Source organism: Dromiciops gliroides, chromosome 3 (assembly GCF_019393635.1).
Source record: "Dromiciops gliroides isolate mDroGli1 chromosome 3, mDroGli1.pri, whole genome shotgun sequence".
NCBI lineage: Eukaryota > Metazoa > Chordata > Mammalia > Microbiotheria > Microbiotheriidae > Dromiciops > Dromiciops gliroides.
The window spans coordinates 440,207,424-440,279,512 of NC_057863.1; positions in this window are offsets into that span (position 1 = coordinate 440,207,424).

Here is a 72,089-nt window from a genome sequence, read left to right on the forward strand (position 1 = left end):
GGTCAAAAGGTATGCACAGTGGCATGACCTGTTCTTGATGTTGGAGCTTTATAATTGCATTTCCCTTTCAAATATTTGCAAATACAGGTTTACTAATTTGGTTGAGAATTTCCCCAGAAATCAAAGTCAAGATTACTGGTTTTTATTTTGCAGATTTTCCCCCTTTCCTTTTTTAAAAATTTGAACCATACTATTTCTTTTGTTTTTGGTGCTGTTGTTTTTCTTTTTTGAGGTTTTTCCTTTTTGCTCTGATTCTTCTCTTATAACATGACTAATGCAGAAATATGTTTAATGTTATTGTATATATATAACCTATATCAGATTACTTGCTGTCTTGGGGAGGGGGGGAAGGGAGGGGAGGGAAGGAAAAAATTTGAAACTAGAAATTTATAAAAACAAATGTTGAAAACTATCTCTACATGTAACTGGAAAATAATAAAATACTTTCATAATTTAAAAAAAAACCCTGTGATCTTCTTGACTGTCTTTAGTTTCCTTGTCAGCCTCTGCTCATTCTGAACTTTTGTATCCCTAAACTATTTTTATAAGGCTGTGCATTCATATTTCTTTTCTGTTACCTGACCTTGCTTCTATCTTCTGTACATTTCTTTTTAAAATATAAGTTGGTTATTGAGCTTACTATGCATCCACATTTGTCTCTTTATTTTTCTCATCACTGGATTTATTTCCTTTTGGGTTTTCAGAAGTTCATCTTGGGTATCTTCCATATCTCCTGGTTGACTTTCCTTGAATAATTTTATTCCATAGGATCCTACCTATCTTTCCTTTGAAATCTGTTTTCCTAAAATCTAGAATACATGTCCTATTATCCCTATATTTTTTCCTCCTGTATCACAAACCCTAGGATTGAGTAATTACTTCCTCCCAGAGTTCTCATAATTTTGATGACTGCAAATAGTTCCTCCCCATTATTGAGAATCAGATTCAGGATAGAATTTCCTCTTGTTGGTTCCTCCACTTTTTGAAAATAATGAAATTGTCACTATGGCAAGTTAAGAAGCTGCTAGCTGCTTTGCTTTTGGCAGAGAAACAGAAGCATACACATAAATGCTTACACATAGAGACAGAAAGAGAAAGAGAAACTGAGACCTAGAGATGGGTTGAGAGAGAGAGAGAGAGAGAGAGAGAGAGAGAGAGAGAGAGAGAGAGAGAGAGAGAGGAGAGAAGAGGGAACCCTTGGAAAACCGAAGGCCCCCATTACTACTGTACTATACTTTAGTGCCCAATATGTGATATTTTTCAAACTCCTTATCTATTTCCTTTTTCTGTGCACATGATATGTGGTATACTCCAATGAGGGGAAAATCATTTTTGTTTTTCTTGCTTTTGGCCTTCACACAAAAATTCTCTGTCATGCTTCCCTTTCCCTCAGCCCCCACTTCCTGGATTTCCTCATGTGTATACATTCTTAGTATACAATGCTATTCTACCCCCTGCTTTTACTCATCCTGTTCCTTTTGGATAAAATATTCCCTTAGAGGCAGCTAGCTGGTGGCGCTGGGTTTATAGTTAGGAAGACTTGAGTTCTGATCTATTCTCAGACACTTGGGCAAGTTACTTAACCTCTACCTCAGTTTCCTCAATTGTGAAATGGATATAATAAGAGCTCTTACCTCCCAGTGTAGTTGTAAGGATCAAATGGAGTATTTGTGAAGTGTTTAGTACCATACCTGGCACATAATAGGCTCTTTTTTGTTTGTTTGTTTTTGTGGGGCAATGAGGGTTAAGTGACTTGCCCAGGGTCACACAGCTAGTAAGTGTCAAGTGTCTGAGACCAGATTTGAACTCAGGTCCTCCTGACTCCAGGGCCAGTGCTTATCCACTGTGCCACCTAGCTGTCCCCCATAATAGGCTCTTAATAAATGCTTGTTCCTTTCCCCTTTCTTCCCTTTTCTCCCCCACCCCCACTTCCCCTTCCAGAGCCATGGTCCAGTCATGGGTTTCATCATCCTACCAAATCTCAGTGATACCTATGAGGTCAAGTTTGCCCCCTTGATTTAGAACTTTTGGCCCCTCTTGACACTGACTGCTTTCTTTGGATTTTTGTCTCCTGTGAGTTTGTAGGTATCCCAGCTGCTACTTTTCTGTTCTTTGTGACTATTTTCTATAGTATCTAACTATAGATATATGGATAGTCTTTTCCCTCCTTCATGCCTTTTTTTAAAGTTTGAAGCCCCTTTGATTAGTTTTGCAAAAACTTTCTCACCAGCTTTTGTTAGCTATATTCCAACTCTGGCCAGGAATTTGTAATCTGTCATCCAGAAATCCAAATCTCTTTCTCAGACAATAGCTTCTTTGACAGATGCTCACTTCTCAAATTAATTTTTCACTTTTGTATCCTTTGCTTATACTGGGCAAAAGTAAAGAAAATACAACCCACACCCTTATGGTCTTCAGTTTCTTGCTAGAGATTTCATAATTGTTGGCAATAATTTTTAGGTTCCTTCTAGAAGAGATAATTTTGTCCACGTGAATTACAGAAGTGGGTGGGGGTTATCCATTTGGATATATCTTGAGAGATTCTTTGTCATGTCTTGGATGTATGCCCCAGGCAGATGAAAGACCTTTCTGATGTGGTTGTTAGGTTGACAAATAAATGCCTCAGCAACTCCCCACCCCCACCAGCTACTGCTATTCTCTCTACCCTTGCCCCTAGTGGGACAATCTTTCCTCCGGTAGTTTCTATGGTTCTACTATATCATTCTTAGGAGGAAATGTAGCTTCTTTTTCCTCAGAGAATATAATCAATCAGGAACCATTTGTTAAGCTCCTACTATGGCCAGGCACTGTGCTATACCTTTGTTTCCAATATGTGATCTGATTTTCAAGCTCCTTATTATCTATTTCCTTTTTCTGTGCACACAATCTGTAGTGTTTACCATGATCTGTAGTGTAGTCCAATAGACAAAGAGACAGAAAAGGCAAAAGACAGTCCCTGACCTCAAGGAGCTTACAATCTAATGGGGGAGACAACATGTCAATATATACAAAGCAAACTATATGCAGGATAGATAAATTAACAGAGGAAAGGGCACCAGAATTGTTTAGGAAGAGCTTCATATCTCTTTTTAGGTACCAATTATACAGGTGCCTTTTTTTCTTCCCATTCTGCTTTGTGGAACAAACACTCTTTCATTCTCTTTTATTCTCTTTTTACTTCCTCTCCTCTACCTCAGGACCCATTTCCTTCCTCATCCCTTCCCATCTCTTCCCTACTGAATCCTTGCTTCTGCTTCCTTTATATCTAACAACCTCGAATGTGGAAAGGCATTTTTCTAGCCTTTTCACCTTCCTTTCCAGGGAACAGATTATCTTACCTTTGGAAAGCAGGTAACAGTCCTTTGTGCAAGAAATATAAACATTGTGCACTTCAATGCACATGATTGCACAATTTCACCTATTATCCGTATGGCTGAGATTTGCAGGTTTGTTTCTTGAAACTACTTGTTGGTATTTTTATGTCAACACTAAATACTTGGTTAAAAATTGCTATAGTATATTTTTTTGGCCAGGGCAATGAGGGTTAAGTGACTTTCCCAGGATCACACAGCTAGCAAGTGTCAGGTGTCTGAGGCTGGATCTGAACTCAGGTCCTCCTGAGTCCAGGGCCAGTGCTTCATCCACTAACTGTGCCACCTAGCTGCCCCTATAATAATTATTAATTTTTAAAAATAAAACCTTTTTACAATGAATTTTCCCTACTCAACAGTTGGTTTTTATCAATTTAATTAACCCATATTTTGTTCCGCTTACTTTTTCTTATTTACTTTGCCTTACCAAATGACATTGAATCTACTCCCTTCACATTCTACTCTCTAATCCTCAATCCTCTTGAATCCTTTTATGTCTTTTTTAACATGTCCTCGATCTTGTTTCTTAACATGTTGTCAGTATAATCTAGACTCATAGCTAGGCCTTGCATTGTTCTTTTCAAATTTGCTTCATTTTCTCCCAAATTTCGCTAAGTTTTTTTTTTTCCTCAAATGTAACTTTCACTAGTCAAATCCTCTTGAAGTTACCTACAGGATTCCCTGTACCTTTCCTAATTTGACTCATGACCTTCTCTCTTCTATCACTCCTTTCCCCACAACCTTTTGTTATGGAAGGAAGAAGTCGAAACAGTGGCGTTACTTTCCCATAGGGAGACACCCCTATTTAGCATTTCAAGAGTTCATCAGTTTGGAATAAGTCAAGTAGGAGCCAGTAGGGAGGAAGAACCTAGTCCCTGAAGGGGAATGATGCTTGGTGAAGAAGGAAGGTATTTCTTTTTCTCTCCCCTCCCCCAACCAGCCATGTTGCTTTGTAATGGATCTACTCAACCAGAAGGAGACTAGTGAGAGCTGGCTTCTTCTCTAATTACTGGATCCTGCCTTGACTGTCCCTTTACCTGTTAAAGTCCCTGTGTCTTTAAGGATCATTAGGGTCTAATTGCCAAATACAATGTATCTAATCATTATCCATTCTTCACTCAAAGAGAGGTGTTCATATTTTGCAAAGGAATCACCTGGTCTGGCTGCCTTATTTTATTTTATACTATACTTCCTTTTTATTATGAACTTAACAAACATCAACACAAATGAACAGTTGAAAATGCATAGAAAAAAAGGAGATCGTATATGAGGCTGAACTTCCATTGTATAAAATTTGTCTTTTTTTTGTTTTACTGTATGTAGCTTAATATATATGTAACTCAAACTGGATGTGTTAGTTGCAACACTGTTTTGCTAGACTATCTTCTCTTCTAAATTCCTGTCCTCTCATTCTTTTTTTTTTTTTTTTTTTTTTAGTGAGGCAATTGGGGTTAAGCGACTTGCCCAGGGTCACACAGCTAGTAAGTGTTAAGTGTCTGAGGCCGGATTTGAACTCAGGTCCTCCTGAATCCAGGGCCGGTGCTCTATCCACTGCGCCACTTAGCTGCCCCCTCTCATTCTTTTAAAAAATGTTCCTTTAAGTTTTTTCTTTCTTTTAAAAAGTATCACTATCATTACCACCACCAAGTACAAAATAAAGAAAAAAAAGTCCTATGTTTTGAGAAATATAGTCATAAAATGTAATCCTTACATCAGCTTTTTGAAAATGTATGCTTCATTCTGCATTTCTAGTCAATCCCCCCTCTGCCAGGAGTTGGGAAGCCTGACTCATTCTCAGTCTTCTGCAGGTGTTCTTGGTCATTTTGTTGATAATGGTTCTCAAATTGTTCAGGTTTTTTTCCAAACAAAAATTGTAGCAATTGTATAAAATGGTCTTCTGGTTGTACTCACTTCACCTCACATAAAGTTCATATAAGTTCTCCCAAGTTTCTCTGAAGCTGACCCTTTTTTATCTTTTCTTATGGTGCAATAATTCTGTGTTACATTTGTATACCATAATTTGTTCAAACATAGTAATGATGTTGCTTTGGTCCCAAAGATATGCAGTTTATGGACTTTTGGAGCCTAGTTCCAAATTGTTTTCTAGAATGATTGGACTAATGTATAGCTCCACTAAGTGCATTAGAGTATCTTTCTGCAGCTTTTCCAACAATTGCCATTTTCCTTTCTTTTTCGTTATTTTAGCCAACTTAAATAGTGTGAAGTATAACCTCAGAATTGTTTTAATTTATATTCCTTTTGTTATTAAAATTTTATGGTTGCTGCTACCTTGTCTTTTTTTTTTTTTTTTTTTTTTTTTTTGGTGAGGCAATTGGGGTTAAGTGCCTTGCCCAGGATCACACAGCTAGTAAGTGTCAAGTGTCTGAGGCCGGATTTGAACTCAGGTCCTCCTGAATCCAGGGCCAGTGCTCTATCCACTGCACCACCTAGCTGCCCCACCTTGTCTTCTTTTGAAAAGGGCCTGTTGATAGTCCTTTTATGATTTCTTGATTGGAAAATGGCTCCTTTTCTTACATATTTATATCAATTTCATATATATTTATGACACCAAACCTTTATCAGTGAAATTTGCTGCAAACATTTTCCCCCAGTTGACTGTATTCTTCCTAATTCTAATTGATTTGATTTTGTTTATATGAAAAATGTTCAATCTCATTAAATCAAAGTTATCTATTTTATCTCGTCATACCATCTAACCCTTGTTTGGTCAAAAACTCTATCCCTATCTATAAGAGTAAAAAGTTTCCCTGTTCTCTTCCCCCACCCCCTCACTCCTCTATGCTATGACCTTTTACTTGTAGGCCTTGTATCATTTTGGAGCTTATTTTGGTATGTGGTGGTAGATGTTGGTTTAAACTTAATTTCTTCTAGCCTGCTTTCTAGTTTACTCAGCAATTTTTGTTGAATATTAGAAAGTCCTCGTTCTACTAGTTGGCACTGTTAGGTTTATCAAATGCTGTGCTACTATCTTCATTGGCTTCTGGTTCATGTGAACCGAATTTTCTACACAGACCAGATTTTCTATTTCTTAAAAACTGTACCATAATATTTTGATGATTATTGCTTTGTAGTCAATGTCTAAATCTAATACTGGTAGGTATCCTTATTTCCTGTTTTTCTTCATTATTTCTCTTGAAATTCTTGATCTTTTATTACTTCATTTATTGTCATTTTTAAAGTGCTATACATAGTTGGGAACATTGCCTCAAATTTTATAGAAAAAAATGAGGCCATTTGCCATAAACTCCTTTACCATTCTTCCTCATTTAATATTACTCATATGCCTTTTGCCATTTCCTCCTTCACCCCTGTCATTCATCTCACCTTGTGTTTGTGTTGTGGTAACATTGTTTCAATTAGTTGGATACCTTTTTAACCTCTCCTTTTTTCTGTGATTTTCCCCACCCCCAGCCCAAATCTCTCAGATCGAATCCCTTAAATAGCACAGGAGAGATACCATAGTGCACAGGACAGTGGATTGAGTATTGGAGTCAAGAATACTTGGGATCCAATCCTGCCTCTGATGGATGTTGACTGTGATCATTGGCAAGTTCAGTAGAGGGTTCATTCCTGAGGGCAGGGGCTGCTTTATAGAGGCAGATAGTTGATACAGTGGGTAAGAGCACTGGACTTGGAGTCTAGAGGACCTAAAATCAAATCCAGTCTCAGGCATTTATGACCTATGTGATCCTGGGAAAGTCCCTTAACCTCTTTACGCCTCAATTTCCTTATCTCCAAAATGGAGACAATAATAGCACCCAACTCACATGGTTGTTGTGAGACTCAAATGAAATGCAATACCTAGAGTGTTTTGCAAATCTTAAAGCAGTAATATAAGTGCTAAATATTGTTCTTTTTCTTCTTTTGTTTCTGTATGCCCAGCACCTAACAATGCCTGGCATGGAGTGGGTCTCAATAAATACTTGTTATAGAGTTAGACTAAATTGAACTTAACCTTTCAGTGCTTCAGGCAATTATCTAATACTGTACTTTATAGGTGAATTCATTATCTGCTTTAGATCTGAGTCAGTGGCAGTTCTTCAGTGATCTTCTCTTTCGAAAAGTAACAGATCTGGACATACGTGAGGGTTATCTCTTGTTGATCTCTTTCTGTCAGTCTTTCACTGGCAGCCCACTCAACCTGTTCAGGGCCTTTCTATAGAGTGGGGTTCATAACATGGGGATCCATGGACCCCAAGTGGGTCTATGTATATATTTCGAGGAGTCTGTGAACTTGGGTAGGAAAAAAATTACTTCATCTTCACTATCCTCTAACTGAAATTTAGCCTTTCCTTCATAAATGGTTTTTTTGTTTGTTTGTTTGTTTTGTTTTTTGGTGAGGCAATTAGGGTTAAGTGACTTGCCCAGGGTCACAGAGCTAGTAAGTGTCAAGTGTCTGCGGCTGGATTTGAACTCAGGTCCTCCTGAATCCAGGGCCGTGCTCTATCCACTGCGCCACCTAGCTGCCCCTAATGTTTTTTTTCTTTCTTTCCTTCATTTATGAATGTAGGCAGCAAACTTTATTCAGGAGGGGATCTGTAGGCTTCACCAGACTGCCAAAGAGTCCATGATGCAAAAATGTTGGAGAAGTTCTGCTGTAGAAAAATTTCACTGATCTCATAATGTTATTTAAGACAGAATTCTGCCTTTATTCAGAATGTCAAGAAGGCTGGGTTTAAAAAAATACTGCATAATTTGGGGTAGTGGAAAAAGCTGTACTGAGATTCAGGAAACTTGGGCCTGATTTTCAGCTCTGTAATGAACATATCAATAGGATCCTAGACTTATTGATTGGGGCATTTATATGTTTTTTAACTTTATGTTATACATGATATTTATGTTATTGAGGCATATATATGTATATACAAAAAGATAGACAGACAGACAGACAGACAGATAGATACATAGGGTGGGTCAAAAGTCATGATGTTTTAATAACTTTTAGAAAATTATTTTTTATTTTGTTTTTTACCATTTATGAGTTTTGATTTTCTCACACATAAAGTAAATTCATTTTCTATATGTGCTGTATATGATCCTATGGTATTGTAAATTTAAAACAAAAAATAAAGGAGTTATTAAAATTGAAACTCCATGACTTTTGGCTCATCCTATATATGTATATGTCTATAGACAGACAGGCAGATAGACAGGTAGATAACACCTCTTGTGAACTGTTTAAACAATATAGGTTTGAAGTGAAAATGTAATATCTGTCCCCCACTGTTATAAAGAACCTTTACCTTTTGGAAAGCTTATAATAATGGAGATAGACTATTGGTTTATGTTTTAAATATTTGTTTATGCATACTTGTAAAGTGTTCAGTGTCAATCTTTTTCTTTCTTTCTTTTTTTTTTTTTTGGTAGAAAAGTTAAAAAACAGCCATCTTATACTTAATGCCTATTGTGTACATTGGATACCTTTTCTAGAGAAACCCTGTTAATCCTTTTTGGGGAGACTCTAGATATGAGCTATACATACGGTTTGCTAATGAGATTTTTCCTCTAATTTTTAATCTGGGATTGGGGCATAGGGATCCAGATCAGGAAAAAAGCCTGACTTCCTTCCTTGGGTCAGGCTACCCCTAATATGAATTCACCACTCCCAATGAGTTTGAGTCAAAAACCCTTTGGGAGAAGGGATAGCTTAGATTATGAAACATATTTCTCACATGTTTGATATGGAATACTTTTCACATATAATACATTATGGGAAAGAAGAGGACATCTCACCATTTTCAAAGCAGTCCTTGAAAGCAGTACAATACCTTTATTTGTTGTTTCTGTGGTTAATTGTGTTTGAATGCAGAACACAATGGGGAAAGGAAAGGAATAAGCATTTATATAGTGCCTATTACATGAAAGGCACTGTGCTAAGTGCTTCCCAAATATTACACTTTAAAAATCGATAGTTTAGGGGAGCTTTGTGGCTTTTGGTTTGGTAAGCTCTAAAGTATAAAGTGAATTTCCATGTAGCTATGAATAAATTGTGAAGTTGGTCAGTCTCCAATTTTTTTTTTTTTTTGCCTCTCTGAACACTGGAGTTCAAGGCTTTATTTTATTTATTATTTATTTACTTTTTGTCCCTTATGCTTGGAATTCTAGACCTACTCATTTCCATCTATTGCTCTCCCTGGCTTAAAGTTTCATCTTTTTCAAGGAGCCTTTCTCTATCCCTTTAATGCTACTTCCTTTGCTCTGTTGATTAACCTCATTTTATCCTGTTTGTATCTTATTTTGTACATAGCTGTTTTCCTGTTGTCTCCTATGTGAGAGCCTTGGGAGCAGGGACTACTCTTTCCCTTTCTTTGTGTCCCCAGCACTTAGCACAGTGCCCTGCACATAGTAGGTACTTAATAAATGCTTGTTGACTGACACCTGACCACTTGGTGCAGGCTGTCAAAAACTAATGACACCTGGTTGCCTTAACCCAGTTCAAATATTTCTCTTTTCAGTGGCAAAGTAATTGTACTTTGGAAGTACTATTGATGGACCTAGGTAGTAATCTTTATCAAACCATTTCCTTCTCTGATGTAGCTTAGGGACAGCCTTTTACTCTAAGCATGTTGCCAGCAATTGTAAGGAGTGATTCAGATGAAAATCTTTGAGAAGAAGCCAGAGCACTCAGGCATAAAGCAAGACAAAACAAACCACACAAATAAAACCTTATGCAGGTGCCTGCAAGAAACCTGGTACAATCAAGTGTGTTGAATTTTATGCAGAACTCTCATCCCATCCTACAGGCTCTTCTGCTATTAGTGCTGGAGTCATGAAGACCTGACAGTTTCAGGCACTTACAAGCTGTATGGTTCTGGCCAAGTCACTTGATCTCTGTCTGCCTCAGTTTCCTCAACTGTAAAATGAAGATAATAACACCCAGCTTTCATGATTTTTGTGATGGCAAAAAGAGGAATTTTGTAAAGCACTTAGCATAGTGCCTAGAACATAGTAGGGAATTAATAACTGTTTATTCCTTTCCCTCTTCCCCTCTGTCTTATTGCCCAGATCGCATAATGGCTCATTTATGGAGTTGGATTAGATGATCTTTGTGGTCCCTTCTCCCTCAAAATCTATGGTCCTATGAATTCCATCACCATTGATACCTATGGCCATTGATGTAAGGGCTGCAAGAGTTTGGGGAGTCTCCTTCTGTGGTCTTTTGCATAGACAGACTTTAGAGGACTGAATATGCTGGAGGTAGAACCATCAGAATTCCCAAATAATTGTGTGGAGCATCTTGAAAGATCCCATATGTCTTTCCATTAGACTTTCAATGTGCTATCACAGTATTTTGGGACCAAGAGTAGTGGTGCTTGGAGTAGAACATATATTTTACATTGAAGATAGAGGCATCTATCTGATGTTCTTTCCCGCTATCTTCACTGGGGTGATGGAGGAGGAAGTCTTTGTACTGACATGGCAGATCACTGGACCAAGGTGTAGTGATGTTACACTTATTGTTGTCACATAAGTGATGTTAATTTTAGCTGGGGTTTAATAGCTATCAAGTTCTCTGGTCCTTATATTGTCTATAGAGGCAGATGGAAGGTAGAACTTTAGTTTCTGGCTCAAAGTTCTGGCCCCCCGACTGCAGTGATTTGGGATGGATATGAAGTTGAACCAGGTCCAGTTGGGTTGGATGGTCTCACCAAGATGGCTTACATCCAATCCAATAAGCATTTATCAGTTGCCTACTATGTACCAGGCACTGTGCTAAGTATTGGGGATACAATTAATAAAAAGAAAGATGGTCCCTGGCTTGAGGAGCTTGCAATCTAACAGGGGCAGACAACATATAAAAGGAAGCAGGAAGGAGAGGTAGACCAGTGGGTATCTTATTTCTTGAAGTTGAAAACAGGCAGAGAAGCATATCCAGTGGACTGAGCCAAAAAGACAAGTTTCTGCCCTCTCTAAAGAAAGGCAATGGGAAGAAATTATAGGTTTAGAATCATCTGACATTAAAGGCCAGTGAATACAACCCCCTAATTTTACAGATAAGTAACAGAGTAGTTCAGTGACTTGCCTAGGATCACATGGCTTATAAGCATCTAAATTATTTCCCTTTTCTAGGACTCAATTTCTTATTCTGTAAACTGAAGATTATAATACTCTGCCGACCTACTAGGGTGGTTGTGAGTCTCAGATGAGATAATACACGTGTGAAAGTGCTTTGGAAGCCATAAAGTGTGCTATAGGACTTTATGATACTTGCTACTTTTACCCTAATCATTACATGTTGAACTGGGTGTGATAATGGTCCTGAAACCAAGGCCCATCTTTTTAATAACAATATTCTTCTGGGTTACTCTATAGTTGTAAGATATATCAAACAACAGTCTCTTAAGAATTAAAATTGATGTTCACCCAAATAGCAACAGAGAAACACAGTGAACATGTGTAGTTAGTAATCATAATATTAGTAACAATAAACATATAACTAACCAAGAACTATGCAAGAGAAAGTGAGCTGGTAACTTGTTGAAGGCAAAGGAAAATGGGTAGACAGCCCCTGAACTCCATGGTATCTATTCATAGTCAACAGAATTAGTACATATTGGGCGAGAAACTCTGTGGCAGATTTGTGGGAGGACGTGAACAAGAATCACGTGGGATGAGAGAGCCCAGATGGATTGAAATTTGCATCATTTGAAGGAGTATTCACATGGATGAGATTGATCAAAGTCATAATAACAGCCAATGATTTAATGCTTTAAGTGCTAAAGCACTTTGCCTATGTTATTTGATCCTCTCTTGAGAACCCTATAAAAGAAGGTGCTTCTATTAGTCCCTTTTTACAGATGAGGAAACCGAGACTGAGATTAAATGATTTACACAGAGTCTTGCAGCTAGTAAGTTATTGGATTTGGACAAATTTTTCTTGACCTTGAGTCCTGGGCTCTATCAAAAATGTCACCTAGCTGTGTAGTATGAAAGTAAGTGATACTGGAGTATGTTAAAATAGTTTCCTACTTGTAGTATTGTGTCATGAACTGTGTATACTTAGTAAATGTCATGGCCTGAAGTTGGGAGATGTAGTGGGAAGATTAGTGGACTTGGGATGAGAAGACTGGGGCTTGAGTCCTGGTTCTGTCACTTATTAGGTGCCTTCGGAAAGCCATTTTTCCTTTCTCAGTTTCTCCTTTTGTAAGTGGCAGAGAGAGATCCGTGGCTTGGATTAGATGACTTCTCAGAAGGAGCTAGCTTTGATTGGAGCTAGTTCTGGAACTAGCTCTGATTGGCTTGTTAAAATTTTAAGGTGAGCATTTACACCTCAGAAATTGGCAAGCCACAAATTGGGGCTTGATTTAGTTTTGTTGATTGTCTAGACTTAAGTAAGTGATGGGGAAAGTCTTAATAATGCAGATTAAATTTCAAAGTGTGTCCTGTTAAACATTTATTAGCATGCCCCACTCCCCTTCTAAGATTCCTTCTGTGTCTAGAATTCCATGATTCTATGACTCTGGTAATGACTCAGCATTAGCTCCTATTCTTAAAATAGTTGGGAAAATAAAAGAATGTAGACTATTATATAATCAGAAGATAGAATGTTCATGTTGTTGCTGTTGTCCAGCCCTTTTTCAGTTGTGTCTGAATTTCATGACTCCAATTGGGGATTTCTTGGCAAAGACACTGGAGTGGTTTGCTATTTCCTTCTCCAACTTATTTAACAGATGAGGAAAATGAGGCAAGTGATTAAGTGATTTTTCCAGGGTCACACAACTAATAAGTATTTGAACTCAAAAAGATGAATCTTCTTGACTCCAGGCTGGGTGCTCTATCCACTGTACCACCCAGTGTCCAGAATATTTATATAGCAACAATTAAGAAGGGTAGACATGCAATGCAATGAAATAATCAACAAGCATTTATTAAGTACCTATTATGCGTCAGGAACTGCATTAATTCCTGAGAGACAAGACTGAAACACTCTCTGCCCCCCCCCCCCATTAGAGGTCTTTAAGCAGACTTACTGAGCATATTAATAAGAATTTCTTTTGGCTATGATTTTGGGCAAATGTCCACTGAGGTCCTTTCCAATCCTAAAATTGAATGCTTCTATGACTTGTCAAATGTCAATCAATCAATGAAATAACTTTTATTAAGCATTTACTATGTGACATTTTTGCCTTTTACCTGTTGACTCACTTGTAAATTGGATTTAAGTGAGGCAGAGTCATCAGCCTCACTCTCTGTTCCGGAGTCATCAGAGGCCAGTGGCAGGACAAAAGTCAAGATGACTGGTGATAGCTCCAGATGGAGTGGATGACCTTGGCTACTTAGATGTCTAAGCTCTAAGTACTCCACTCACTGTGCCAGCTTCTGTTGACTTCATGGCTTGTTGGAACAAATTGTTGTCATCCATTCATTTTATGGAGGAAGTCTTCAAATGCCTGGCGTAGACACTCCTCTAATTCTGACAGGTTTGAGGCCCATCACTTACCTTCAACCTAGCTTAGTCCATCTGCTGAGACAGTTTTACTAGGATGTGGCTATTGCACATACTACAGCTTCTTGGAGCCACAGGTGGGAATTAGGTGAATAAGGTAGACAGCAAAGGCAGATGAGCAGCCCTGAAAAGGGCTCAGCAGTTTTCAAACCAGAGGTACTAGTCTTTGAAGACCCTATACACCCCACTGTATGCCAGGCACTGTGCTAAGTGTGGGCAAGTAATGTTCTTTCTTTCTTTCTTTCTTTCTTTCTTTCTTTCTTTCTTTCTTTCTTTCTTTCTTTCTTTCTTTCTTTCTTTCTTTCTTTCTTTCTTTCTTTCTTTCTTTCTTTCTCTCCCTTCCTTCCTTCCTTCCTTCCTTCCTTCCTTCCTTCCTTCCTTCCTTCCTTCCTTCCTTCCTTCCTTCCTTCCTTCCTTCCTTCCTTCCTTCCTTCCTTCCTTCCTTCCTTCCTTCCTTTCTTTCTCTCTCTCCCTTCCTTTCTTTCTCTCTCTCCCTTCCTTCCTTCCTTCCTTCCTTCCTTCCTTCCTTCCTTCCTTCCTTCCTTCCTTCCTTCCTTCCTTCCTTCCTTCCTTCCTTCCTTCCTTTCCTTCTTCCTTCCTTCCTTTCTTTCTTTCTTTCTTTCTTTCTTTCTTTCTTTCTTTCTTTCTTTCTTTCTTTGTCTCTCTCTCCCTTCCTCCTTCCTTCCTTCCTTCCTTCCTTCCTTCCTTCCTTCCTTCCTTCCTTCCTTCCTTCCTTCCTTCCTTCCTTCCTTCCTTCCTTCCTTCCTTCCTTCCTTCCTTCCTTCCTTTCTTTCTTTCTTTCTTTCTTTCTTTCTTTCTTTCTTTCTTTCTTTCTTTCTTTCTTATTCCTCCTTGTTCCCCATTAGTGAAGTGGGAAGGGAAGAGACAAGGGATACATTCCAGTTCTCTCTTTTCCCACTTATTCCTTGAGAAGAAGAGTGCTCTATAGAGTTATAACTAAAATGGAAGCAAATGGGGCTTTGCACCAAGGATGCTGACATGGTGGTAGTGGGGGGGTGTTTCCTTTAGATCCTCATTCCTTGTGATTCTCCTGCAGCACTGTGCAACAGCCTCTCACTGCTTACCACCCCCATAGCCTTTTCGAGGAGTATCTTTCTCCTGGACTTGCCCCACAATCCTACCGGACTAAAGAGGTGAGGACTCCATTTTGTGAGCGATAGTCTACTCTCCTTTGGGTCCTTAGTAGTGCTGCTCCCAGAGATATGCTGGAGCCATTTCTTTTCTTTCTTTTTTTTTTTTTGCAGGCAATGGGGGTTAAGTGACTTGCCCAGGGTCGCACAGCTAGTAAGTGTCAAGTGTCTGAGGCTGGATTTGAACTCAGGTCCTCCTGAATCCAGGACCGGTGCTTTAACCACTGAGCCATCTAACTGCCCCCTGCTGGAGCCATTTCTAACCAACTTGTCAGTGTGAGCAATTACACCTCAAAAAACAGCAAATGCTACAAATCAGGGCTTGATTTGTTATTTTGTTGATTGTGTAGACTTAAGAAAGTGAAGATTAAACTTTAAGGTATGTATTTCCCCCTCCCCCCCATTCCCCCAGCCTGGGTTGCTAAATGTTCTATCAGAATATGCTTGACTTACTTCCTCTTTCTTCCCTCCCACTTACCCCCAATGAATTTGCCTCAGGTATAATTCCAGCTAGTTACTGTTTGGGTTCTCTAGGCTTTACATCTTCATACCTTGGTGGGGGAGGGGGAGAGGTCTGTGCAATGGAGAAAAGGGAGGGAAGGATAGCTATTGAATAACTTAGGTTCCAAGAGGGAAAAAAACACCTAAATATTGAAGAACACAGCAAGAATAATTCAGGTTCAGGTGAAGTGCAAAGAATTGCTAAGGAATGATGGTTGTGAAATACTGACCTGGCTTCCATCAGAGATTGTGGAATCTCTTCTTCTTTGCTTATCTTTAATGAAAAGACCAAATTTCAGCTGCCTGTCATAGTTTGTATGTTTCTGCCCAATGGTAGGGGGATGCCTGAGATAATCTCCAGGAGTACTTTTCTCTCTGATAAGCCTTTGTGTGCATGTTATTTGCACTACAGGGAGATTCAGGAAAAGTTCTTGGAGCTGTGTTGGAAAGGACTACTCTCTACTTGCTGCCTACTTGTTTCATGAATTAACTGGCCCAAATGGCTGGGTTTTTTTTTGCTCACTCTTTTGGACTTAAAGGGCTGATACAATTTACTTGACAAACTCAAACCGGTGTCTGCCAACAGATAGGGGAGGTGGCCCCAAGAGGCAGGAGGGGCTTCTCCAACCCCGATACCTGTATGTACTCAGATGTCTAAGAGCAATCCTATAAAGGGATGATTTAGTGAGGGCTGTGGAAACATTGGCAAAGATAGACTCATGGTCCATCTTTTAAAGGGAGTTTCCTGGGAAGTGGCTTCTTTCTTTATCAGAGTGAGTGGTTGGAAGGAAACTGTCTGGTTGTATTTTTTTAAAGTGGGAGAAAGTGATATTGATGTTACTATTACTGTGATCCCAGAGTCACATACCTTCTGGGCACTTTTGGATTGTCTCTGAATTGTATTGCAATGGAGTGGGTCTCATGTATGATCAATGTAGGTGAAATTAAATTGATCTGTTGTGTTATGGTATTTGGTGATTTTTGAGTTTTTTTCCCATTGATGTTGACTGGGTTGGGAAGGGGGATTGGTGCATATCAGAAAAGAGTATGTAATGTACTTTGAGTGTCTATGGTGGTGCTGGGCCCTGAACCAAACAAAATCACCATTATAGACTCTTGACTTTTTATTTCTCTCTTCTCCAATCTAATACAATTATTGGAACCATCATCACCTTCATCATCATTTTCAACAACACTACCACCACCACCATCATCATATCTCCTCCTCCCTTCATCTCCTCTTCCCCCTCTTCCTCCTTCCCCTCACCCTCTTTGACCTTCCTCCCTCTCTCCCTCTTCCTCACCATATTGGTACCAGATTTAGTGCAGACCTCCAATTGGCTTTAACCCTACTGAAACTCAGAACTGAGCTGAAGCAATCCACTAGCCTCAGCCCCCCCAGTGGCAGGGAATACTGATGTCACCAACGCCTGGTCAGTCTGACCATGCCACTCCCCTGCCTTATTATCTCTAGAATAAAATAAAACTCCTTAGCTTGGCATTTAAAACCCTTCACAATCTAGCTTCCTTCTGCCTTTCCAGAGATACTGCACATTCTTTTTCCTCATTCTATATTCCAGCCAAACTCCTCTACTTGCTGTTCTTGAACTTAACATCAATGTCTTCTTGTCTCTGTGAGTCAGCCACAGGTTGTGCTCCATACTTCTAATACATTCACTCTTTCCTCACTTCTGACTCTTAGAATTCTTGGAAGCTTTCAGAGCTCTGCCCACGGGCAGAAGCCTGTGATCCCAGAGTCACAAACCTTCTGGGCACTTTTGGATTGTCTCTGAATTGTATTGCAATGGAGTGGGTCTCATGTATGATCAGTGTATGTGAAATTAAATTGAAGCCTTTCCTAGTCTCCCAAGTGAATAGCACTCTCTCCATCCTAAAATGATCATGCAGATATCTCTCCCTCTCTCTCTCTCTCTCTCTCTCTCTCTCTCTCTCTCTCTCTCCCTCCCTTACTCCCTCCCCCCCTCTCTCTATCCATGTCTATATCTATATCCATAGCCATAGCCATAGATCTGTTAACATATATCCTCTATGTAGAATGCAAGGCTCTTGAGTGTAGGGACCATTTTTCATTTTATCTTTGTATCCTGAGGGCCTTGTACCTTTCAAGAGCTTAATATATACTTGCTGGATTGGCTACATTCTTTGTCCTTGACACATACATGTCATATTCCTCTATGTACATTCAAATCCAAATTCAATCAATATTTATCAAGTTTTCACCATGAATGAAGCACTAAGCTAAGCACTGGGGATGCAAAACTTTAAAAAAAATGACCATACATGTCCTCGAGGAGCTCACATTTTGAGGGGTAAAAGGGCAAAAAGGATATGATGTGTACACAGATATTCACATGATAGCCTTTCTACTTATACATGGACCACTTTTTGGACTTTTCTCTTTGTTTTCTATTTGGCTGTTTTTGTTACATGACTCCTTACTCAGTTTCCAAGAGGATGCCACAAAGGAAGAGGAATCACCAGGCAGGAGTTCAGGTGAAACAGTAATCGGCAATTCTATAAATCATTATAGAAAAAAGTTACTCAAGAAACTCTCAAACCTTCTTCAAGTAGAAAACCAGTTAGAGTGTACGACAAACAATGTAAAATCACATGATACAGGTCACAAGAATTAGATTTTGGAGATAGAAGAAATCAGAAGACCATGAAATATGTCATAACCTTTTTTTGCCCGTAGCCCAGCAACAAATGGACTGTGCAAATATGTCTACATTTCTTTTGGAAGCGCTTTTAAGGTCTCATGGGCTTGATTTTGTGAGTCTATTTTTGGCGGCCTCAAATCTGTGTGGTGAGACACATCCGATCATTAATTATTAATGATAATATCGGGAACAATGAGATTTATAAACCAATAACCTAAAGACAGTCTTCCTGTCAGATAAGCTTATCAGCTTTCCTATCAGATGGTCTCCCCTTGGCAAACATTACCTTTGTTTTCCCTGATCATTTCCACTGGATTGGAAGGGATAGTTCTTTTTAGTGCTGTCTTCTATCTGCACGAAAGAGTACTGTCATTTGGAAAAGCTGACATACAGTCAGGTAGCTATAGTCTTTAGAAACAAGTTGAAGATGTAAATGAGAGGGTCTTGGTTTTATCATCTGTAAAATGAAGGGGTTAACCTAGATGATTTCTGAAGGCTTTTCCATAATTCCATTTAAGAATTCTAGGATTCCAGAAATCTTGCTGCTATGGAAAGTTAGCTATTCTGATCCCATCAATTCCCTCAAACATATACTGAACAAATAAGGTTTCTGCCTCAGTCTCTTCATCTGGAATATAGGGGGAAGGGGAAGTGATTTTCTGGCTCCTTCTAGTACTGTCTATGACCCTAGGATTCATCCTTTATATTTGTCCACATAGCAATTTAAGTACTTGGGATGGTAAATATCTCTTTTAGGGAATTATATCAAAGTTGAAAATCTCTCTCTTTTTACTACTAGACATCACGGTCTCCATATGAAGGGCTTGAAACCATGTCGGTTGCTTGTGTTCCCAGCTTCCAGCTGTCTCCTGGGAAGTGAAGTGCCTACAGATTTCTAAACATCCCGACATACCACAAGTTGTGGCTCCCTTCCAGGCTAAACAAGAGGCCTTTTGAAAGATAAATACAGACCACTTTGCTTGACAGATGTGTGTAAGAACACAAATTTGCACAGGAGAGGTGAGATAACGGTGGATAATCAGTTTGAATCTAGGAGTTCTAAGTTGTGACCAAAGAATGTGTTACAATCAGGACTATTCAGACCCATTCATCCCATTTGCCTTGAAGAGTATTATTCTGTGCGGTTTTGCTGGGTTTTGAGGCTAGTCCAGTTTATCACCTGTGTCCAATTCATGTTATTATCACTCAGGTTTGGAGTGGGCAGGACCTCAAAAGAACTTGATATTTGAAATATTTTTTCTTTTTGGATTTCATACTTTACTAGGTGTTGGAAAAAGGAGGGAGGGAGGACCTAATTATTGTTTATTTCAAACCAACAAATTAAACTATAGCCCATTTTATTTGTTTTTTTTTTTTGAGGGGGGGCAATGAGGGTTAAGTGACTTGCCCAGCTAGTAAGTGTCAAGTGTCTGAGGCAGGATTTGAACTCAGGTCCTCCTGAATCCAGGGCCAGTGCTTTATCCACTGTGCCACCTAGCTACCCTATAGCCCATTTTTAAGGTAGCAAATAAAGTTTCCTTGATGAATTGGTGAAGGATTACTTAAAAAGTCAGTTTTGTTTTCACATATGTACATTTATTATAGATATATATGTATATACATATACATGTATGTGTATATATATGTACCCATTTGGAAAATTAATGTCTCAGAAACTTGAATTTGATCACCAAATAGTATGAGAGTTGAAGACCTGAATTCTTCCAGGAGACACAGACCTCACAAAACCTGAATTGCAGATTATTAAGCAGGAACTAAATCCTGATCTGACTTGATGAGAGGGCTCTGAGTTTATATCAAGCAGGCTGACTATAGGATCAGCTCAGGGTGTGTACAGCTAAATTCAGAAATCCTAGTGTGTATGGAACAGATCCAGCAAATGCTGTAGATTGAATGACATTTTTTTTTTCAAGATCAAGTGGTTGCCCTTTTGGCATTTAATGACAAAGACTATGTCTAAATAGCAGTGCGTGGTCCAAGAGACTGGAAGAAAGATTGCTCAGTGGGATCAGGTGACAGTCCTGAATATGCTACAAGACGTGACCATGGCCAGAAACTTTGTTGGTGACTTGGAATAAGGAAGCCAGGATTTGGAAAATAGCTGAAACTGATTTATTTTCAGATACAGTCACCTAAGTATAACCCCCCCCCCCCCCTCTCTCTCTCTCTCTCTCTCTCTCTCTCTCTCTCTCTCTCTCTCTCTCCCTCCCCCCCCCCCCGGGGCAATGAGGGTTAAGTGACTTGCCCAGGGTCACACAGCTAGTAAGTGTCAAGTGTCTGAGGCCAGATTTGAGCTCAGGTCCTCCTGAATCCAGGGCCAGTGCTTTATCCACTGCACCACCCAGCTGCCTGCCCCCACCTTAGTCTCTTAATAATTCTCTTTTGGGCTCTAGAAGTCATTTGTTTGACCTTTAGGTTTATATGGGTCATGTTGAATCAGTCAAAGCCTTCTTACTTCTCAGATAATGTCACTAGCTTTTTGATCTTGGGCAAATCACTTAACCTCCTAGGTCTTTTTTCCCCTTATTTGAAAAATGAGGAGGTTGGATTAGATGGACTTTGAGGTCCCTCCTATGATGTCCCACCTCTATGGTCCTAGGATCTTATGATCTTTACCTCCAGTAAATATTCCTCATTTTGTTCATCTTAGAAGATGACTGGTACAACTTTCTTCAGTGAATGGACTATGAGTTTGTCCATATAGTTTGGATGAATGAATCAGTGAATGATAAAGCATATTAAGCATTTGATATATATATATGCCAGGCAGTATGGTAAGCACTGGGGATGAAATATAAGCAAGCAAGACAGTTCCTTCCCCTCAAGGAGCTTACATTCTAATTGGAGAAGATAGTGGTCAGGAATTGCTGTTTCCACATTGTTTATAAATGGTCAAGAAGTGATGTGGAGGCCTAGTTATGGACAAAGTAGGATGAAAGTTCACCAGTCAGTGCCCAGGGTCCCCAGAATGTGGATTCCTCATAGGAAAGGGATGAGGAAGATAGCATGAGTGTTGGTGGCATGCTTTGAAATGGTCAGGAAGGTTCTAATGAAAAGCAAAAAGAAAATCTGCAGAAGTAAGAAAAGGTTTGATTTCATTTCTGTAAGGGCTACTCTTTTTTTTTTTTAAGGGCTACTCTTTTTTGGTGGGATTTTTTTTGGGGTGGGGCAATGGGGGTTAAGCGACTTGGCCAAGGCCACACAGCTAGTAAGTGTCAAATGTCTGAGGCCAGATTTGAACTCAGGTACTCCTGAATCCAGAGCCGGTGCTTTATCCACTGTACCACCTAGCTGCCCCCCTTACGGGCTACTCTTTTTTTTTTTTTAAGTGAGGCAATTGGAGTTAAGTGACTTGCCCAGGGTCACACAGCTAGTAAGTGTCAAGTGTCTGAGGCCGAATTTGAACTCAGGTACTCCTGACTCCAGGGCCGGTGCTCTATCCACTGCACCACCTAGCTGCCCCACGGGTTACTCTTAATAGGCTGTCTACTGAAATGGTTGTGACATGCTCTGATGTTCATCTAGGCTATTGTGTTTGCTAGGAGGAGGGATTTGTCAAATTAATTGCAAATGACTTATATAAAAACAGTTTTTGTGTATCTTTTATAAATGCAATTCAAAAACAGTTCAAAAACTAAGCTAAGCACTAATATTAGTAAAGTTTTTAAAAAATTACATATTTTTTCCATCAGCAAAAATTTGTCTTCTCTCCCTTCCACCCTAATCTTCTTTCTGCCCCTACAATTGAGAATGAAAGGGGAAAAATTAACCTTGTTACAAATATTTATAGCTAAACAAAACAATTTTGTGCATTGGTTATGTTAAAAAATAGGTTTCATTTTGCACTCTGGGTCCTTCACCTTTCTATCAAGAGGTGGGTAGTATGCTTCATCATTAGTCCTCTGGAATCATTGCTGGTGATTACACTGATCAGAATTCCTAATTCTTTAAAAGTTGTTTGTCTTTACCATGTTGTTGTCTTTGTATAAATTGTTCTTATGGTTTTGTTCACTTTGCATTGGGTCATACAAGTTTTCCTAGGTTTCTCTGAAACTATCCCCTTTGTTATTTCTTACAGTACAAGAGTATTCAATCATATTTATATCTACAACTTTTTCAGTTATCCCCCAATTTATGGGTATCCCCCTCAGGTTTCCATTTTTTGTCACCTTAAAAAGAGCCATAAATATTTTGGTGCATCCTTAGAGTTTGTTTTGCTTAAGACTAATCCATTCCTTAAACTACCCACTCTCTAAACCCCCCTTCTTTATGTTTCCTTCCTATGTTGAGATATATGTGTGTATGTATATATATATATATATATATATATATATATATATATATATATATTTTTACTCAGCTGTCCATATGCATGTATATTCTTCCTACTTTGACCAGTACAGATGAGTGAGGTACATGTGTTAGCTATTCCTCCCACCTCCTCCTCCTTGTTTGTATAGATGTCTACTTGCTGATACTGAGTATGTGAGATAATTTTCTTTAATATTTTTCCCTCCTTCACCCTTCCACAATATATTCCTCTTCTCTTTCTATATTCCTCTGAAAATCAACATACAGCTGAACCATTTCCAGGCTTTTTATTTAATTAGACTCCCTCTCTAAGTCTGAAAACAATAGGGTTCAGATGGGACACATTTATTATCTCCTTATATAAAAATGTAAGAAATTTTTCCTTCTTTAGTCCTTTATTATAGTTCATTTTCATTAATTCATTAGTTTGTATTTCTTGACTCCTGTGTTTGAGCTCTGGTCTTTTCATTAGGAATCCTTAGAAGTCCTCTACTTCATTAAAAATCAATATCCACCCCCTCTAGCATTATATTCAGTTCTACTGGCTACATAATTTTTGAATGTAAGTCAAAGTCCTTTAAGTCCTTTTCTTCTATATTTCAATCTCTTTGCTCTTTTATAGTGATGGCCACTAAATCATGTCATCCTTACTGTGGCTCCCTGGTAGTTGAATTTTTTCTTCTGTTGCAGTATTTTTTCTTTGACCTGGAAGTTCTGGACTTTGACTATAATATTTCTGAGAATTTTCATTTTGGAGTTTCTTTCAGAAGATGATTGGTAGAGTCTTTCTGTTTCCAAGGAATAGAAGAAATCAGGACACTTCTTTTCTTGAGATATGAAGTCTAGGGCTTTTGTTCTGGTCACCTCATTCAGGTAATCCAATGATTCTTAAAGGTTTTCTCTTTTATCTTCTATTTTTCAATCTTGTGACTTTGCTTCAATATTTCTTGTTGCCTCATGGAGTCATTGAATTCTATTTGTTCAATTTTCAGGAAAATTGATGCTTGGGTAAGGTTTTATACCTCTTGTGTACCTTATTTCCTTTCCAATTCTTTTCCCTATAGTTCTCATTTTCCCCAATTTTCCCCTCTGTCACTATCTTTTCATTTATACAAATATTTTAAACTTTTACAAAAATTTATTTTATCTCCTCCAGGAATTCTAGATAATTTGTGTCCAAACCATTTTTTTCTTTGAGGCTTTGCTTGCAGATGTTTGAGAATCAATTTCTTCTTCTGAGTTTGTGTCTTGAGCATCCCTTTCACCATAACAGCTTTGTTTGTTTGTTTGTTCATTCTTTCAGTCTATCCTGACTTCAGATTTGATGTTAAGTCCAGGCTCTCTAAACTTCTGTAGGGAAGGTTTGGGTTGGTCTTGTTGTTACTTTCTTGGGGATATTGAATGTTGCATTATTCTAGGATCTCAGGGACAGGCTAAGGGCCTGTAAGCTTTCAGTGCTTCCAAAGTTGTCTGATCCAGGGCAAAATTTGATTGCTGCTCTTCTGGTATAAGTTCTGCAAGTTCCTGATGTGGATTTAGGTCTGAGCAACAGTAGACTCTTGCTGCAATTATCCCCTATCAGCCAGCTGGGAAAGCTTTGCTGTCTCAGCAACAGAACCCCAGGCTCCTTTTTTTTTTTTTTGGTCTGGAATTCTTGCCCTGGCTATTACTCTGCAGGCTTCAGACTGGGCTCAAAGCTGGAACTGATATCCTGCCCTGATCCTGGAAATTGAGCCACATAGCTGCTACTTGCTTCTGAACCCGCTCTTCTCTCAGTGAACAGCCTAGGGTTTCTGCTGGGAGGAGGGAACATATGGGAGTGAACACAGGACCCCTCTTCAGTCTGCCCTGCATCTGTGACTCAGAACTGATTAATGATTGACAATGCTACCACCTGGCATCTGTTCCCACTGAGGTGACTTGGTATGAATCTGGAACTTCCTCTTGCCCCAGTGCACATCTTCTTCCTGTATCCTGGAACTCTGGAATGCTTCACAGCATACTTCTGGCCAGACCCCTCCTCCCCAATGTCTGCAAAGCTTCTGTCCATCTCCTTTTGCTGACCTAGGCTGAAAAAAAATGACTCATTGTGATTTTTTCTTAGATTTCTCCATCAGGTCCATCAGTCTGGTGTTTTCTGGATTTGTTTGGAGAATTTTTGGGGGAAAGCTAACTGTATTGCTTCTTAGTACCTTCACCATAGTAAAGTGTTACATGAAACTTTTTTTTTTTCATCAAGGCAGCTAGGTGGCACCTGTGGATAGATTCCTGGGCTTAGAGTCAGGAATATTTGAATTCAAATTCTACCTTAGATACTTATTAGCTGTATGACCCTAAGCAAATCACTTAACTTCTATTTTCCTCAGAAGGGGGATAATAGGACCTACTTCCTAGGGTTGTTATGAAGATAAAATGAAATGATATTTGCAAAGTGCTTTGCAAACCTTAAAGTGCTGTACAAGATGTCCCCAAAGTCTTCGAGCAATTTTAAGTGTTACCACTTTAAAATTAAACTAAGACTTTTGGGATACTCTGTATACATGCTAGTTATTATTATTATTATTATTTTAAAACTCAAACTCAGGGCTCTTTTGTGAATAAAGTTATTAATTAGTTGTAGTAAAAGGAAGACATCATTTAAAAACTATATGCACCAAAGTGTGAATAACATTCTAATAATACACTTTAACAAAAGTGTATTCACTTTTTCTAGGACACTCACAACTCTTTCCAGACAGATCTTTTCTCTGATAGATGGAGATTTTATACTGAATATGTGGAACACTTCTTTTAGTCCTTTAAAACTATCAAATGTTTCCTTCAATACCTAATTGAAAATCTAGCAACCATGTCTGTCTGTTCCTTTATTTAAGGCAATGCTTGGTCTTTAATAGCAGTGAGAGGACTTCAACTTTTGTACATTAGTCATAGCATCAGCTTCTCCAACATTGGAAAGACTTAATAGGGATATTTTCAGAATTGTATAAAGCAAGTTACTAAGCACCTTGTAATAAACATGCCACATATTGTTTTCCTTCAACAAATGATTCTTTCATGGTTTGCACACATATGTGTGTGTCTATATGTAGACATATATACACAGTATCTTTTTCTATATAGACATATATACACACTCCTCTCTCCACATACACATGCTCTTGCACGCACACACACACATTTCCTCCCCAATTACATGTTAAAACAATTTTAAACATTTTTAAAGTTTTGAGTTCCAAATTCTATCCTTGCCTCTCTCCATCTCTCCCTCCTCCAAGATAGTAAGCAGAGGTTACATGTGTACAATCATGTAAAATATTTCCATATTAGTCATTTTGTACAAGAAGATTCAAATAAAAGAAAAAGAATAAATGAAAGTGAAAAAAACATGCTTCACTCTGTATTCAGACAATATCAGTTCTGTCTCTGGAGGCAGATAGTATGCTTCATCAGTCTTTTGGGATTGTCTTGGATCACTGTATTGCTGAGAATATCTAAGTCATTCATAGATCTTCATTGTATAATATTGCTGTTACTGTGTACAACATTCTCCTGGTTTTGTTCACTTCACTTTGCATCAGTTCATGTAAGTCTTTCCAGGTTTTCTGAAATCATCCTGCATGTCATTTCTTATAACATAACAATATTCCATCACATACTATAACTTGTTTAGCCATTCCCCAACTGATGGGCAACCTCTCAATTTTCAATTTTTAGCCACCACAAAAAGAGCTGATACACACAAATATATGCATACATACACATACATACAAATAGGTACTTTTCCTCCCCCCCCCCCGCCATGTCTTTGGGATATAGACCAGCAGTAGTATTGCTGGATCAAAGGATATAGAGTTTTATAGCCCTTTGGACATAGTTACAAGTTACTCTCCAGAATGGTTGCATCCACTCACAATTCCACCAACAGTGGATTAGCATCCCAGTTCATACAGTTCCTGTGTTTTTCTTGGCAGGTAGACTCCCAAGTATTTTATATTGTCTATAGTTATTTTAAATGGAATTTCTCTTTATATTTTTTGCTGCTGAACTTTATTAGTAATATATAGAAATGCTGGTGATTTATTTGGGGTTTAACTCTTTCCTCTCCCATAAAATCATAGAATCCTTTAGATTTTTAGAGTTTGAAGGGACCCTATAGATCCTAGCATTCAATACTTTCAGATGAGGAAGCTGAGACATGGAGAAATTGAGTTGTCCAGTAACCCACAGCTGACAAGTAACTGGGGGACTATTTAAACCCATGTCTTTTAGATTACAAACCCATCATTCGCCATGCCTCCTCTCACTCTGTTACCAAGTGCTGTTGGTTCCATGTCCCCCAAAGTTTCTCCATTCCCACTGCTACTAGCCAACTTCAGACCCTGTATTATTGCTCTAGGCTTCTTAAATGTCTTTCATCCTCCTGTCTCCTTACTACTTCCTTATATATCTGCCCAAATCTTTCGTTATTTCTTTCTTTTCCTTCCTTCCTTCCTCCTTCCTTCCTTCCTTCCTTCCTTCCTTCCTTCCTTCCTTCCTTCCTTCCTTCCTTCCTTCCTTCCTTCCTTCCTTCCTTCCTTCCTTCCTTCTGAGTGGGATGGGAGTACACCCACTGACCCCTGTAATAGAGACTCGAGGAGAAAGGAGGCCGAAGCATTGATTTTATTTCTTTCGAAAGAAAGGTGTACCACACTCACTGGGACAACCAGGAGGTGTGACACACCAGGATTAGGAATCAAGCAGTTTTTATACTTTTTACAGATATCTAATTTGAGCAAAAATGCGGTAATTGGGTTCAGCAATAAATCACTTTTTACAGACATCTGATTTGAGCAAAAATGTGGTAATTGGGTTCAGCAATAAATCTTTCTCCTGGGATGTTCAGTGATAAGTCCCTCTCTCCTGGGTCAGAGTGCCCCAACCTCAGGGGTTCAGTCATAGGTTATTTTGCAAAATTTCATGTTTCAGCAACAATTTATCGTATCTACATAATGTCTCGGTGCAGACCCTATGAAGCAATTTTTAAGTTGATATGCCTATATTTAGAAAGGGGGGATAGTAGCTTCCCATTATTGCCTCTCTCTAGAAAAAAAATAGAGGGAGAGAAATAGGGGGCTGTAAAGGGCTTTAAGACTTTGAGATCAGATTACTAGGGCACTTTCCATCTCAGTGGAGGGTCATATCCATATGTCCCTCTCCCTTCCTTCCTTCCTTCCTTCCTTCCTTCCTTCCTTCCTTCCTTCCTTCCTTCCTTCCTTCCTTCCTTCCTTCCTTCCTTCCTTCCTTCCTTCCTTCCTCTATCTGTTTTATAGATCAAATCACGTTGCTCCTTTGATAAAAATTGCCAGTATCCCCAATTGCCTACTGAATAAAGTTCATTCTCCTTTGACTTTCACACCCTGGCCCCATGCTGACTTTTGAAAGGTTTCATATTTTTCAACTTTGTGCAACTTGACCCTGAACCCAAACTGGACAATTCTTTGCCCCTAGAACATGCACTATATCCTCAGACCCCTATGTGTTTGCTCAGGCTCTTTCCTATGATTAGAGAGTCTTCTCCTTTCTGTCTTTGGGTCTCCTGCCCATCCTTTAAAGCCCACCTTAGAGGTTATCCCTTTTAGGGCAGCCTTTCCTTCCCCTTTAGGTCTCCCCTTGTTTTATAAATCTCTAAGATACTTACCTTTTACTATTGTTTATGGTGATTGGCTGTGTTAGTGTCTTAGCCCTCTACTACACTATAAGAGCCTGAAGGATGTGAAATGTGCTTTATATGAAATTTGTTTTTCCTCCAATTACTAGTAAAGTTCTTTATATACAGTAGATACTTAATAAAGGTTTACTGATTGATACCAATTGTTTTTTGTTGTTGTTGTTGTTGTTTTTTAGTGAGGCAGTTGGGGTTAAGTGACTTGCCCAGGGTCACACAGCTAGTAAGTGTTACGTGTCTGAGGCCAGATTTGAACTCAGGTACTCCTGACTCCAGGGCTGGTGCTCTATCCACTGCGCCATCTAGCTCCCCCTACCAATTGTTTTTAAACTAAATAAACTTTAAACTTTATTACTTTCACCAAATCAAAGGTGTTTTTTTTCCCAAATAAACTTTTTAAACTAGTTTGAACTAGAACCAAATCTGCATATTTTCTGAAACTATTGAACTTTTAAAAACACTTTTTTTGGGGCAGCTAGGTGGCACAATAGATAAAGCACCGGCCCTGGATTCAGGAGGACCTGAGTTCAAATCCGGCCTCAGACACTTAACACTTAACTAGCTGTGTGACCCTGGGCAAGTCACTTAACCCCAATTGCCTCAAAAATAAAATTAAAAAAAAACCCACTTTTTTCTCTTGAATTGATCCTGTATCCACAAGCTGAATTCTTATCAGCTCATTTTCTCCTTACCTTATCCTTTTGGAAAGTCATAAAATCTGGCAAAAAGGAGGGAGCACTGACTGACACTGAATACAGCTATACATGAGCAGATGCAGACACACAAGTGGAAACCCACAGGTTTGAAAGCGGAACAACGGTTGATTTCATTCAACTAACCATTTGTTAATTGGTTGCCAGTTAGTTGTTTTAATAAAAGCTATTCAACAATTTCTTTTTCCCCTGCAATTGGTGTGTGTTTGTGCGTGTTGTCTATATGTTTGTATAGATTTTGTTCAGTCGTTTCAGTTGTGTTCAACTTTTTGTGACCCCATTTGGAGTTTTTTTGGCAAAGATACTGGAGTGATTTACCATTTCCTGTTCTGACTCATTTTACAGATGAGAAAACTGAGACAAATAGGGTTAAGCGACTTGTCCAGGTTCACACAGCTAGTGTCAGAGACTGGATTTGACCTCAGGTCTTCTTTACTCTGGGCCTAGCACACAATGCACTGGGCCACCTACCTACCCTCATATAGATCAAATAAGTCTTAATCCCTGACCTCAGTTTTCCCCCACTAAGATTTTAACTTCATTTGCAAATTTCCTGTTGTTGATGTTTGAGGAACAACACCCCTTCCTCTATTCTTTTTCTAAGACTACATTTGAAATTTTGGGCAGTTTTGATGTATGCAACTTGGTGGAGGAACTCTTGTGGAAGTGGAAGTGAAAGCTAGAGAGGAAGCCCGAGGAATTAATATTATACGTCTCTTGCATTTTATTTAAGAGTTTTTGTTACTCCTGCTGTTACTTTGTATCATGATGGATGTTGCTTATCTTTGGCAGTGCTCACCAACCCAGCTATGTTACAAGCCAGTAAAATACCTTCAGTTAAAAAAAAAAAAAGAAAAGAAAAAAAGAAAAGAAAAACCTTTAGCAGCTCCGCGGAGTAGAGACCAGGAACTGGAGAGAAGGAGCAGGTTCCTAAAAGTGTGGATTTAGAGTTGGAAGGGATATTAGAGATCCCGAGTCCAACTGCCTCATTTTATAGATCAGGAAATGGAGGCTTAAAGAGATTAAGTAATTTGCCCACTGTAATACAAAAGGGTATGCTAGTAAATGTTTAACAACTGGGGAAAAAAAAGTATGGCTTTAATTTTTAGGATTTGCTGATTTCTGAGCATTGAAGAAGAGCCAGATTTGGTAATATAGCTAAATGAGTGTCTGGGGAAGGATTTGAACTCATATCTTCCTGAGTCCAAGTTTAGCACTCTATCCAATGAGCTGCCAATATAGAGAGAGGAGGAGGTGGAATCAATCTTCTAAATTTCTAGGTTATAAGTAAGAACCCTTCATTGTAAAAATTTTATAGACCTATAAATCAATTTTGGTTCATGAACTATCAACCCAAAGGCTGTATGCCATAGTCCAAAGACAATGCTATTATTTTGAATTCCATTGGATAAAAAGATAAGAAAACTCATTGGTCTGCTGGTTGGGATAGGATGAAAAGGAGCTATGGCCTTTGTCACTTAATAGGCATAGTTGGCAAAAGGAATGAAAACAGAAGATTCAGTTTTCTGGGTTAACTGGATTTCTTCCCAATGTTTATTTGTGTCTCTTTCTTCCCACATAAATTAAGACTGTGCTGGATCAAACATAAAAATGAAATTTTAAAAGTTCAAAATTAGTTTTGGCTGTTATTGAAGCTGCTTGGTGAAAGTCTATTCATGAAAGAAAGCAGGAATACACGGCTATGAGGCAAGGGTCTCATATGTCTAACGCTGGATCAAACTATTTCTCATTTATTCAGATAACTTCCCTTTCAATGCCATTAGAATAAAGGGAGGGGCTGATGCAGTGGAATCCAGGGCGATGGTAGTGTCAGCAGTTAGATTTCTCAGTCCTGATTGGAAGAGGTGATGCCTCCATTGATAAAGCTTTCCCTGAACCACACTCTCTGTTCCTGTCCAACTGTCACCGATAGTGGCATAGAAAATATTCTTGGTGAAAAGAATCCACACTCACTGACACTCAGTGTAATTTAGACCCTTGTACATCATTGTCACTCTGTGGTTGTAATATTCTTTAAGCAAATCTTATATATGAAAATCAGTTCTTACCAAAATACCTCACATTTTTGTAGTACTTTACAGTATATAAAGTACTTTCCTCACAATGACCCTATGAGGCCAGTAAATATTATCATTCCCATTTCATGGGTGAGTAATCTGAGGCTTAAAGGTATGAAAATATCATAGGATGCAGGGGACCTTAAAGCCCACTAAATCTGACACCCTCACCCATGCTGCAGAGGAAACTGAGGCACAGAGAGATGAAATGACTTGCCCATCATACTACTAAGTGTCTCAGGTGAGATTTGAACCCAGGTGCCCCTGATTCTAAGTTTAGAGTACTTATCCATAGCACCATGTTACCTTTCATATCTCATCTAGGGTCACAAAGGGGCAAAACAAAAGAGAAATTACTGCTTCAAGGATCTATGATTCCATCAGTCTGAGTCTTAACTCCTTTGATGTAGATCATAACCCTTCTGCCATCTAGAGGATGATTTTCAAGAGTATCCTTGGCTGCAGTGGAGCCCTGACAGATGGAGAATTCATGATGGCTCTAGCCAACCTGGGAATGAGAGGGCTCTAAACTCAGGCCAATCCTTCAACAATAGTCACAATCTGATCCTAAGCCTCTATTAGACGTCTTTTTAGTTTGAAAGCATCTGCCAGGGCTGCTGGTGGGATTGCTTGCCACAAGTCTCTACCCACTCCACTCCATCTTCTGCTGTCAAAGTGATCTTCTTAAAGGAGAAGGAAAGAGATTTATGAAGAAGCTGGTGAAGCAGTGGGTCTGGAGTCCAATGTGTCTCAAGTAAAGTTTGAACCCATATCTTCCTCCCTGCAAGTCCAGTGCTCTGCCTTCTACACAATGCTTATTCTAGACTGCTTATCAGCCAACAAGCATTTGTCAAATTGTTGTTGTGTGCTAAGCCCTGTAGTAGACACCGAGGATACAAAAATAAAGGACAAAAAATTCATATTTATGAAGAGCTTACATCCTAATGGGGTGAAAGCAGGCACATACACACACACACATAATACATATGAAGAAAGTAAATAAAAAGTACTCCAATACAAGGCTGTTTGAGAGGGCAGGGAGGGCATTCAGGTGAGGGGCAATCTGAGAAAGCTTCACATACATGGCAATGCTTTAGTGATAGCTTGAAGGAAGAGAGGTACATTAATGAGGCAGGGGAAAGAAAGGGCTACATTCTAGGTGTGAGGAATGGCCAGTGGAAAGGAACAGAGAGATAGGAGAAAGCATCACTGGGTGAGGAGCAGAGAGGTCAGTTTGCCTGGAATACAGCATGTGGGAAAGAGAATCGTATACAACAAAGCTGGAAAGATAGTTTGGAGCCTGGTTGTAAGGACTTTGAAAGCTAAACACAAGAATTTATAGTTTATCCTACAGGCAATTGAGAATCACTGGAGTTTTCATGTAGGGGGCTAGCAGGGACAGATCTCTGCTTGAAGACAAACCTTTTGCATTTATTTAGTACGTGTTGCTTCTCTCCAATATGTCTGTTCCTAGAGGGCAGGACTAGTCTGATTTTATCTTTTTATCCTTGAGTACAATGTCTGGCGAATAGCAACCATTTAACAAATCCTTGTGGAGGCTGCAGGGTGATTGCATAAACTGAGGAACACGCAATATGCCTCTTTCCCCATAAAGAGTTTACTTGGTAGTAGGGCACTGGTTAGATATTGATAGGTAGTTAATATTTGGCTTCCAGCCCACCTCTAATTCTTTCTGGTTCTAAATGAGATCATTGGCTCCACTTACTTTTCCATTTTATTTTCCCATTTAGGAAGCCGTAGATCAGATGGATAGGCTTCAGGAAATGCTTCAGAAAGCCATGCAATCGGTCACCGTTAATAGGGAGAGCTCCAAAGTATCAAAGCTCCTCTAAGAAGTACAGCTACTTATGGACGGGCGATAAAGTGGAGTTTATGAAGCAGCTCCTTCTGTATGGGTGATTTCTGAGTGCCGAGGAACTGAAATGGCGTGTAGCCCACGGGCTTCAGAAACCGACAGCAGTTAGCTCACTTTAGAGAACAGGTAGTGAATTTCAGCTGAGTCCAGCATCACATTTTTTTTTTCCAATTCCAAGGACAGCTGTTAAACCATCAAAGTGTTTGGGAGATAACAAATTCTCTTTCTTTCCTCTCAATGATGCTCCTCCCCACCCCTACCCCCTTTAAGATCAACATCGATAAAACCGGACATGATGAAGTTGGCACATTTTAAAAGTGGAAGAGATTTAGTGGCTGGTTCGAAGTTGTCAGTAACCCTTTGAAAGTGGCTTTGATGAGTGTTATAAAAAATAATGAAGTTGGATGTTCAAGAGCATCTCCTTCCCCACGTAACCTGCAGGCAGGCTAATTTGCATTCTGTTGATTGCCAGGGAAAATTAAAATAATGGCAAATCGTTTGACGAATCCATCCTCATAGAATTCTAATCTAACACAAATAATAAGTATTTTAATGCTTGTACTGTGTACTTATTTTTAGTCTCACATTCTGTATATTATAAGGGAGTTGCTTTCATGCATGCAAAATGCAATTCCCTTCTTGTGAAAACTCGACACAATGCTTATACATTAGTTTGATTGCAGTTACTTGTTCATTAATGTAATTGATACATGTGGCTTCCCCTAAGTTTTCACATACTCTATATTAATTAACTGTTGACATTTGCTCTGATCACACGCTAGTGTTCTTGAACTGGGGAAACCCATTCATGTGAAACGGCCAAAATTTAGCCAAGGAAATGACTGCTGGGTGCTTGTTGGTGGAATGGAATGCCAGATGACTCTCTGTGATCATCAATCAGTGTATGACCATTTGTAACCTCTATATTTCACTGAGGAATTCTGAGGTTATGGCAGAGAGTTGCTAGGATGGATTTATATAGTTAGTTTAATCATCACCGCAAAGAGGGGCTTCATTTTGTTGCCTCTAGGAGAGAATTGCTGTCTCACTTAGTGAATCGGGTTTAATCCCACTATCCATAATTTAAGGAAAGTCATATAAAAACATATTACACACAAGCAGTAACTTGTGGTACCCTTGGACAACTTTCTGGATATTTTTAGTTCAGGTATAACTAATGGATGTTATTTTGAAAAAAAATACTAATTCTTTCCAATTTGAAGAGGGAGTTGAATGGCTACATCCAAAGGAATTGTTCATCAAGACTATTCAGAATAAAAATCAATATTAAAAAACCCTATGTAACTTATTTACAGGCTCATTTTGGCTTATTAGAATAGAAAGAATAAAGAAGTATTTCTTGTTTGTGCTAGATGTATCACTTGTGCATTTCATCCAGCTTTGTGATGGAATCCTTACAATAACAAAATCATTGAGCTGAGTTTCTAATAGTCTGGGAAACCTCATTTTAAAATAACTATTTGGTTTTTAATAAAAACAATAAGATTGCTAGCTTAGTCAATCTCTTCTTTATTGCTGATACAATGCTAAGATCTTGTCTTTGCGGATATGATGTATTTTGTATTTCTGTTCAGTTTGGGACTTTTTTTCCCCCTCCTATAACTGGTGAACTGCAATTTAACAAAGAAATGTCAGAGTTCTTATCCATGTGGATTGGATATAGTCCAGGGATAAATGCGACACAACCAGGTAGCACAGTGTTTAAGAGTGATGGACCTAGAATCAGGAAGATCTGAGTCTGAATCCTGCTTTAGATACTTATTAGCAGTGTTACTCTGTACAAGTCACTTAACCTCTCAGCCTCAGTTTTGTCATCTGTAAAATGAATATAACAATAGTACTTGTTTTAAGGATGAAACCAGATAATGTATGTGACAGCACTTTGCAAATATTAAAGCACTATCTAAATGCTAACTATGTAGAGATCTGACAGGGCACATGATGAAACTAAGGGAGACTTGATAAGCCAGGAGAAGGATGGAAAATAACATAACAAGAATTTGCAGAGGAAATGAAAAGCCATCTAGGTTGAGAGGGCCACATTTCCGTGTTGCTCAGGAAGATCACAGACACCATAAACAGAGTTCATTCCTAATAGGCGGGTTCTTCTGGTGTTATAAATGGAAATAACTTTTTTTTTTTTTTTTGGTGGGACAGTGAGGGTTAAGTGACAGAGCTAGTGAGTGTCAAGTGTCTGAGGCCAGATTTGAATTCAGGTCCTCCTGAATCCAGGGCTGGTGCTTTATCCACTGAGTCACCTAGCTGCCCCTAAAAGGAAATAACATTTGTTTTCAGGTGGGTTCTTTTGAATAGCACAATGACATTCTTTGATGTGTGCATATGTATGTGTGTGTATACACATATATATTAGTTGTTGAAAATTCCTTTATGTATTTTCTGTTGATTGTGAAGGAAAATTAAAATAATGGAAAATCATTTGATGAATCCATCCTCATAGAATTCTCACAGAACTCATATATATATATATACATGTACACATATATGTATATATACATGTACATATACACAAACATACGTTCCTAGAGGGAACTCATAAATATGCACGCACACACATATGAGTTGTTGAAAATTTCTTTATGTTTGAAAGAGGAAGGGATGCTGCCCCTACTTGTGCATTGTCTTAAATGAATGTTGAGTAGTTATGAGAAATTTGAACCTGGTGTCATATGACGCAGTTCTCCTGTATCCTGGAGAACTGCAACAGTAGCAGAGTACAGATGGTTCTTACTTTCTGTAAATTCACATTATGTAGCGCCCTTGCTGGCTCACAGCAGGCAGACAAGCAGTAGCGGCAGTGCAGGTGCAACCCCACTCCTGCCAGGGGTCCTCTGCTCCAGGTACTGAAGCCTCTATGCCTGCAAGGGCACAGAACAAGTCAGGCCATGTGGAGTTCCAGGAAAAGGGAAGGTCTGAAGAACACTTAATTGACATTAAGCAAGAACTGTCTACCTGTTTATCAAAACTACAGTTAGAGTTGAGCTAGGAAATCGAAGGGTGAATCCTAGTTCTGCTATCTACTACCTGTGTGACCTTGGGCAAGTCATTTAACTTCTTCAGGGCTTATTTTCCTCATATGTTAAATTAGGAATAACTCAATTTTCCTGGGTCTCAGATTCCATGTCTGTAAAATGAGAGACTCAGACTAGGTGACCTTTAAAGTCTCATCCAATTTTGACATTCTGTGCTTGTAATATAGCCTCCTATTGACAAGAGGGCTCATGGGAAGTATAGTTTTTCTCAATTGGAAGGTCTGAATTATCCTGGGAGGTGAAAGCTTAGAGGAAGCCTAGAACTTTTAAGCAATGTTGAGAGAGATGGGGCCTCGTGTGTTTGAGCAGGTGTGAAGAGCCAGCCAATTTCAAGGGAAGGACATCATGACCCTGAAATGTTGTTTGTCCTTTGTTCTCAAAGAGGACTATGACATCAGGGTGATGTCATGACTTGCAGTGAATTGGATTTAAATGAGGGAGCGCTGTGCAGGGTCATCAACCTCACTCTCTCCTCCAGAGCAAACTGAGTCCAGTGACAAGATGACTGGAGAGGACCCTGGATGTTTAAGGCAATTGGGGTGAAGTGACTTATCCAGGGTCACACAGCTAGTACATGTCTCAGGTGAGATATGAACTCCTCCCAGCTTCAGGGCCAGTGCACCACCTAATTTCCCCAACCATGAAATTAATGTGATCATGAATAGCTAGAGCCTGTTTTAGCTCATGAACCCATTTAAGGAGCGACCTGCCTGGACACAGTTTATTGCCTCCTAGAGACAGGTGAATTTATCCCCTCTCCTCTTTCTCTGCTTCATTGCTGTCTAGCTGCCAGGTGAATTGGCATTTCTTACCCTTAAATCTTGTTTATTTGCTGTCTGCATTTTTATGCTAGTCTTCTCTCTAGATAAAGGTAAGCTGATTTTTATTGCATTTGCTATAAATAAGTGGACCTCTTTATGAGGTAGGACAAAAGAGAATCTCTGACCTAAGAGCTTTAAACTTAACTGAGAACCTATATTGAAACTCTGTCTCTGGAGACCCAAAGAGGGGCTTCTATAAGACTTTGGTAGAACTTTGGTCTGTAATTTTATGTCTCAGCCAGGTTTAGGACCAGACAAAACAAAACAGAAAGGTTTCTAAAAATCATGTAATGATGGAAATGTGTTTTGCATGACTACACATGTATAACCTATGTCAAATTTGCTTGCCTTCTCAATGGCAGGGAGGAGAGAATTTAGAACTCAATTTGAAAAAAAGAATGTTAAAATTATTTTTACATGTAATTGGGAAAAATAAAATATTAAATTAAAATTAAAAAATAAAAATCATATGATGACAACTAACATCACACGCTGACATTCTTGAAGTGTTATGAAAGTTTAGAAGGATTCTGGAGGTAAGGAGAACAGTTAGGACTGTAGGCCTGGTATAGTGGCTTCCACACTTGTAATCCCCTGATTTTGAAGAAGGTTGAGGTTAGGAGATACCTTGAGATTTGGGAGTTCTGAGCTGCAGTTGGAGCTAAAGCTGCACCAAGTCTGGCACCATTGTGTTGAGCCTCTGGGAACAGAGGGTGGAGAGCTTTCATATTGATCAGTATCCGGAGTGGGCCACTCATGAGTGGTTGCCACACTCCCGGGGTGGGAGAGATAGGGAGACCCAGTCTTAAAAAACAAAGCCAGGGGCAGCTAGGTGGCACAGCAGATAGAGCACGGGCCCTGGAATCAGGAGGACCTGAGTTCAAATCCAGCCTCAGACACTTAACACTTACTAGCTGTGTGACCCTGGGCAAGTCACCTAACCCCAATTGCCTCACTAAAAAACAAACAAACAAATAAAACAACAACAACAAAACCAAAGCCAAACAATTAAGAGGTTTCTGTAATAGTCTCGGTGAAAGAAGATGAGGCCCTGAACTGCTGTGAGAGGAGGAAAAGGACAAAGTCAAAGCACCCTCTAAAATTGTGGCACTCAATGTTAGTTTTTGGCTCTTGTTTAATTTGATACAAACTCTCCAACCTGGCACGGAAACCTCTCCAACCTGTATCCCCCCTACTTTTATGGTCTTGTTTCATATTGGGCAGCTGGTGGCACCATGGATGGAGCACTGGGCCTGGAGTTAGGAATACCCAAGTTCAGATCTGACCTCAGACATTTACTAATGTGACCTTGAATAAGCCACTTAACCTTTGTTTGACTCAGTTTCTTCAACTGTAAACTGGGAATAATAATAGCACTTGCTTTCCAGGGAGGATCAAATGAGAGAATCTGTATAAGGTGCCATCGTGGATAGAATGCCAGGCCTGGAGTCAGGAAGACCTGAGTTAAAATGTGGCCTCAGACACTTACTAGCTGTGTGACCCTGAACAAGTCACTTACCCTTATTTGCCTCAGTTTCCTCATTTGTAAAATGAGTTAGAAGGAAATGGCGAACCACTTCAGTATCTCTGCCAAGAGAATCCCAAATGGGGTCATGAAGAGTCAGATTGAACTAAAATGACTGAATCACAGATGTGTAAAGTCCTTTAACTTAAAAGTACTCTTTAAGTGCTAGTCATAATTATTGTTATTATCATTCTAGAAACTTTCACAAAGCCATTATGTAAACAGAGAACACAAGTCAAAATTCCACCCTTAGATCCTTGATGCTTTATGAATGTAAATCCTTGGCAGCAAATGAAAGGGACTAATAAGTTGGCATTTGTAGAGAAAAGTAACAGTGGAAAATCATCCAAGCTACTCACATTTATTTAGCTCTTCAAGTTTTATGAACCACTTTTCTCACACTAGCCCCTGTTAGGCAGGCAATCTAAATATTATTGCCATTTGACAGGCAAGGAAACTGAAGTTCCGGGCTATAGGATCACATTGCTAACAAGTATCAGAGAGGAATTTCAAACCCAGATCTTTTCTAGCATTTTCTAACATTCTATTCATTGATCCTTCTAGCATACTGCATTAATTGCTGGGAGGGGATGTTACAATCACAGTGGAACAGATCAGCAAAGTGGGACCTTCCCAGTGTCTGGGAATGGGGAACACTTGTCATTCCCTTTGCACAATCCTCTACTCCCTTTGTGGCACGCCCATTTTGCCTTGTAGTCTCGATATTTGTGTCTTACTTCCCCTGCTGGATTATGAGCTTCCTGAGTACAAGAACTATTCTTTATCTTTGTCTACAGCAATCAGTACAGGGTATGTTACATAGAGTAAGTGCACAATAGGTGAATGAAATCCTAAAGAGAACCTCTGCAATTGGATAGATTTCAAAGAAAAACAGACCAGAGCTACCTAAAAGCCTAATAGTTGCTCCCCAAATGTTCAATAGTTATAAAGAAAGAATGTGAGATGTCTAGCAGAGTAAGAAAGTGCATAATATGAAGCCACATGGAGGAAAAATCTGAGAGGCAGAGTGATGTAGTGAAATGACTATTGGATTGAGAGTCAAAGGACCTGGGTTTGAATCCTAATTGCCACCTACCATGTTTAAGTTTGTAACTTTGGGCAAGAAACTTAAACTCTCTGGCCCTCATTTTCTTCATCTGTAAAATGTGACTGTGGGGGGATTTTCAGTTATAAAAATAGAATCCTGTGAATTTCTTTTTTTTTTTTTTTAGTGAGGCAATTGGGGTTAAGTGACTTGCCCAGGGTCACACAGCTAGTAAGTGTTAAGTGTCTGAGGCCGGATTTGAACTCAGGTACTCCTGACTCCAGGGCCGGTGCTCTATCCACTGCACCACCTAGCTGCCCCATCCTATAAATTTCTAAAGTAAATGAGAAGGCATAATTAGGAGAAAGAGACTTAAATCATAATGGGAAAATCAGACTAGTCTCTTGCACATTGGTGCATTAAACAGCGTGATGAAAATCCCCACTTGTCTAAAAACTATCTCCTTCATGGCCTAGCAAAGGTCTGAAGGCCCTGTCATTACAGTTAATAATGAGTTAGGGAGGGGGCAGCTAGGTGGCGCAGTGGATAGAGCACCGGCCCTGGAGTCAGGAGGACCTGAGTTCAAATCTGGCCTCAGACACTTGACACTTACTAGCTGTGTGACCCTGGGCAAGTCACTTGACCCCAATTGCCTCACTAAAAAAAAAAATAACAATGAGTTAGGGATAATTTATATACACACACATCTCTGTCTCTCTATCTCTCTCTCTTCTCACACACACACACACACACACACACACACACACACACACACACATGCACATTTCTGTCGGTTACCAAAGTGTGAGTCTGTCACCCTCCCTTCTCTCTTTTTTAATGAATTATTTATTTTAAACTTTTAATTAAATAAATATTTGTTTTTAATTATTTTGATAATTTATTTATTTCTTTAAAATTTTTTGAGTTTCAATTTCTCTTCTTCCCTCAAGTCTCTCCCTCACCCACTGAGAAGACAATTTATTAATTATACATGTGAAATCATGCAAAACATATTTCCATATCAGCCATGTCACAAAAAACAAGAAAAAATTATTTTAATGGAAAAAAATTTCTATTTGCACCTGAGTTCATCAGTTTTCTCTCTGGAGGTAGATAGCATATCTCATCATGAGTCTTTTGGAATTATCTTGGATCATTGTATTGATTAGAATAGCTAAGTCTTTCACAGTTGATCATTATTACAACATTGCTCTTACTGTGTAGAATGATCTGGGTCTTCTCACTTCACTTTGCATCAATTCATATAGATTTTCCCAGGTTTTCCTGAAATCATTCCCTCATTTCTTTTTAAAGTAATAAACATTTTTATTTATAGATTTGAGTTCCAATTTTTATCCCTCTTTTCTTCCCTCCCCTTCCCCCCTTCCTGAGGTAGTAAGCAATCGGATATGGGTTATATTTGTACGATTACGTAAAACATCACATTTTGTACAAGAAAATGAATAAAAGAAAAAATGAAAGAAAGTGAAAAATAGCATGCTTTAGTCTGTATTCCATCAGTATCAGTTCTTTCTTTGGAGGTGGATAGTATGTTTCATCAATAGTCCTTTGCATTCCCTCATTTCTTATAGCACAATAGCATTCCATCAAAAACATATAATACAACCTGTTCAGCCTTTTCCCAATTGATGGGCATCCCTCCAATTTCCATTTCTTTGCCACCAAAAAATAGTTGCTATAAGTATTTTTGTATATATAGGTCATTTTCCTTTTTCTTTGATCTCTTTGGGATACAGATCTAGTAGTGGTCAGAGGGTATCACAGTTTTACAGCCCTTTAGGCACAGTTCCAAATTGTTCTCCAGAATGCTTAGAACAGTTTACAGCTTCAACAACCATTCATTTAGCGTATCTATTTTCTCACATCCCATCCAGCATTTGTCATTTCTGATAGGTGTGAGGTGTTACCTCAGAGTTGTTTTATTTTACATTTCTCTAATCAATAAAGATTTCGAGTCTTTTTTTCATATTATTATAGATAACTTTAATTTCTTCTTCTGAAAACTGCCTGTTTACATCCTTTGACTTGTTCTCAATTGGGGGATGGATCTTATTTTTATAAATTTGATTTAATTCCCTTTATATTTGAGAAATGAGACTTTTGAGACAATTTCACCCCTGCCCCATTTTCCCTTTGATTGTAAAAGCTCTTCCTTATTCACCCATTCTTCCTCACCCTTAACCCTTCTCCCAGTGCATACCTCTTTCTCATCCTTTCATTTTTTTTAGATCATCCTAACATAATCGACTCATAGCCATGTCCTCTGTTTATATAGATTCCTTCTAACTGCCCTAATAATGATAAAGTGATTAGGAGCTAACATGCATCATCTTCCCAAATAGGAATGTAAACAGTTTAAGGTTATTGAGTCTCTTATGATTTCTCTTTCATGTTTACCTTTTTTGTTTCTCTTTAGTGTTGTGTCTGAATATCACATTTTCTATATGACTCTGGTTTTTTCATCAGGAATATCTGAAATTCCACTATTTCTTCAAATTTCCATTCCCCCCTCAAGGATTATACTCATGTTTCGATTGTAATTGCCTCTTCCCCTTCAATGTGAAAGCAGAATCTTGTATGATTCTTATTGTGACCTCATGATATATGAATAACTTCTTTCTGGCTACTTGTAATATTTTCTTCTTGACCTGGGAGCTTGGGAAATTGACTATAATATTCTTGGGAGTTTTCATTTTGGGATCTCTTTCTGGAGGTGATTCATGGATTCTTTTGATTTCTATCCTACAATCTGGTTCTAATCTATGGGGATAGTTTTCCTATATAATTTCTTGAAATATGATATCTAGGCTCTTTTGATCATGGCTTTCAGGTAGTTCAATAATTCTTAAATTATCTCTCCTTGATCTATTTCCAGGTCAGTTGTTTCAATGAGATTTCATATTTTCTTCTATTTTTTTCATTCTTTGACTTGTTTTATTGTTACTTGATGCCTCATGGAGTCATTTGCTTCCAGTTGCCAATTCTAATTTTTAAGGAATTTTTTTTTCAGCGAGTTTTTGTGCTTCTTTCTCTATTTGGTCAGTTCTGCTTTTTAAGTTATTATTTTCATCAGGGAAGTTTTGTGCCTCCAATTCTGTTTTTAAGGCATTATTTTCTTCAGTATTTTTCTTTGTCTCTTTTCTTAATCAGTTGTTTTTCGGTCATGTCATATTCTTTGTGACCCTATTCGGAGTTTTCTTGGCAAAGATACTGGAGTGCCTCCTCTACCAAGCTGTTAATTCTCTTTTTATCATAATTTTCTTATATAACTCTCTTTTCTTTCCCCTCTTTTTCCCTCTACCACTCATCTCTTTTTTTTAACTCTTCCAGGAATTCTTTTTGAGTTTGGGTCCAATTAGTGATTTTTTTCTCTGAAGTCTTGTTTGTAGTTCTTTTCACGTTGTTGTCTTCTCAGTTTGTGTCTTTAGGTTTTCCTGCCACCATAGTAGCTTTTTATGGTCAAGTTCTTTCTTGCTGTTGCTGTTTCTGCATTTTCCAGCCTATTTCTTGACTTTGAATTTTATTTTAAAGTTGGGTTCTGCTCACCTTTGGATGGGAAGGCACTGTCCCAAGCTTCAGGCTTTTTCATGTTATTATTTTCAGACCTAGTTCTGGGGGTCTGGAAGTATTTGATGCTTCCAAGGTAGTATTATCCTGGGAGAGGTCTAGTCACTGCTCTCCTGGTCTGTGCTCTGGTTTTTACTCAAGAAGTGCCCTTCGTGCCCTAAAGCTGCAAATGATAGTGCTCCTCTTGGCCTGTGAGCCTTCTCTTCTGCAGCCATGGGTGCTCTGCCTTGGAACTGTGACCAGGGCCCCAGCTCCTTCATGACTGACTACAGTGCTCTTCTTGTACCTTTAGCTTAGCTCAGTGCTTGGCCCTATGGCTTAATAAATGCTTGTTAATTTATTCACTGATTCCAGGGTGGGGCTCTCTATCGCTCTCCCAGTAGTATATTAACTCATATTGTTTTGACACCTGAGGGAGGGACGAAGTGGACCAGTGGGTGAATAGAAGTGACAAGAATAGGGTAGTTGAGAAACAGGGAACTGGGGCCCCATAAGGGCAGTCAATATCTCTCCTCTAAACCGTATGTCTTCTAGCCCTAGTGCAATACTCTGCACACAGCAGGCATTTTATTGTTATTGACTGAATGCAGTGATGGGGCTACTGGATGAGCATTTAGCTGGGGCAATGGTGGAGGGGTGAGGTACTTAAGCCAAATTTTACCTACTTTACAATTTTGCCAGTTGGGATCCAGCAGAGCAATACAGACCCTGTATTCCTTAATGATGTTCTAGTGAAATCTTTGCAAAACTTCAGGTTGTTACTGAATTTAATCTGTTATGGGTTGCTATACTTTATGAATTACAACAATTCAACAAATGATATAATTGCTCTAAATACTGCTTTTAATATAATTATGTGTAACTGTCACTAGAACATGCAATTGCATTATATAATGTAATTATGACATATAATGATATCATAAAATTCCTTAAACAATACATGTAAATGATGGTGTTTTCATGTCACCAAGGGTTTCAATTTTTCCATCCAACAAGGCCCAAGTGTTTTTATTTTTAAGTTTGATAGGCAGTTTAGATAAGTTTGTGAGATAATTAGGACTAATGTTTAGAGCATTAGACTGGGAGTAGGGACAGCATTATGTAGTAAAAAGAATGCTGAATTTAGAGAAAGTTGACCTGAATTAGAATCCTGGCCCCTTTACTACTTACCATCTATGTGACTTCAAACAAGTCACTAAACATCCCTGGGCAATGTTTTCCTCATTTGTAAAATGGGGAAATGGGAAGGGGAATATTCTGTTTCCTGCCTTCTACCCATACAAACCTTACCATTCCTTGCACTTGTAACTTAAGTAAGTCCCATTTCTTCCATAAAACCTTTTCTAAGTTTTCCAGACCATACTGGTCTCTCTGTTCTTAAATCTTATTGCATTTATAGTTAGAATTCAGAATCAGAATTTCATTTTATTATTGTTGCTCTTGTTGTTGTTCAGTTTCAGTTATGTTCAATTCTTCATGAACCCATTTGGGGTTTTCTCGGCATTTCCATCTCCTGCTCATTTTACATATAGAATTTTATTACTTTGGGCTAATGGTTATGATATTTATTTTTTGAAAGAAATAGATTTTATTGGTATTTGATTTAACAAATGCTGAAATATCTCATGAAAAGGACTATTCTTGTTCAGTTGACAAATGCAGTACAGGACTTTTAAAAAAATTAGGCTGTACTCTTCATTTATTCAATCCCAGAGAAATGAAGTATTTCACATATGCTAATTTTCTGGATAATTGAAGCTCACCATGTAAAATATTCATTTAAAAATTAGCCATTTTGGATAGAAGTCTCTCTATAACTATATCAAATATTTTCCCCAAGCTCTTAAACAGAGTATACTTAATCCTTTCTTTGACTTCGGCAATAATGATGCACATCAATTATTATTATACTGTACTGGGACTAGAGGAAGAATATCAGCACAATCACTGAGGTTTGTGAGATTATTTATCTTTAAATTAAATGGTATTGCTTCTTTCTTTCAGTTCTTCTGTCTGATTTTTATAGTATCTCTGTTATACTTTGTTGTCACTTCTTGATGTTCACAGTATTCCTACCATAAGGAGCCTCTTTATAACCAGAGTCATTAAAACTGTGTTCTGAATAAGCAAATGGGTTTCCAGTAAAAGTATGAGTTTTTCAATAAGCAAAAGGATTGAGCCTTATGGACTTTATGATACCTATTTTGGCTACTCAAAGGCCTCATCTTTTTTCTTTTCTTTTGTTTTGTTTTCTTCTTCCTCTTCCTCCTCCTCCACCTTCTCCACCTCCTCCACTTCCTCCTCTTCTTCCTCTTCTTGTTCTTTTTCTTGTTCTTGTTCTCCTCCTCCTCCCACCTTCCTCCTCCTCCCCACCTCTTCCTCTCTCACCCTCCTCCTCCTTCCACCCTCCTCCTCCTCTTCCTCTTCTTGTTCTTGTTCTTCCTGTTCTTGTTATTCTTCAGTCCCATCTCTGGTCCATACAGAGTGTGTGTGACTGAGTAAGTCATTTAACCATTCAGTGCTCATGGGGAGCTCTGAGACTCTGAAATGCAGAATGGTTGCAGATCTGATTTGACAGAGGGAGTTTCTTTACAAGAAATTCTCTTCACTAAGGAAATCATATTTTTTTGAACAAAAAGAATTAGAATTATGATTGTGAAAGGAATCGTGAGACTATATAACAGTGTGTAGTGGTCTCTATCAGGTGCATTCTTCCTTCAACAATGTAGGTTGCAACCTATCCGTGCCTGTACATTCTGGGTGACTCGTCTGTGTCCATATATATATATATATATATATATATATATATATATATATATATGGGCGGCTAGGTGGTGCAGTGGATAAAGCACTGGCCCTGGATTCAGGAGTACCTGAGTTCAAATCCAGCCTCAGACACTTAATGCTTACTAGCTGTGTGACCCTGGGCAAGTCACTTGACCCCAATTGCCTCACCAAAAAAAAAAAAAGAAAAAAGAAAGGTAAAAGCAATGAGATTTTGTGTGAGAGCACTAGAAGCAAGCAGATGAAGTTGATCAACAATGATCAACATTGCCCTTTTAAGCAGACAAAGTGGGCATGGTCAGCATGTACAAACCTACTGTAAAAAAGACTCTACCCAAGAATAATATACTGAGCATGACAAACTACTATTTAGTGGCTAACACAGAGCTTCTGATTGGTCTGCATTTTTTGGTTTTCTTGACCTTCAATGGCTTGTCTTGACACTATTTTTGACCCAGCATTTCTGTTCCGGTGAAGTGTAAATTCTGATCCCCTCTGCATTGGTCGTTTTCTCTCTCTGACTCTGGTTTTATGATTGACCTAGACTGTGATAATTTCATTCCTTCTCTCTCCTCTTCATTCTACTTCTCCTTTCCCCAAGGGCAATACAGTTGCCTTCTATCCCTTGATGGTTAGCTTTGTTCGGCCAATACTGGCTATCTGGGCATGCCAGGTGGGAATGAAACAATTGAAAAACTTTGCTTATCTTACAATTTGCCTGGAGCCCTGGCATCAGTGGGTAGCCAATGCTTAAATTAAGATAAACAGGATGACAGTTTGAAAGGCTGTAAATTTAAATCTTCTACATTTCAGTCCTGTCCTCCTGCAGGGAGAATATGATGCTTATGTGCCTTTCCTTCTCCCCCTTTATTATCATCAAAGCATAGTATCTGTGGACCCTCCTCTCCTAGCAACTTCTAGAGCAGGGGGTTCTTAAACTGGAGTCCATGTATCCCCCAGGGTCTGTGGATAGATTTCAAGGGCTCCTGGAACTTGGATGGGAAAAAATTAAATCTTTATTCTAATGTAGTTGGTTTCCTTTGTCACCCTATGTTTTTTTATTTTATGATATAAAAACATTGTTCTGAGAAGGGGTCGAGAGGCTTCATCAAACTGCCAAAGGCATCTATGACACAGAAAATGTTAAGGATCCCTCTCCTAGAGCATATTCTTTGGAGAAGATGGAGGCTTATATTTTACACTAAGGGAGTGGGAGCTGTAAGTGGGCAGGGAGTAAGTAACAATCAGAAGTTGCCAGGAAGGGTAGTACTATGGATGGTATCACACTGAAGGGTTCGGGATAGCTTGAGAGTAACAAAAATAAGAGATGACATTCATGCACTTGACATGTTATCTCATTTAAGTCTCCCAATAGGTATTAGTATCCCTGTTTTGCAGATGGGGAAACTGAGATTTAGGTTAAGAGTTAAATCCATGGGGCAGCTAGGTGGTGCAGTGGATAAAGCACTGGCCCTGGATTCAGGAGGACCTGAGTTAAAATACTGCCCCAGACACTTGACATTTACTAGCTGTGTGACTCTGGGCAAGTCACTTAATCCTCATTGCCCTACCCCAGCCCCAAAAGAATTAAATCCATGCTCATACAACTAGTAAGTGTTAGATGTTAGATGCAGAATTCAAACCCAGGTGTTTCTGACCTTGACAGTTCTCCATACCATATTGTTCCTAAATGAATCCAACTCGGCTGTTATTTAACTACGAGAAATTAGCATTCATCTTCTTCACTCTGGTGGATTCACTTCGCCTTTCTCAGTTTTTTCATATGTGGGTTGTTTTGAGGATATCACTTTGCAAATTATAAAAGGACTATAAAAATGTGAGCATTCTGTTTCTGTAAGGGATAAATATAGCATCTTAAAACTAGGTTTAAAAATTAACTTCCTAAGTATAGGATGGGGACAATCCTGACTAGAGAACCATTCATCTGAAAAAGATTTGGGGGTCTTAGTGAGCTGCAAGTTCCATATGAATCAACAATGTGATATAGCAGTGACCCCCAAAACTAATGGGATCTCATAATTCATTAAGAAAGTCACCGAGTTCAGAAGGTGTGTGGTGAGAGAGTGTCTGTTCTGTCCCTGGTCAGTGCATGTCTAAAACATTTTGTTCACTTTATAGCAACTCATTTAGGAAGGACATTGATAGGTTGGAGAGAATACAGAAGAGGGTAACCAAAATGGTAAAGGGATATAAGACCATGCTCTGTGGAAACTGGGTGGCTGCCTGGCAGTAGTTTTTGACTTGGGCTGACATAGACCCAAGAAGACATTAATTCAAATCATGTTTCAGCCCCCAGTTATGTGACCCTAAACAAATCGTCAAAACTCTGTGAACCCCAGTTCCTTCATCTTTAAAATGGGATGATAGTCTCTATAGTATCTATCTTGTAGGGTTGTTGTAGATCTCAGATAAAGTGATAAATGTAAAGTGCAACATTAAAAGGCAGTATTAATATCAGTCATTTTTATTGGTTGAAAGAATTGGGGATTTGTACCCTGAAGAAGTAGAGACTTAAGTGGAGGAAGGAGAATAACAAACTTTAAATAACAGAAGAGCTTTCATGTGGAAGAGGGATTGGACTGCTTTTCCTTTAAGGTTCAGCTCAGGTGTCACCTCTTCCTTGAAGCTTTCCTTGATATTCCCAACCGAACGTTTTTTCTCTGTTCACAGATTTTCCTAGAACACTTTGTCTGGATCTCCTTTCTCTGTCTCGTTTGGTGATTCATCATTCATATCATTCCCACTAAGTGTGGTTATTCCCCAGGCTCTGTCCTAGAGCTAGGTAGCACAGTGGATATCGTGCTGGACCTGGAATCAGGGAGGCCCGAGTTTAAATACTATCTCTGACAGTTATCATCTATGTGAATCCTGAGCAAGTAATTTAACATCTGCCTCAGTTTTCTCATCTGTAAAATGGCAGATAACAGCCCCTTTTTCCCAGGGTTGTAAGAATAAAATGAGATATTTGTATTTTGCATGCCTTAAAGTGCTGTATAAATGCTAGCTATTTAAAAATATATATTTTCTTTATACTTTTTTTTGCAGGGCAATGAGGGGTAAGTGACTTGTCCGGGGTCACATAGCTAGTAAGTGTCAAGTGTCTGAGGTCAGATTTGAATTCAGGCCCTCCTGAATCCAGGGCTGGTGCTTTATCCCCTGCACCACTGAGCTGCCCTTTCTTTATACTTTTTTTTTTGGTGAGGCAATTGAGGTTAAGTGACTTGCCCAGAGTCACATAGCTAGTAAGTGTTAAGTATCTGAGGCCAAATTTGAACTCAGGTCCTCCTGAATCCAGGGCTGGTGCTCTATCTACTGCGCCATCTAGTTGCCCCTTCTTTATACTTTCAGTGCCTCATCAACTCTGATGGGATTAATGATCAACTTTATGTGGATGTCTCACAGATCTATAAATATAGCTCCAGTCTCATACATGCATCCCCAATTGCCTATTGGGCATTTCAAGCTGAATATTTGGCGGATATTTCAAAGTCAATGTTTCTAAAGCAGCTCATTATTTTCCCCCAAACATACCTCTCTTCCAAGCTTTCCTATTTCTGTTGATGACATTACCATTCCTCAAGTCTCTCAGGTTTGTACCTTCAGCATTATCTTTGGCTTCTCACTCTCCTTCATTCAACAGATCCAATCAGTTGCCAAATCTTGCAGTTTCTACTTCCACAACATCTCTTGTATCTGACCCCTTCTCTGTCCTCACCCAGCTGCCATCTTAATTCAGGTCCTCATCCCCTCTCTCCTAGATTGTTGCAATGGCCTCTTAATTGGTCTGCTTCAAGTATCTTCCCAGTCCAATCCATCCTTTACACTGCTACCAAAATGATTTCCCTTAAGTATACAGCTGTTTCTGCCACTTTCCTACTCAGAAAAACTCCAGTGAGTCTCTATTGCCTCTGGAACCAAATAGAAACTACTCTGCTTATCTTATATAATTCTTTACATCCTGGCTCCAAGCTGTCTTTCCATCCTCACTCAGCATTCTCTCCTCTCCCTCACTCTGCAATTCAGGCAAATTAGTCTTCTTTCTTTTCCTTATACAGGACAACCCATCTCCATGCCTTTGCCCTGGGCAGCCCCTATGCCAGGAATTTACTGCTTTTCTTATGGAATTCTTTTCTTCTTTCAAGATTTAGTTCAAGTACTACCTGTATCAGAAGTTCTTAGCTTAATGTCCATACCCCTGTAGGGGTTCTGTGCATAAATTTTCATGGAGGTCCATGAGTTTGGGAAAATAATGTACATCTTTATTTTCACTAATCTCTAAATGAAACTTAACATTTCCTTTAATTATTTCAAATCTTTATTCTGAAAAGGGGTCCATAGGCTTACCAGACTGCCAAAGGTGGCCTGTCTGTGACACACAAAAATGATTTAAGAATCTCTTTTCTCTATTAAGCCTTTCTTGATTTCCTCAATTTCTAGTTTCTTACCTCCCAAACTGTCTTGCAGGAACTACTTTGCATTTATGCATATTCATTCTCTTTATGTTTATTCTGTACATATTTACATATATATTTGTCCTCCCCTGTTAGAATCTAAATTCCTTGAGAGCAGGAATTATTTCATTCTTTGTCTTTGTACCCCCAGAGCCTAGTGTCACAGTGCCAGGCATAGAGGAGGCACAACAAGCACTAATAAATGGTTCTTTAGTGGTTGTTCGCCATTTTGTGCCCATTGCATCCCATGCAGTATTAGATTTATTTTTATAATTGTTATATCCTTCCCAAACCTCCAGCAGAATGTCAACTTCTCAAGGTCAGGGACCCATTTTTTACTTTTGTAATTCTAGTGTTTAGAATATGGTAGGTGCTTAATGCAGGTTTGTTGAACTCTCTGTTGTTCCCCTTTATTGCAGAGGGCCAGACTTGGAGCAGTTGGTGGAAATTGAAAAAAGGAAAATTTATATTTGATAGGTGGCACAGTGAATAAAGCACCAGCTCTGGATTCAGGAGGACTTGAGTTCAAATCTAACCTCAGACACTCGACACTTACTAGCTATGTGATCCTGGGCAAGTCACTTAATCCTCATTGCCTTGCAAAAAAAAAAAAAGAATAATTGTACTAAACAATTGGAAAAAAAGCAGAATGGTCTGCCCAGGGAGAAAAACGGGTCCCCTTGTTGTTGGCCAAGATGGTGGATGACACAACTGGGTAATGTTAACTCCTCATGCTCTAACAGCACTGGCTATGTCTGTTCTGTACCGAGTAGGGATGGTGTAGACCTGTATGGGTTAGGTTTACTTTTCCAACAGGTGATTGATTTGCAACCCAAGTGTGGACCCTTTGGCCAAGAAGAATATAAAAGTGGTTCCTTGTCAGGGAGCTCCTGAAACCCCAGGGAACCTATTTGCTGATTATCAATCAATCAATTATTCAATAAACATTTATTAAGCACCTTCTCTATTGCCAGGTTTTGTGCTAAGCACTGAGGATACAAAGAAAGACAAAAAACAATCCCTGTTTTCAGGGAGTTGACAGTCTAATGGGGGAGGCAACATGCAAACAGTAGTCATGCATACATAAGATATATTCAAGATAAAAGATAAATAAATATGGCTGCTTTTAATTTCCTTGTTGATGACCTTTACTCTTCTGCATTGCTTTTACCTGTGGATATTTGAATTTTTTTATTAAAGGAAATGTTTATTTGAACTTTTCACTGCTGAGTGATTGACAAGCACCACAAACCAGCAAGACCTGGACAGACCTCAAACAGACCACTGTGTTATTTGTGGAGGATGTTGTAGAAAGAACAAGGTAGATACCTTGTTTCAAGGTACTGTTTGGGGGAGATAACTTCTTAGTTCTCTTTCAGTTCTAACAATCGTCACTTCTTCCTGAAACATCACAAATTAGAGATTTATTTGGATTGAGAATCAATGTTTCCGGATGGAGAGCAAGGGGTGTAGGGAGGAGAAAGAAATGATCAACTAGCCAAATGTTAGTGTAAAATCAAAGGTCCTTGATAAATCACAGATACCATTTCTATAAAGAGAATCCTTAGCTTCACAGCATAGCACTTCAAGTGGTTAAAAATGCCCTAATGTTTCAGTAAAGTACTGTTCTATAGGTCAGTCCAATGCAATTTATGCAAATACTTCCTTGGTTTCTTGGTGAGGTTTTGCAGAAGCAGTGTTCCTTGGGTCAGTAGTAAACTATAGCTATTCATAGGTACAGTCAGACTATGTCCATACTCAGAAGTGAGCTCATTTATTTCTTATGATGCCAGGCTGTTGGGCAGATTGTTCACATGTGATCATTATCAGTTTCCTCCCCATCTCCCTTCCTCTCCCTTCCCTCCCTTACTTCCTCTGATCTCAAATGAACAACAAATAGATAAGTTAGTTCATAATCTAAAGAAAAAGGCTGTTTCCCTCTGAAGGAATCCAGGTTACAAAAACTTTTGATCAGAATACTAACAACACTGAAATGTAGAGAATTTCAGAATTTTTGTGTTTTTGGCAAATTCAGTTAAATTGTACTGGTGGTAAAACTCAGAGGTTGGTTCAAGAATGGATGTAGTCATGGCAGGAGATGACATGGTACAAAACCCAGAGAGTCTATGACCCCTAACTTCCAGGTGTTGGAAGGGGAAGGTGGTTCCTTGGAGAAGGGCACCTTGGGAGCAAGACTGGGTGGTGGGGTGGTTGTGCTATGTGACAGTTTGGGCCATTGGTAAAATGAGATGAGGTACAGGGATGATGTTTGTCACAGGGAGGATGTTTGCACACTATCTCAGATGTCACTGCCCTGTGTCAAAGCCCTGATTGCCCAATGCTAGTTATGGTTTTGTTGAAATGTGTCATTATGACACCTTTCTTCTACTTCTGTGGGATGATCAGAAACACATAAACATAAGTAGAAAATCCAATAGATAGGAAATGTTTTGTTTTTGGTGGTTTCTTTGCCTTGAAGCCTTGAAATTTTTAGCAGATAGTCATAAAATCATATTAAAAAGGAGACCAACAAAAAGTTTTTCCTTATGAAGGGGCTCTGGGACATCATGTAATTCATCCTCCTGCCCTCAAGCAGGATTGGATTTTTTTTTTCTGGGACACTCATTTAAAATCAATCACTGCTTAGTGAATGATTCTGTTGTGGGTTCCCTCCCTCCCCCCCCCCCCCGCCCCTGCCCCCCATCCTGCTCTGCAGGTTTGGATTCTAAGAAATTTGAAGACCTGTAAGAGACATAAAACCCAGGGACCTTTCAAAGTGTGATTACCTACTTTTCAATTCTCATTTTTCAAGCAGCCTAACTGCTTCCTGGAACAAATAGACTTTGCTATGGAAATGCTTCCTTTGAAGAAGCAATTTATAGAGACATTTCTTGGTACCCTCACTTATGAATGCATTGTCAATAAATTGCTTGGGTTTATTTAACTTGTCTAAATGAGAGTAAAATAGATCCCATCAAATAAGATGCAGAAATTTGGCTTTGGGAGTCAAAGTGCTATAGCAAAGAGCCAATGCTGTATATGATCCCTGTGTAGGACCCAAGTCAAGAATGCCCCCAATTTGGGAAACTTGGCGAGTAGAATAATCCTTTCCTGAGACCTGTATAAGGCTCAAATCAAGAACAAGATTTGATCAAAGTAGAATCCTTTTGAAAACTGCTTTACATGAAATGAGTCTTCCTGTATTAAGGCAGGTATCAACATCTTGATGATTAGTTAAAACTAACTCTTGTGGTACTCACCCCTTGAAATATATCAGGGCTTGGGTTCAAGAGAATTTTTTTCTTTTTCTTTCTTTTTCTTTTGATTCAAGAGAATTTTAATCCTGATTGTCACTGATTCATACTGACTTTGGATCAATAATGTAAACTCTGTATCCAATAACAACTTTGCAACTCATTAGATTTAATGTACTTAAAGATTGAAGTATAAGTCTTCATTTTCTTTTTCTTTTTTGTTATATGGGCTAGACAACTCAAAAATTAAAAAAAGAATGTTAAAATTTTAAATATTTGAAATAAAAAATAGTCTTGATGATGTTTAAAAAAGAGAGAATGCACTCTAAAGTAGGAAGGGACACCATTTTCTTACCTCAGTGAAGGAGTCTACCTTGTATTTTTGAACTGTGACTCTAGTGCCCAGATCTAGGAATAGAAAATTGTTGTTGTTGTTGTTGTTGTTGGTTTTTTTCATCCTTCTTGAAGTGGACCATGACAGATGTCATGACTTAGAGTGAATTGGATTTAAGTAAGGAAAGGCTGTGCAAAGTCACCAGCCTCACTCTCTCCTCCAGAGACATCTGGGTCCAGTGGCAAGATATATTTCTGGACAATTAGACATGGCCCCAAATATTTAAGACAATTGGGGTTAAGTGTCTTGCCCAGGATCACACAGCTAGTGTCTGTGGTGAGATTTGAATTCAAGTCCTCCCAACTTCAGGTCCAATGCTCCATCCAGCGTGTCCCCTAGCTGCCAGGGAATAGCAAATACAAAAGAGGTTAATGATGGTTCTGCTTATGCCTCTATCTCTTCAACATCTTTCTTATCTCTCTCCTTCTGTCTATTCTTACAGGTACCACTCTAGCATAGGCCCTTCTTATGTTTCATTTGGATTATTGCGATAGCTTTCCAACTGGCCCCTCTGCCTCACATCTCTTCCCACTCCAACCCATTCCAGTTTTCCTAAAGTGCACATGTCATCCCTTCCCTGTTCTACTCCTTTCCTCAATAACCTACAGTGACTCCCTTTTACATCCAGGATCAAATATAAAGTCTTCTATTTGGCATTTACATCCCTTTTCAACCTTTTCCTAACTTACAGCCTTATTATACTCCACTCCCTTTCATTCATTTTAAAATCTAACAAGAACATATAGCAGAGACAATAGGGACTCCTGGGATGGCTGTGACTGGCAAGGCAGGGCTACAATAGTGACCATGACTGAGAGATAAATAATTACAACTAAACAATTCATTTGGGGAATAGAAATATCAGTGAAAATGTAATGCCTGAATTATCTGCTCTAGATTCCTTCCATCATTGCCCATACCTATTCTTATAAACCTTTTATTTTCTATTCTTTGTCATGAACCCTAATCCTACCTCACTCCCATCACATAGCCTTCCAGCAGACAACTTAGCTTCTTACCTCACCTTATTGAAAACCATAGATTCAGAACTCTCTGATTTATATGCTTTTCAGCAACAATTTCAAGCTGGGAATGTTTAGCCTGGAGAAAAGACAGTTTGTGGAGGAATGAGGGACATGACAGTTGTCTTCAAGTACTGGTCAGTCTGCCAAATGGAAGTGGGATTGGAGTCATTCTGTTTGAAATATCACATAGGGGCTCTTAAGTGGTAGTTCTGAGCAGTGGGATCAAACTCAAGTAGAAACAAATTCATGGTGACTGCATGTTGACACAGAAACCCACAAATGAACATTATCTATATTGTACTATATTTTCCTTTATTTTGTTAGACATTTCCTAATTATATTTTAGTCTGTTTCATGCTGCATTGGGAAGTTTTGTAGTCTAGAGGTTGGCGAGTTGGACATCCTTATCTAGAGAAACCTCTCAACCCCTTAGGGTTACCCCTAGAACACTGCAGAGAGCTGTAACCTTGTTTTGAGGACTTGACCTACTGGTCAGAGTGTGGGTTAGGAGAAGGATACCATAGCCTATATCCACTACATGTAGTACAGTTTCAGAGAACTTCGATTTGAATCCCAGTGTTATCATTTACTATCTGTGTGACCTTGGGCAGGTCACTTAACTTCTCAGGGCCCTGATTCCTCATTTGTAAACAGCGGAGACTGGATTTGATAATCTCTCAGGTCTCTTCCAACTATAAGCCTATGATTCTTTAACACCAAAACACATTGAGAAGGTGGCAGCCAGATCACTATGTCACCAATCCAGTGCAAGGGTCTCTTTTCTTTTACTTGGGAAATAATTGCCTGCCTCTATAAGGAAAACTTTTTGAAGATTTCACTTGAATTTTTGTACCAACATGGAGGTCACCCCAGATTCTAGATGACTATGGAAGAAGACTACACTCACTAGTAAGTCTTTCCAAGGTGGAAGACGTTTGGATAGGGGCCTGATGGTAGAATGCATGTCTGTCACTCAAGTAGTAGTCAATCTACTGACTGCTCAAAGAAGTGGCCTCAGGATGGTGACATTTTTAGCTGTGACAATTCTAAATGACTGACAACTAAGTTATAAAGAGTTGTAATCTGTGTCAGGAGAGAGATAATCCACATTGTCCAAAATGTGACTCCTTGGAGGACCGAAGTGAGTGGAATGGGCCTAGACTGTCCAATGTTAGGACAATTTTCCAAAATAACTCATTGTCACCTTTCCCTTTTGCCTTTTCCATCTTTTCTCCCATGTCAGTTTACAAACTTGCAACTTAATGCCCTCCAAAAATAACTCAAAATCACATTGAAATAAATTAAAACAAATTTAACTGGGGGAAAAGTAACTCAGACAGGTTCATGCTCTGTGGCTTGCTGCTTAATGGAATTATTTTTCCAGTCCTATTAAGGTCTGATTTTTGTTCCAACTAAAAAAACACAAGGCATGGTGTTGTACCCAAACTTAATTTATTTATCTTTCATTAATTAAATTTTGTAAATTTGCTTTGCATAATGAATTCAGCTCCATCATTAACAAGGGAGGTGGAGTGAATGGGGCAAAGCCAGAATGTGTTTGGGGTTTTTATTTTTTATTCTCAGGTGCAGGAGGGGCTTGGTTCGAGGGGGCGGCATTAGTAAACAATGTCCGTAATGTTCTCAGGAATTACCTGGAAAGTGGAAACACCGTAAAAAGATTGCCTTCACTATGAAGCATGAAGCAGCCCCTCCACTGTCCAATGGAGTGTCTGTTATCAGAAGGAAATATGTACTTTTGGAGGTGAGATCGGTTCTGTGCTCTGAACCGAATGATTTTTCGTTTTTTGTTCTGATAACAAGCTGGTGGTAAGCTTCACTGAACTGAGAAATTGTAAACTCTTAGAAAAGGCTGTCTAAAGATAACAATTCAATGTTTCTCAGTAATGTATTCTGGATGAATCTGATAATTTAAAGCCCACTTCACCAAAATGGGAGTGGTGCTTGGGTCCTCTTTATCTTCAATTATGTCTAATCTGTTTCTAATTCAAACACAGTGCTGCTGTTGTCAGATCAAATATAGATTTTAAATGTTTTATGCTTCTCCACTGGGAATGTTTAAAATGTATGTGGGCTGTCTATCAGGGCTGTGCGGGTTGAATCTAATAAAGTTTTAGGTAAATTTAAAGGAAATAAAAGAGTACTTAAAAATGAAATGATTCATGGTTCATGAGATGGAACATGCTTAATGAATGGCAGCTAAGGAAAAGTTATGGTATAGTCTCCCTGGATCACCTGCTTAACCTCTATGGAGTCCGACTTCAATAAATACATTGTCTTTCAAGTTCAGCAGCCTGAGTTCAGAAATCAACTTAAAAATCAAGTCACATTTAGGTGGGATGCAGAGAGCCTTCTAAGTGAAAGGCTAAGGTTGGGAGAATTCCTTTGGCAAGATGACCCTTCTGTCATTGTACATAGGCAGGTGGAAAAGCATAGTTGTGGTTTTCAATCAGTGAGCAGGATGTAAGCATGTCTATCTATCTATTATTATTATTATGCCTTCTTCCCCCTACTGATTTGTGTCACTCCCATTGGGGCATGCAAATATAGCAGAATATCAATAATAATAATAATAATAATAATATGTAAAAATACTCTTAGATGGGGGGTTCCTTTATTGGATCTGAAGCTTGCGGATTCAGGTGTAAGGTTATATGTTTAGAAATGCTCATAGGGGGAAGCCTTCTTAAATCTGTCCTGGGCATATTAACTAAGTAGAGGAAGGGGTGGGGTGGGGGAGAATTTCTATCTCACAATCATTGATATTTCATAGTCATTTACAGATGTACATGATAGGGTGGGAAAGGTTAGTGGGAACTTGACTAAGATGCTGTTTGTAATTTTGTACACTCTTAGGTTTTCCCTCTATTTGTCTCTAATCCCCCTTTGTACCAGCAATAGGGTAAATCTGTTGCTATATTGGGATTTCTCTCTAGTTTTGTCCTTGGCACCATTGCTCTGAAGGGCCTGCCAGGTTCTACTCTGAGCTTTTGGTTAAACAAGAAAGTATTGAAACTTATTTTCTCTTTAAAATCACCACCTCCTTTGTCAGCCCACAACACACCCTCAAAAAAAAAAACCACCCTCTCAAGCAGAGCTATATTTTTATTCTGAAATTATATATCCTCAATCAGTTAGCTGGAGTGAGCCCTAGCATGGCACAGAATTTAATGGACCCTGATGATTCCTGTGCAGGAAAAATCTAATTCCATTTTTGACCCATCTATACTTGGGCAATTTCCAAATTGACCTTAGAACCTTAGTAAAAGACACTTGACTTCTCCCATCCCCCACCTCCATTATAAAGTTTATCTCTTTATTGAATGTTCCAAGGTCAAAACCCAGCAAACAACCTTATTTCTCAGAGGCTCCTTGTGAGCAAGGACTGTCTTTTGCTTTTCTTTTATTTTCTGTTGCTAAGCTCAGTGTCTGGCACAGAGTAGGTAGTTAATAAATGCTTGTTGACTGACTGACAGGCTACTTATCTAGGTTTCCCATTTAGCACAGAAGAAAGATCTCTTTCTGATTGGTTACTGGATGTGTATCCTTCTGTTTCCTTCTGACATTTTTTTTTGATGGGGGATCTCATGGACTGGGTTAATTGTTCTTGATATTAGCAGAGCTAATATAGTAGTGCTATCTTGGGGAGCATGATGTTCTGAAAATTGTGTTAGATTTCCCCACAATGCAGCAGTTTTCCCTTTTGGAGCATCCATTAACATTTCCAAAATGGAATAAAGAGAGAGGAGGAACAAGGGGGAAATATTCTAGAGGAGAAGGGGAGAGGAAAGAAGAAGAAGAAGAAGAAGAAGAAGAAGAAGAAGAAGAAGAAGAAGAAGAAGAAGAAAGAGAGAGAGAGAGAGAGAGAGAGAGAGAGAGAGAGAGTGCCTGCATATGGCAAATCTAACATTTTGTTTGTGTGCTCTGGGTTAATGACTCCTTTGGAGCCCAAGAAATGCCAGCACATTGTCACACTACAGCACTGGAACCCAGCTTCTCTCTGTACAAGAAAGCAAATCAGACTCATTTGCAAGGGTCAACCACACCCCTTTTAACTGGCTCAGAATGGGTCTGTCTATCCTCAGCATTTGTTCTTGGAGAGTATCACTAGTGTTTCTTTTGAAAAGGGAATTGCTCCTTGTTTCATGTAGTCATTGTAAAAGAAAAGGCATGGGGAGAAAAATCCCAGTTTTCAGTCGTTCTTAGTTCTGAAGTTGTCATTTTTGGAAGCACATGGGTCTGAAGCCTCTCTTTTAAAGGCTAATTATTCCAGGTCTATAATGATGCTAAAATACAGTGCTACAATATTATAGTTTAGTGGTTTCTATGAAGTTTTCCTAGCCCTGTTACCTTGCTAGCAAATTCAGAGAATTAACAATGGAGAAAAGAAAAAAGAAAAAAGGTGATGATAGGATGCTGTTGGTTGCTAGGCTGGTCAGGACCAACCCCTGTTGCAAAGTCTTTGTCCCCAGAAGGAGAAGGGGAATGAGAAAAGAAGCAGAAGAGTCACGAAAATCAAGGGCAAGAGGAATAAGCCACATGTAAAAAACATTGCCTATGTGTCAGAAAATGTCACACCAGCCGTCTGCAGTAAAAGGGATGTGTTCAGGGAATTGTCAGGCTTCTGACGTTAATTGATGCCCCCGAGCACAACAAGAAGGAAATATACATTACACTGTGGTATTTTATTTTTTGACAAAGTACATTATGCACTGATAAGCCATTTACACTCTCTGCCAGACAAGAGTTAATTTGGAGATGCAAGATGGACGCTTTGGAAATTTAATGAAATGACACTCAAAAAGGGAAAATACTTGCAGTTTCAATGAGAAAAACCAAAACAGGAGGGAAAGGCTAAATTGGTCAGAAAACAGAGAGTAGGAAGGAAAACAGAGACCAGAGTGAAGGAATTAATTGTGTCCCCTCCACCCCCACCCCTCAATCCACATGAAAAGAAAGCATTGCAGGCATGTTCTGTTTAAGGATGTTGAAATACATTGTTTGCAAATCTGCTGGAAAATGCACTGCCTTTTATTGAAATTTTTTTTTTTAAAAATTCACTCCTCTGTTTTAAAAAAAAGCACTTCTTTCCTTCCTGTACTGTGTGGCTAAGAAAACATTTCAGCATATTAGTATAGGGGCATATGGATGAAAGATCAAGGGGCACAATTGCTATGAGGCAAATTGTCCTACTGGTAGATGATTCTTAACTGACAAGAGGATGGAGAGGGTAATTTTTAATGACTCAGGGTTACCCTCTTGAGTGGTATTTCCACAAGAGTTCCCCCTGGGGCCATTGTTCCTCCATATTTTTGACTCAGATGATAGACTTTAGCCAATCAAGGTGCAAATCTTTATTTATAGAGTGGTAGCATGGTATAATGGAGTGTAGACTGCCTGAATTTGGAGTCAGGAGAACTAGGTTCAAATCCTGTCTCTGACATTGTTCTAGGTGTTATAGAGGATTGCTGTAAGAGAGCTGTGAAGTAGTCCTTCCACTTGGGGGGAAATTAGGATCTTTCTGGAAAGAAGAGACATATGAGACAATTAGAGAATTATACAAGGCAAGTATGCCATGAAGTATCTATTACATTTTCAGAGATTAGAGAGAGAAAATATCAACGTGGACCAGGGTAGTTGGGAAAGGTGTCATGGAGGAGGGGGTAGCTCTTGAATTTGGGCCTTGAAAGATGGGCAGGACTTTTATAGGCAGAAAGCAATTGGGAGAATGTAGAGAATATATTTCTAGCACAGTGACTAGCCAAGCACTTCTAGGCTGAGGCCATAGGTACTGGCAGTCTTCATTAATTTCTGTCCTTCACCTCTTTTCAATGTTTGCCCTGGGTTCATGGCTCTGGGATTACTCATCTCCTCAATAGGGCAACTAGGCTTCCAGTGCATCAGTCCTCTGCCCTTTCCTCTGGATTCCTGAAGAACAATTCCAATTTTGGCTCTAGTCTAAGGGGATCCTCTCCAGGAGGGAGAAAGGAAGTAAAAAAAGGTAACCTGAATATACACAAGAATCAGGTATTCCTACTAAGAAAGGGAATACCAAGCATTAAAAAATTATAGGTGATTATAATCAGTTGAGATGCTAGTATGCAAGATTCATTAAGGCCATTTTACAGGACTGCTTATTAGCTACTTTACATTCCAACTCTATGGAGTATAGCCCAATCAATACCAAGTGGACTCATTTCATTCCAGTGGTTTCTCTGTAGGTTATTCTTTTTCTCTGGGTTTCTGTTGCATCAGAGGGGCTGCAATTATTCCAGGATCCAATATCCTGCTGCTTAGGTGTTGGGGTAGAGAGTGGGTTGTGGTAGTGGTGGAAATGATATTATTTGACTTTTGAGATCACAAAAATTGTTATAATACATTAATAGGAGACAGGCCCATCCCAGACACATGCTTGAATAGGAATTGACTTCTGGGACTCAGAGAGTCATTCTTTTTTTTTTTTAATTAATAAAGTATTTTATTTTTTTTCCATTACATGTAAAGATAGTTCTCAACCTTTGTTTATACAAGCTTTACAATTTCAGATTTTTCTCCCTCCCTCCCCTCCCTCCGCCCTCCCCTAGACAGCAGGTAATCTGATATAGGTTATATATATATATATATATACATAATAACATTAATCCTATTTCTGCATTAGTCATGTTATAAGAGAAAAAAAATCAGAGCAATGATGGAAAACCTCAAAATAGAAAAAAAACAACAGCATCAAAAACAAAAGAAATAGTATGGTTCATTTAGCATCTATACTCCGCAGTTCTTTTTTTTTTTTCCTGGATTTGGAGATCTTCTTCCACCATGAGTTCTCTGGAACTCTTCTGTGCCATTGCATTGGTGAGAAGAATATAGTCCACCACAGTAGATTAACACTCAATGTTGATGTTACTGTGTACAATGTTCTTCTAGTTCTGCTCATCTCACTCATTATCAGCCCATGCAAGACCCTCCAGGTTTCTCTGAACTCCTCCTGCTCATCATTTCTTATAGCACAATAGTATTCCATTGTATTCATATACCACAACTTGTCCAGCCATTCCCCAATTGATGGGCACCCCCTCAACTTCCAATTCTTTGCCACCACGTAAAGGGCAGCTATAAATATTTTTGTAGATGTGGGTCCCTTTCCCCCTTCCATGATCTCTTTGGGAAAAAGACCCAAAAGTGGTATTGCTGGGTCAAAGGGTATGCACAGCTTTATCGCCCTTTGGGCATAATTCCAAATTGCTCTCCAGAATGGTTGGATCAGTTCACAGCTCCACCAACAATGGATTAGTGTTCCAATTTTCCCACAGCGTCTCCAACATTTATTATTTTCCTTTTTTGTCATTTTAGTCAATCTGATAGGTGTCAGGTGGTACCTCAGAGTTGTTTTTATTTGCATCTCAGAGAGTCATTCTTATACCTTTATGCAGGCAGGAAGGATTGGGAGACCAAAGGGTGTGGAGTTCCAGCTCAGCAGCCAACTAAAGGTGTCATCATGGTCAATAAGAAGCAAAGGATATTTGCACCTGCTCTGAAGTTAGGGTCTTTGTGCCAAAGGGAACCTATATCATACATTGCCAAGGAGGTGATATGTAGTCATTATATTTTCAGATGGCATCACATTGGGTGTGCTGACTAATATATTTTTTTTTTAGTGAGGCGATTGGGGTTAAGTGACTTGCCCAGGGTCACACAGCTAGTAAGTGTTAAGTGTCTGAGGCTGGATTTGAACTCAGGTACTCCTGACTCCAGAGCCAGTGCTCTATCCACTGCACCATCTAGCTGCCCTTTGCAGACTAATATCTTAAAAAGGAAGCATGGATTATTGGAGTGATAGATTTACAGTTGAGAAAACTCACCGAGGGCACTTACCAGTGGTGTGACCCCAGGCAAATAACTTGTCCTCCCTGATTCCTAATCTGGACTACATGACCTCTCAGATCCCTTCCACCTCTAAGTCCATGATACTATGATTATAAGATAGAATCCTGGATAATTTTGATAAATTGGAAAAATGGTCCACAAAAAGGTCTAAGTTCCAATAGGGATTAGTTCAAGGGACTACTCTGAGATTAGGGAAGGTTAAGACTGTCAGACACAAAAAAGACTGAAGGGGTCCTAACAGACTACAAATTGAATGCAATGTTGCTATTCCAGCTCTTGTGTGGTGGCAAAGAATTGGAAATTGAGGGGATGTCCATTAATTGGGAAATGGCTGAACAAGTTGAAGTATATGAATGTAATGGAATGCTATTGTGCTATAAGAAATGATGAGCAGAAAAACCTGAAAAGACTTACATGAACTGATGCTGAGTGAAGTGAGCAGAAACAGGAGAACAATGTATACAATAACAGCAACATTGTGTTATGATCAACTGTGATAGACTTAGCTCTTCTCAGTGATACAATGATCCAAGAGAAATGTTGTGATTCAAAGAGCTAGCATGATAGAGCATGTTAACAGAGTGATGACTTCCTTATATATTGCTTCTGATTAGTGGTGACCAGGTCATTACTACAGCATGACAGTGAATGCCATGTACTTTAATTTGGATCTTTAATATTGTTTCCCTGGGTACCCCCTCCACTGATACAGATTGCAACCCCTCTATGATTTGTTAAGTGGTCTCTGAAAATTGCTGTAGTGAGAAAAATTCATCATCCTGTGGCTAAGTTGGTGAAGAGTTTAGCTGAACATGCAATGTGTCGCCAGGCCCTGTACTCAAAGCTTTGCAAGCTTGGTAGGACTTTCTAGAGGTTGAACTACATTGCTATAGGATTTGGGAACTCTCAGTTAACCCCCAGGCACAATGATATGCACTAGAAGAAGATTTTAATAGAGGCTTCCATATTAAAAAAAATATGGGGAAGACCATATTTGGAGTAATTTATTCCTTTTTGAATGGCAAGTTTTAGGAAGGACGAGAGTTCAACAAAGTCCTTGAGATCATACCATTTTAGGATTGACTGAGTGAACTGGGGATACTTAGCCTGGAGAGGAGAAAATTTGGGATTGTAGTGTCATATGGGAGGTGGTTTGGACTTCACCTCCTTAGTGTCTTATGGTAAAACTTGGGGAAAATATGTGGAAATTGCAAAGTGTGGAAATTTAGAATTGACATAAAGGCTTATGTCCAAACAAGCAGAGCTATCCAAGAGTAGAACAGGCTGCCTCACAAGGCAGTGGATTCATTTTTGTCAGAGGTCTTTAAGCAAAGGCTGGGTGACTACTTGTTGATTATAGAAGTAATTCCTTTTCAGATATGGGTTGGTCTAGATGGCCAATGATTTCCCTATCAGCTCTGAAATTCTATAAATAAAAGATCTTGAATTTGAAGATGGGCTAATTAAGGGGCAGGAATCATAGTGTATTTAAAAAGACACTAAATTTGGAGTCTGAAGATCTGAGCTTGAATTCTGTTTTTGCCACTATCTCCTCTCTGACCTTCATTTTGCTAATCTAAAAATAAACAAGTTAGACTAGATCAGGGTTTTTTTGTTGTTATTGTTCTCTGTGACCCCGTTTGGCGTTTTCTTGGCAAAAATACTGGAGTGGTTTGCCATTTCCTTCTCCATCTCATTTTCCAGATGAGGAAACTGCGACAAACAGGGTTAAGTGACTTGCTCAAGGTCACACAGCTGCTAAGTATCTGAGTCTGGATTTGAACTCAGGTCTTCCCAACTGCAGGCCCTCTCCATTGCACCACTTGGCTGCCCAGAGGTTAAATTGAGCATTTTACTTCAAATATGAATTTTTTTAAAAAAAAATATTATTCTGAGAAGGAGTCCAGAGGCTTCATTAGATCACAAAGGGCTCCATGACACAAAAAAAGATTACAAACCTACTGGACTCTACGGTTTCTAAGGTTTCTTCCACCTTTAACATCCTACAATCCTTTCTAGTCCTAAATTTCTGTGATTCTGTTAAATGATTCAAATCATTCCCATTCATGTAAATGAGGATCAGTACACAGAAGATCAGAAGCGGGCAAGGTCTTTGACATAGGATTGTAGAATCATCAAATTTGGAGCCAGAAGAGACCTTAAGGACCATTGAGTCGAGCTTCAGAGAGGAGAGAACACAGAAAATGAACATAAATGGCAGGGAGAAAATTCAGTTAAATATAAGACATTTTTGGCTCCAAGGGTGAACAAGTTAGCAAGGAAAGTTGGTTGTGAAATCGCCATCCCTGGAGATTTTTAAAAATAGGACATCCATTTATCTTGGATAGCTTAGATATATGCATGCGTGAGTCAGAGGCTGAAACAGGCAACCTCTTGAAGCCCTTTCAGGTCTATGATTCTGAAAGAACAGGAGGGCAAAAGGAGAAGCGCTGGAATGCATTTCTCCCTCTTCGTTCCAAACAATTGTGCAAAAGCAGAGCCATAATCTAAGGGCTCCTGTCATTTTTGCCCATTTTTTCTGTAGACGAGTAAATAGATTGCAAAACTGGAAGTCAAAATGAGACACCTACAAAACATAGGGAAGCCTTTTGAATTGAATGTCACTGAAACAGTGTCGGGCTGAGATTCTGGGTCATGGTGTTTTGTTTTGTTCTGTAAGAGGAAGAGTGTGATAGAGAGCTAGCCTTTGTAGGCAGGAAGATATGGGTTCTAGTGCTGCTTCTGACATATTGGCTGTGCAACTTGGGCAGATCATTTAACCTTTAGGTGCCCCGGCAATAATCTTAGATCATTACATTGTGGAAGAATTGTCAGTTGTCATAAACTGGGAGTCCTTTCCACCAATGAGATCAAAGATTATACCCCTTCCTCCCAATTATCCATATTCATTCAACATATACAGAGCACTTTTGAAAAAATGCTAAAGGAACAGGGAATATTTAGCCAAGAAAAGATCATAGATTTAGAGTTAGATGAGACCTTACAGGTCACTGAGTTCAATCTCATCCCATTTATAGATGGAGAAATTGAGGCTTGGAGGGATTAAATGATTTTCCCAGAGTCATAATCTTAGTGAATATCTGAGGTGGGATTTGAACCCAGGTCTTCTTAACTCTTGTCCTTTGACTGATCCATTGAAGCCATGATGTCTCTCAAGAGATGATTAAACAAACATAGTACCTTGCTAGTAATTTTGGAGGTATGAGAGAGACAGACACAAAGACAGAAACAGAGACACAAAGAGAGAGAGAGAGGCAGAAACAGACAGACAGAGACAGAGACAGAGAGAGACACACAGCGAGAGACAGAGACACAGAGAAATTTTGGTCCCTTCCCTTTAAAAGCTGGAAATCTTTTTTTTTTTTTTGCTTGGGGCAATTGAGGTTAATAAAGTTAGAAATCTTAATGGAGAAATGAAATATTCATGAAACAACAAGAGATCAATACAAAAGCAATATGATCAATATACTCTAGCTTCATATGTTGCATTCAACATTTGAAATGCTTTCATATATACTTTCTTTATATAATAAAGAAGTGCCTTGTGATGTGGTACAGACTGTATGCATAATTATCATCACTCCCACTTAATACAGTATAAAAGTGGGTTGGAGCTAGTTAGAAAAGATTTCTAAAAATTAGACCATTTCTGTGACATGACATAGACAAGTAAGGACTTCACATTATTACTTTTTTAGAGAAGAGGGAAAAGAATTTTACAACATTGGAGTGACCTATCTTAAATTCAGGGCTCCTTAGATTTTTTTCTTAAAGCAAAAAGGAAAAACAACATGAAATTGACTCCTATTTTGCTCTTATTTAGTCTGTCATCCCAAGGCATGAGAGAGAGGAAGAAATGGCACCATAACATATTTGTGCATTACATGAGCTTAGTACCTTGGAATTAACCCAACAATAGCACATTCATGGAGCCATTCTCCTTTTCAGGCTATTTGACCTCACCTAGAGGGAAAAAATACCAAACCAAACCCTTACCTTTTAGTAGATCGAAGAATATGACCTTTAGTTTATTATGGGTCAATGTTGATGTTCACCAAGGCCTGTTACTCCATCAGGCCTCATCCCAGAATACTTTGGGACAGAGACTCTTTTTTTTTAACCTAGGAAAAGCTTTTATTTTTAAATAAAATTTTATATATTTTTCAATTAACACGCAATTATTCTCGCTCTCTCCCATATCCTTCCTTTGCTCCCACTAAGTGAAAAAACGAAAAGAGAAAAACAAAACCCTTGGGACAAGGACCATTACTAGTTCTTGATTTAGTCATGTTCACTGGCTTATCTCCTTCAACCTGGTGTCAGTTTTATGGGGTGTTTTGTCTCCAAAGGCTCATGATACTTGATGGGTAACTAACTGTTTTGCTTAAAAGGAAGAACTTTTGAGATTTTCCATTTCTCTCGGACCCTGGGCAAGTCACTTAATCTCTCTGTGTCTCAATTTCCTCATGTATAAATGGTGTGAGATTAGATTTAATGGTTTCTAAGGTCCTAACTTTAAATCTAGGGTTTCTCTGGTCTAAATAATCCCTTTTCCTTTAGCATTTATTTTGGTTTCATTTTGTTAAACAAAAATATAATAGTAAATCCAGTGACATACATGCATATTGGTCCAAACTTGTGATTTCATGTGGAAGTGACTCCCAGTGTATAAGTTTCCTTCACTGATGCAACTTCACAACATAACTATTATTTAGAATCTTAAGTGTTTCCTGAGAATGCTAAGAAATTAAGTGATTTGCCCATGGTCCAATAGTTATTTATTAGACCTGAATACAGATCTTCCTGACTTAAGATCAACTTTCTAATGACAATGCCACTCTTACTTTCATAAGAGAATATTAAGGGGCCAGCTGTGTGGCACAGTGGATAAAGCACTGGCCCTGGATTCAGGAGGACCTGAGTTAAAATCTAGCCTCAATCACTTAACACTTAGTAGCTGTGTGACCCTGGACAAGTCACTTAACCCTCATTGCCCCACCAAAAAAAAAAAAAAAGAGAGAGAGAGAATATTAAAATTTGAGAAAGCTAACAAAGTACTTTTTAAAAGGATTTAAAACATTTGGAAATAGTTGATTAACCTGAGCATTGGAGCTGGCCCTCAGGCATAACTGACCTTGTTGCTGATTAGAGATGAGGCTCCAGGCTAAAGACTCCCCCCTTTCCTCTAATTGCTGCTGAACTCACTTCCATGACCCTGTTCCACCATTAGAACTTGCCATTCTATTGTGCCTTGAGCTACCATATTCATTTGTTCAAAACTGTTCTTCATATTTGACCTCTTTCTCTCTAACCCACTTCCTTATAGTCCCAGGAGAAACTCTGAGGGTCTTCTTCTCCCAGACTAATTCTTTTATGATGGAAAACTAGTTCATCCTTTGCCTCAAATCTAATCTAACCTCAGACAAATTGAGAACCGGCTTAATGAGGCCAAGGTCCCCCGCTGCATCAGGAGCTATCTCCAATCATTACCCTCATGATATCATTGGTCTTTGAAAATGAAGGACAAACATTTATAGTCCCCAAAACCTGGCTCCCCCAACTTTACTATGTATGTACAACCTGTAGTAACTTGAGTAAGTCACTTCTCTTTCCTGGGCCTCACTTCCTCATCTGTCAAATGAAGAAGTTTACTAGATCATCTCTAAGCTTCCTTCTTGTTTTAGTCTATGATACTTCCTACTAGATATGCTCTCCTCCCTGGATTATTGTGGCACTGCTCTGTTGTGGTTCATACCCTGTTGGGTATGTTGTGGTTCAACCCATGTTGCTTTGAGGATAGACTACAAACTCTTCTGTTTATCATTTAAAGACCTTCACAATCTGTTCCCTCTTATATTTCCAAACTGACTCCATGATACTCTCTCTTTCACACTCTATGCTCCAGCCAGACTGGTTCATTTGTTATTACTTGTTCAAAGCATACTATTTCTTACTCCTGTGCCTTTGTATAAATTGTCCCTCATACTTGGAATGGCCACCTTCCTTATCACTGCCTCTTGGAAGCCTTAACTCCCTTTAAGTCTCAAGTCAAGTGTTACTTCCTTGAGAGGACTTTTGTGATTTCCTCTAGTTGTTATCATTGCCTCCCATCACTTTGTATTTATTTTTTTTTTGCAGCCTATATTTATTTAGCTGAGAACAGGTCATATCCTCTTAATGTCCTCGAGGACAGGAATTTGCTCACTTTTTGTATGCTTTGGATCTAACTCTACTGCATCCTTAACAGCAGGTCCTTAAATTCGTAGCATTTAGAACTGGATGTGTGGGAATTGAGTGAGCCACACTGACTCCATCTTGTGACTCAATTCTGGATCTAACTCAATTCCTTTTCTATTCAATTATGGGTCTAGTCCAATTTCTGTCTTGTGATAAAACTCTATTCAAGAATGGGAATTTTGAAAAACAAAACAAAAACTTTATTGCATTGTTTGATCCTAATCCTGCATGACCGGGAACTAGGACAACCTCCACCAAAACACCAGTCAGGATCCAAAGATTGACACAAGAAGTTTTCTCATGATTTTTGTTCACCCTTCATTCTCAAAGAGGACCAATGACATCACAAGGGTAATATCCTGACTTAAGTTTGAATTGTATTTAAGTTAGGCAGAGCTGTACAAAGTCATCAGCTTTGTGCATGACTTTGGACCCACTAATACCACTACCAGGTTTGTATCTCCAAAGAGATCATAAAAAGGGAAAAGGACCCACATGTACAAAAATATTTCTAGCAGCTCTCTTTGTGGTGGCAAAGAATTGGTAATCAAGGGAATGCTCATCAATTGGGGAGTGGTTGAACAAGTTGTGGTATATGAATGCAATGCAATACTATTATACTATAAGAAATGATGAACAGGAAGATTTCAGAAAAACCTGGAAAAGGCTTAAGTGGACTAATGCTGAGTAAAGGGAGAAGAACCAGGAGAACATTATACACAGTAACAGCAACATTGTGTGATGATCAACTGTGAAAGAACTTAGCTCTCCTCAGCAATACAATGATCCAAGACAATTCCAAAGGACTCATGATGGAAAATTCTCTACACATCCAGAAAAAGAACTGTGGAATCTGAATGCTGACTGAACCATACTATTTCTACTTTTTTGTGTTTTGGGGGGAGTTTTCCCCTTTTGTTCTGATTCTTCTTTCACAACATGACTAATGCAGAAATATGTTTAATGTGATTGTACATATGACCTATATCAGATTGCTTTCTCTCTTGGGGAGGGAAAGGAGGGCGGGAGAAAAAAATTTGGAACTCAGAATCTCATCAAAACAAATGTTAAAAAACTATCTTTACATGTAACTGGAAATAATAAAATAATTTAAAGATAAAAAACCCAACCCAACAGCAACAGCAACAAAACCAAAGTCATCAGCCTCACTGTCTTCCAGAGTCATTAATGTCCAGTGGCAAGATAAAAGTCAAGATGACTGGAATGCAATGAAGAAAAATGCCCATATAAAACTGCACACAGTGCAGTTTAAATTATAATATAGAAAGCTGCTATTGCTGTTTTTCCTTCATTCTCAAGAGGACCATGACATCAGGAGGTGATGTTGCAGTGACTTGGATTTAAGTGATGGAGGGGTTTGCAAAATCACTAGCCTTGACCTGTCCTCCAGAGCCATCTGGGTCCAGTGGCAAGATATACATAAGGATGACTGGAGATGGATCCCTGATGTTTGAGGCAATTGAGGTTACATAACTTGCCCAAGGTCACACAACTAGTAAGTGCCAAGAATCTGAAGCTGAATTTAAACTCAGTTCTTCCTGACTCCAGGGCCAGTTCTCTATGCACCATGCCACCTAGCTGCCCAAATATAGAAAGCAGAACAACAGGGAAGGAGATATGCATCTCAAGCAACCTATATTTATTGCCTGAAAACTGGCCCCATACTGGTGAATCAGTTACTGTTTGCTTGTTCCTTTGAATATAGCTACTTTACCTGGGCGGGGGAGAAGGGGAAGAGTGGGATACCTCTTTTTCTGATTCCAGGTATCTACTTTTGCTTGCTCTCACCACTCCCAACTCTTGAAACTCACCCATGTTCCTCCCAACTCAGAAAGCCCTTAATCTTTTCTCCAATTAGAAATCAAATGACCTAATCTTATATTTTGTTTTATATCCTATTAATTGTTTTTCTTTAATGCATAAAAATCTGTCTCCCCGTGTATTTGGGGTCCAGTGCCAAGCTGAAGAGTCCTGATCCTGATTTGTTATGCAGTTGGTATGCATTGCTTAATAAATGGATATGCTCAGAAGCTCACCCATCATAGATGGGTCAGATCTCTCCTTTTACAGATGAAGAAACTGAGGCCCCAAAGGCAAGGGATATACCTAAAATCGCACAATCAATAAGCATTTCTTAATGACTTACTATGTGCTAGGCACCAAACTAAGGATCAGAGATTCAAATATGAGTAAGAAAGAAAGTCCTTGCCTTGAGCTTACTACATTCTAATTGAGGAAGAACACATAAAGGGTATCACTAAAAAGAGAACGGTATAACAAGGTGTGTAGAGATGACTAGAAAGTAGCATCAAGATCTAATTCTCAAAAAGATAAAGCAAAATCTTACCTATCAGAGGCCAGGATTTGAGGTGGGGGAAAGGAGGGGATCCAAGATCGGATTGAAAGGAGGTGAGAATGATGGCCAAACAGATGCAGTGTGGTATGGAGATGGCCAGGAAGAAGTATTGACAAGGAGTCAAACTTAATTCTTCTGATTCTGGATCATGGGGACTGCCTTAGTCTGTTGATTTAAATGAAGAATGATTTAATTAAATTCACCTTTTGCTTACTTTTCCATTTTAATCAGCTGGGTAACATGCCCACAAGCACAGAAGCACAACTTCTTGCTTAAGACTACCTTCTCCTCTCCCCACCCAACACATCGTTTAGAAACTTGATAGCAGAATATCTTGGTTAGTGGTAAAGCGATCTTTATTGCTTCGCATATCCAGATCAGCCTTGACCTTCTTGGTTGGCTTTTACTTAACACTCCCTACTCTGCCTCTATTATGTATGCCAGGCACCCACCTCTCTCATCTATTTTGTCCTCTTTGGGATATTCTTGGATGATTGTTGCTGACTGAAGACAGCAAATCCCCAAATGTCCCTGTTTCTCCTGCATTTACAGCAAACTGGATTGTGGCTGGTAAGTAGAGGCAGACACTAAAGAAAAATGATTCTAACTGAGCCTGTGACTTCAACTTTTCTGTCGAACAGATGGTTGTAGCTATATTGTAATTCACTGCAAGCTCAATGTGCCCTGAAAGGCAGCGT